This window comes from Callorhinchus milii, unplaced genomic scaffold (genome assembly GCF_018977255.1).
Source record: "Callorhinchus milii isolate IMCB2004 unplaced genomic scaffold, IMCB_Cmil_1.0 Scaffold8, whole genome shotgun sequence".
Taxonomy (NCBI): domain Eukaryota; kingdom Metazoa; phylum Chordata; class Chondrichthyes; order Chimaeriformes; family Callorhinchidae; genus Callorhinchus; species Callorhinchus milii.
The window spans coordinates 5,422,306-5,494,394 of NW_024704749.1; the positions used below are offsets into that span (position 1 = coordinate 5,422,306).

The 72,089-nt window shown below is 42.5% G+C and overlaps 3 protein-coding genes across 4 annotated transcripts in view; 1 reads left to right on the plus strand and 2 right to left on the minus strand.

Moving 5' to 3' along the window:
- The window catches only part of fbxw8 (F-box and WD repeat domain containing 8), a 47,153-nt gene extending 32,728 nt beyond the window's left edge, over positions 1-14,425 (minus strand). Inside the window, exons 1-5 of the mRNA XM_042337349.1 lie at positions 14,337-14,425; positions 13,660-14,176; positions 11,486-11,590; positions 10,689-10,853; positions 8,216-8,304 (exon numbers count right to left, since the gene is read on the minus strand). Of these exons, the coding sequence (XP_042193283.1) occupies positions 8,216-8,304; positions 10,689-10,853; positions 11,486-11,590; positions 13,660-14,176; positions 14,337-14,425 (965 nt within the window). The remainder of the gene's footprint in view (positions 1-8,215; positions 8,305-10,688; positions 10,854-11,485; positions 11,591-13,659; positions 14,177-14,336) is intronic.
- An 8,748-nt stretch (positions 14,426-23,173) lies between these two features.
- Positions 23,174-40,296, minus strand: rnft2 (ring finger protein, transmembrane 2). 2 transcript variants are annotated; one of them, XM_042337493.1, is made up of 10 exons: positions 40,161-40,296; positions 38,459-38,540; positions 36,996-37,358; positions 36,228-36,304; positions 35,406-35,506; positions 32,957-33,110; positions 26,331-26,480; positions 25,915-25,980; positions 25,483-25,584; positions 23,174-23,551 (listed from the first exon to the last, which is right to left on the minus strand). In XM_042337493.1, exons 1-10 carry the CDS (start codon positions 40,167-40,169, stop codon positions 23,417-23,419), a joined length of 1,239 nt encoding a protein of 412 aa, XP_042193427.1. In that variant the 5' UTR covers positions 40,170-40,296; the 3' UTR covers positions 23,174-23,416. The 2 variants fall into 2 exon arrangements, with proteins under 2 accessions (XP_042193427.1, XP_042193426.1); XM_042337492.1 differs by having other exon boundaries at positions 36,996-37,468.
- A 618-nt stretch (positions 40,297-40,914) lies between these two features.
- On the plus strand, positions 40,915-47,274 carry spring1 (SREBF pathway regulator in golgi 1). The gene is made up of 5 exons (XM_042337494.1): positions 40,915-41,189; positions 44,068-44,224; positions 44,878-45,029; positions 46,099-46,212; positions 47,121-47,274. The coding sequence occupies exons 1-5, from the start codon at positions 41,079-41,081 to the stop codon at positions 47,202-47,204; spliced, it is 618 nt and encodes a 205-aa protein (XP_042193428.1). The 5' UTR covers positions 40,915-41,078; the 3' UTR covers positions 47,205-47,274.
- Positions 47,275-72,089: the final 24,815 nt, after the last annotated feature.

Consider the following 72,089-nt stretch of genomic DNA (forward strand, 5'->3'; position numbering starts at 1 on the left):
CAGTGCTAGACAGATAACTTGTTATTAAAACAAGGATGACTTGAATTATTGAATACAAGACTAGACTAGTGGTTACAGTGTGTTGCTTGAACTATATTTCAGACTTAACATACATAAAAGGTAACTATAAATCAATTTTAAGTACAAGGATCAATCCAGCACAATGCTTAAATTGCCTCAGGTATAAGTATTATAATATTTGAGCACGATTTTGTCCAAGTTACATCCACACAAATCTTAGCAAACAATGGTTCAGTAGCAAGGAAGCAGTGCCATAGTGCATTGTAGATTTCAAGTTTGAATATTTTTTTTGAAAAGCACTGACTGAGCACTTTAATTGCAACAGAATTTCTATTTGTAGATTTGTGGACTGGCTGACAATGGCACAGGCTCATTTCAAAATCAGTGCTGTAACACCAAGACAAATAGCACGTGTTATGTGCATGAACAAGAAACACTAGTAATGTCACTTCCTGCACGCTGCTCAAAGGACGTGATGTCAGGGGTGACCTGACAACCTGAAAGTGGGCCATTTATATGTGATGAAAAGATTTTAACTTTCAGGTAAGAAAATCAAGGTTTATGATTCAATCATGCTGTATTTTAGTGAGGCGCTTTGTAACGGGGTTATCCTGTGTTTGATTATACAGTGCATCACAGCTAAGTCCATTCCTGTCCTTGCACAATGTAGTGCTTTAAAAATTTACTAGCTCAGAGAAACTGGGGCTCTTATTTTATACAGAGCAATGGATTACCTAAGAGCGATTAAAAGGCGGTAATTCAATTGAAAGGTTCAGATGACATCATATCAACAGCACCTTACAGCAGTTAGCAGAATCTGAAGACAAGATTACAGTCTGGAAATCACTCCCAACATCCATTATTGTAACATATACGGTACAGAATTAGCTAGAAGTTTTTATTCTATTTCTGGCTCAGTTCATCTGTTTGCAATTGAGAATGCCAACTGCCCTCCATAATCGTGATCCACATACAAGATAAACCATCATGAATTGCAATTATTTGGCAAACAAGAATATGAGGTTGATATAAAAAAGGTCTAAATGCTTTAATTGTAAAACTTATTTTCTCTCCTTATTTAGATGTATTAATACATTCTCAGTCACAAGGTGCAGTTCTCAATTAACATTCAATTAACCAACACCACGTTTTGTGGGTCTGAAAGGGATGAAGTGCACAATATTGAAAGATTACAATAGTTGTAGTTTATTCTGTTCACCTCATTGGGACAGATCTATCTGCTCAGGAAAGTGCACACAGCTGTGTTGGAAGAATCTGTACAATCAGCAGGGATGGAAACTTAAGAAAAAAATGAGCAACTTTTAGCACAGCAACCCTCCCGCCCACTCCCGAAAATGTACAGGATTTTTTTAAAGAAACTTTAGATTCCTATTCCAATTTAAACAGAATACAATAAGATAGAACCAGAACATCGGAAGGGATTTGTGAGATCATCAGATGAATTAAGTTGCAAGCAGCTATGGTTGGTTCTCAATGGGAGGGAGGGAGAGAGAATTGACCTCTGATTATTGAGACAGGCAGAAAGTAGAAAACTTGAATTTTATTTATAAATCAAATCTGAACAACCTTGCATTTTTCCAATAGATCTTAGTAACCATAAATGCATTTTTAAAATGGTTAGATTCTTGCTCTAACGTTAAAGCTACTATGAAGGGTTCCTTGATGCTGTGAAAGGTTATTTTAGTTTCTAATTATGTGGTACAAAGAATCAAACAAATGCAAGAAAGGACTTAAAGAGGGCATTCAAGAAGATGCTGTTTACTTTGCTACCTCATTTGTCCACTATATTTAGTGAACAGGCATAAATGGTCAATTAACTACTCAGACAAGGCCATGATTTAAAGTTCAAAAGGATATGACATTTGTATAAACAAAGGACAAGTAGACTACATAAAACTTGATCAACTGACTTCAATCTAATTTCTTGCTGCCCTCATTCCTCATTCCTTTTTCTTTATTCACACGCAGCAAAGTCACATCCAATCAGTAATACATATAGGAGTTTTCCAACCCAGTTATACAGTGAAGCAACCTTCCGCAAAATTGCTGCTCGCATGAGGCGACCTCTGGTCAGAATTTGTTTTGAAAAATATAGAGTTCCAGGCTACTCTGTAAGTGTAAGTGGTGCAATACGTATGTAAGGACCAATAAAGTCGGTTTCTAAATGTAAATAAAGCTTTTTTCCTGTCAAAAAGGAGAAAAGGAAGGGAGGACATTTATCAAAAAATAAAGTGTCAATTCAGTGAATTTAGAATTTTGGAAATCTCAATAAATCATGGTACATAATATCAAAACTTCAATTTTATTTTGAAGAAATAGTAGACTTACTATTTGAAGGATGCAATAGGATATCATACCTCATTATGAGCCATTGTGAGCTGATTATATGGTTGGGGGGGGTGGGGGTAAGGAGGAAACCTAGACAATTAAGGCTACAGCATTCAAAACCACGTGGTAAATCAACATCTACAGCACTTGTAAGATGAAAAATATGCATTGCTAATGGAAGATATGAATTTCAGTGATAAGAGTCAAATGGGAGAATGTGGTAATGGAAGCAGAGATGTACAAGAATAAATAATGGCAGGAATATGTTCAAATTAAGGTGAAGCATTTTAGCCTAGCTCTTTAGGTTTATGGCATTGTCCACTGACTCACATACATATAGGCTTACAAAAAACACTTCCTCCAGTAATTATTCTCTAGGTTTTTCTTCTGCGAGAGCTGGTGTTCAGGAACTTCTTTTATTTCAATTAATGCTTTGAGGGGGAAAAGAGGGGGTTCTACCTCTTGCTATTAAGTTTCCCCCTGCTGGAAAGTGTGTGCACGTACAGAGAATCAGGTGAGAATGGGATCAGGCCCAACCGTGATGCTGTTTATGGTCAAATAATATGCCAACAATTACGGGTTATGTTCACACAAAGAATGACCACAAGGGCCAGGCACTGGACCACTGCCAATGCACCTGGAACCATACCCCAACAGGTAGTGGAGAGGAGGGAAGAGAAGAATAAAATCCATTTAAACCATCAAAAACAACCAGGTTGTTTAAAAGGACTATCTTAAATAATAAAATGCCAACGCTCTGACAATATTTTAGCAATCAATTCTTTAAAATGTTTCAGCAATCAATCAATCATTTTAAAAAGGACAGGATATAAAAGTTGGTGCAGATTATCAGTGCGTATCATTTAAAAAAAAAGAAAAATTATGAGCACAAACACAATCAAATACAGGATTGCTCCAAGTCAGGGACACTAAGAATTTTACAGCAGCCGACTGTGGTTGGTATTCATGAAGTGGTATAAAATGGGTTTAAATTACAGTAAGTCGAAGACGAGGCAAAAGAAAACCTGGATTGTGCAACATTGATTGAGAATGAGGTAACCACAGGCAAGAGTCTCATACAGGCAGGATCAAGGGTTGACCGAGTATACAGCCACTTCAACCACTTGATAAATTTTTAATGATATACACAAGATAGTCTGAACACAGGCTGGATTAAATTGGCTTATGTCAGACTGTAAACACGAGGTTCTATTATCATGAGAAAAAGTCGCAGGGCTGCACTGCTGTGCAGTTCATATTTCATCAAATCAATACATGAAATTCTGCTCGGTTTCTTTTCGTTGCACTCAGTAAATTAGTCGAGAGAGAAGAGAGAGTGAGAGAGAGAGACTCGAGGGGATTGGAAGGACCCGTGAGTTGAACTACCAAGGGCTGCTGAAATTTTCTAATTTGAAGCAAATTAAATAAGAGATGGATGCAATTGAATCAAATTGTTGACAGATTCTTCTGGAATTATCATAAAACCAGATTTAGTTGCATTAATGTGGCAGCTTTTAAAAGCATTTACAATGCACGCTTGTAATAAAACTGTCAGGTAAGTAAAACCACACACAGTGATGTGATGTTATGACAAATCTAGTACAGCCTGAAAAGAGAGAGAGAATACAATTGCCTATCAAAAAGATACTGATGAAGGAATCAAGGTACTATAATTATTTTTTCCACTTATATTCTATATTTAAACCTTTTGAAGGCTATTTTAGTTTGAGCCACACAAAAATGCAACTTTTAACCAAACCTTTTAGATTCCAAAGCACTTGGTTTCCTTAATGCTAGATATATATTTGATTATTCACACAATATCAGATTTGGAGACTTAAGTCTAATCAGGAGTCTAAGCCTCTGTTTATTTGAATAGATTTTATTTTGATTATTTCACCAAATATTTAAGTCATATTGCTTAGAAAGACACCAATTCCCTTGTAATGCTGGCTTCTATAAATGCCACTTGTTGCACACTTCAATCTGGCTTCAATCTGGTCCAAAACACTGACTGTCCAGTGCGCCTTGGGAAGTCCTCCCCAAGTGAAAGGCACTATACAAATGTAATTTTGTTGTTCTTGTTGGCTGCTCGATACAATATTATTCCTCAGGCCACAAAGTGGAGGACTGTCACCTCAAGTCAAAGGTTGAAAAAACATTATTCCACTTTGTTTCAACCAAGAAACATTTTTCTTTAATCTATCGTTTTTCCTCCCATCAATCTATTAAGTAAAGCCCAGTATAGCGTTAATGATGCAGGTGTGATTCAGTCAATGTGAAAGTAGTGAATTTCAGCCATTTGCAGTTGGGAGCCTACAATTGGAAAGGGTGTTTGTGGGAACGTAAGATTAAAACTGAATCGGGCTCGGCTGTGATACCTAATGTGGGTGGAATAGCCTGATGGCACTAATTTAGGGATTGAACATTTAGATGAGATATTGGTGTTACCAATGTCTGCAGAACAGCATACCAGCAAATCAACACTAAGTACTAAAGAAACAACAGTGGGGAAGTTTGGCAGTGAAAAACTTCAAAATGATGCATCTCCTGGTTAGTTGCCATATAAAGCCAAATCAAACAGATGATCAATTCTGAAATGAAGTAGAATTGCCTACTTCTGGTAAGCATTGATCATTATGGATTTAGAGCAGACAGCAGACTTGTGTTGTCGTTTTCCATGTACTAACGGTAGCCAGGGTCACTTTGGCCTGTTCATGGGCATTCCCCTATTCTCGCAAGAATACTGGGCAAGGAAATACAGAGAAAAAGCTGGGTAGGGCATTAAGGGTATGTTTGCGGCCTGCAATCGAGGTTTAGAGGCTAGATGGATGTAACACTTCAATGTTTTAAAAGAAGTTATGGAACAGTCTGATGCTGGCTGAGAAAAATAGTCAGATGACAGCCCTCAGTGCTGTAGATAACTGAGGACCAACTCCATCTTTGTGGACCTGCATGATGTTTGCTCTTCAGATTGAGGGATTTGAAAGGCTTTTTTTTAAAAAGCAATGGACCTCTACATTTTCAGAAGAAGTTGAGCCACTTACTGTAATTCAGTGGCAAATAAGTGTTTATCTTAGAGGCCAGCCATACTATTGATACTATCCTCCTGAATGTCTGTGCAATATCTATTGAACAAGTATGCATTGCAATTCTCAAGTTACTTAATCATTGCGTGGGGACTGATAAAACATACTGCTTATTTCTTTCTTAGTTTGACAACATTAAACGTGAATCAAATGAGTATGAAAAGCAAATAAGGGTTTGGTTTGGGGGGAGGAGGTCCGGCAATAATTGATTTTTAGCAAGTAATGAATCATCTTATGATGGAAATTTTAATCACGCAAACATCACACCAACTCACATTTATTTTACAGCCTGCATTTATAGCTTTAATTACGAGGTGTATTTATGTGATATCATTAGTTTAATGCACCTTTTATTGGCATCAATGAAAGTAGTTACTGATTAGTGTCTTCTTACTCGTTTCGGTCATACCATATAATCATCTGAACATAGTATTGTCGAGGATTTGAAAGTGTTACTTTCAAGTAGATGAACTCATGGTTTTCAATTGCAGATTGAAAACTATGGAAACTAAAACCAGCTGGCATTTTTTTTAGCCTAATTTTTCTAGTGTGTCGTCAGCCCTCCAGTTTCCCAAGTGACCATTCTTCTAAGTCTATACAAAAGTGCCAGAAAACTGTTTGACTGTGGATCATAACTAAGTCCTTGCTATTGTTACAAAACATGATGTGTGCATTTTCCAGAAGGCTCTCACTGAATAGCGATCAGGAGCGGGAACCCTGGCAATTCCTCCCCTTTTAAGCCCAGGGGTGCGAAGACCAATTGTACTGCTGCAACTGCTTCTCCGATTGAGATGAAATAACTGAGTACAGATCAGTAATTGAACATGAGGTCACAGCCCATTAACCTGGCGATTGTGATCTAAGAACAGTATGGGAGTAGGGTTCACCTCTGGCACATTAGGGTAAATTCCAATTCAATACATTACAATTTTCTAAATTTAAACTTCATGCGAGACCCAATTCTAACCAATACAAATAAAATGGCTTCCTTTGTGCACCGAGGGGGTCAATCAAAACTTGCATGTGAAGACAAGTACAGTAAACGGCACATACCATATCATTCTAAAAATTATTAATCTTCAAGTAATATTAGCCATAGTAATATTAAAGTTGCCTCATTCTAAATACTCTACATGTTACAATTTGTAAAGTTGATTCAATTTCACATGGGGGGGGGGTGTGGAGGGTAATACTAATGTTATTCAGTTGTAGTCAAGTCACCAGCAGTTTACACCATGGAATTAAGGAAAGTCAATCATACCTAAACCCCACAATTGAGAGAGTATACCCTTCATGATTGTCAGTTTATTTTTAAATACATCTATTAAAAAAACGACAGAGAGATTGTAACTTCTGGCAGATTGCTTTCATACGCTCCACTGTGAAATCCTTTTTAAGTACATTAATAAAACATGGAAGGTCACACAATTTAGCTGAGTTTCGACACTGCAAGGTAATACCTTTACCATGGTCACAGTAACCAAATAGGGCATCCATGTCACAGTGATATCAGCCTTCAAACCTTTATGACAGCATTATGATATAACTGATGGTAAACAATGTTACCTCACCGAAACATAAATTAGAATCATCTAATGTGCCAATCAACTTCACAATGATTTTTTTAATTTTACATCTGGGTCACATAATGATTTGTTTTGCACAACATTAAAGTTTAAAAGAGACAGATGTACTCTTTACTGGATGTTTTGGAGACAAAAATTTAAAACATCAAGTTTTTTTTCTTAAATCTCATCTTTGTTCACTAAATATTTTTCACTTAAATATAACCTACCTTGTGACAGATGTGCTAAACTACAGTCCATGCTCACTGAGGGTTTTTTAAACCTCAACTTCAACACTAGTTTTACTATTTAATGCTATTTTCTAAACTGCATTGTTACAAAATGTAAATCTCTTTCCATTTATTTTTCTAAACGTTTTGCTTGCTAAATCAATACAGAACCTGATATTAGTAGTAATGAGCTTTGTTGTTAATTCAGCTCCTTCACACTGTCAGACAACAATTCATAGGCAGACAGATCTGTTGATGATTCAGGGAAACCTCATTATAATGTCCCTCAATACAGCACTGCCTCACTTAGAGTTTCCTACAGACCTGTGCTCACTCAGCTCCAGAGCTGGGTTACCTGGCTTCCTGCACTAAAAATTGACCAAACCCAGCATGTCAGGTTAACAATGGTGTCACATGCTAAAAGTTGCAGGTATGCACTCTATATGCATGAAGCGTTAATGACTTCACTTCCTGCGTGCTGCACATGCTTCACAAATAAGGCCACATTAGTGGCACTTTTCGTGCACAATGCACGTGCAGTGTGCAGGACATGACATCAGTAGTGACCTGATGATCTGGAAGTTAATTATTTTTTAGTATTCTGCTGACTGTATTATAACTGGCTTTCCTGCAATATGAAAGTGTTTTCAAAGCTTCAGTCCCATCTATTGACTTCAGAGGTCTGTTGTTATCCCACCTTTCTGTAAGGCACCAATATACTTTTGATGAGATAGAAACATAGGAATGTACAGGACTGCAAAAGACTATTTCAGTCCTTCTGGCTAGTCCCTAAATAAACAAATCATAAAACATTCTGCACTTCTCTCAACCAATTTCAATACAAAATTAAATCACTGCCTTCCAGTCACTCCTTTGCACCATTAATCTTCACAGAATTATCCTTATTTACCCTGTATAATTTGCTTAGCAACATAGTCACATGCCTCTAATATTTTCTTACCCAGCAAGTACCACACCACCATACGAATGTGCATCACACAATATTCCACCCACATCATATTGCAACTGGCTCGCAGCTCCGATACGGTTCTGTAGGAAATAAATGCAATGCTTGTATATTAATTAAGAACAAAGAACATAAAGTCCTGTAATTAAAAATTTACAGTTTTCACTAGTAGGCAAACAGTTATATATTTAAATGAGACAGAAGAACAAGTTGGAGGTGAATTATGAAATTTGATGAAACAATAAATAATTCATACTCAAAAGGACATGGCTATGCAGTGCTTTTAATGACTCACGTTGATTATAATGCTTTTGTAATTAGTATTCCATCTCAAAGAGCAACAGGTAAGCACAGTCCCACGACACTGATTCCTTGAATTTGCTTGAAAAAAAGATTCCCTGCATTATGATGTAATGCTCTCCGCATCTGCGACCTTGTACAGGAATTTGATTCATGCAGTGTTAAAAGCTGCTCTTTGGTTGTTGCATGAATGAACAATAATCACCAGAGTGAAGCCTCCTCACATATACTGGCGTCAGTGAGGTCATCGTAGAAAAGAGTAGTCTATAAACACTAAAAAAAATGTATATACAGCCACCATCTTGAAATACTGAACTTGTAAGCTTCCTTACTAATGACATTAAATGTATAACAAATAAAGTACAATTGAATCAGGCTGTAAAACACAATTTTAGAGGATGTCAGACTAATACAAAGAATTAACTGATATGATAAATCAGATAAATAAATGAAAAACTCATACGGCGTACTGATGTGATATTGTAACACATTTTTATTCCATTATATGGAAGACTTACTAAAGAGAGTGAGAGTTTAATTGTGTGAAAGTCATGTTTTATATCCAACGGCTACACATAAATATAATTCTACAGACCTAACTTACTAATAAAACTCAAGTAGCACTGTATGCTACTTTGTGTAGGAATTCAGTTCACTTGGTAGTAAAAGCTGCCCTTGGTTGTTGCATGAGCGAACAATAACCATCAGTGTATAAACTCCTCAGATATACTGGCGTCAGTGAGGTCAACCTACAGACACTTTTTTCCAAGCAGCCAGACAGTTCATTAGTATGCATGACTAAGAAAAGTTCAAATAATAAAAGGGACACAGACAACACAAGCTGGTAGGACATAGCTTGGCGACCCATGATTTCATACAATTCCCTTTCTCGACTCTTATCACCTTGGGACGTTGCTGTGCATCCCCAAAGAAAAGGGAAGAAAGGTTGGAGCCACTGATTAAACTGATACAGCAAGGGGTACTTGCAGACGTCTGCAAGCAGGTTTCTACTGGTTCTCTCGGCAGTGCAAGGAAATAATAAAATAAACGCTCACAAATCTTACATTCATTGCACAATAGCTTAAAAGTACAGTATAAAAGGACATTACCTGACCAGTTCCATACCATCAGTAATACCATGATTAAAACACAAGTTGTCAGGTGGAGATAACTTGACCAACATTTGGAAAGATTCTTGCTGTAAAATCCTTGCCATTAGACACAGAAACTCTGGAACACTCTCTGGCAATCCCTCCACTTGCCCCATTTATCAAGTCCCGCCTGAAAACCTTCCTTGACGACCGCGCTTACGCCACATCCCCCCCACACCCCCTGGCTCGGAGTCAGGTTCCGCCACTGTTAAGCGCTCTGAGACCCCACCCTGCGTGGAGGGTGCTATATAAGTGCAATTTGTTGTTGTTGTAAAATCATTTTAAATGATTTTAAAGTGAGCGAATAAACAATCATAACTAAAATCAACCTTTTTTTCAACTTAATAACTTTTTAAAAAGTGTGAATGCTGATGGTGGAGTAAACTGATGGAGGAGATAGGAGTTACAAGTCTGACAAGGTGAAGGAGATGAATGAATTGAAATGATTATAAAACACCCTGATTAATGGTTTATCTACTTAAGTTAATTTGGTTCTCGTACTGTTAGACACAGAAACTCCTCCCAGGATGATATCATCAGCATTCACTGATGCAACACAATTGCTCTCAATGAAAAGAACACAGGCATACAACCCACATGATCTTATCAGCAGATATAATGTTACAGGAGACATTGTAAAAGTAATTACAAACTCTCAAACATTTAATTTCAAAAGGTATCAAGAAAAAATACTCTCAAATCTTTCACCTGATGTAACGTGCAGATAGAAAAACTTTCACTTGAATGATCATTAAAACATAATAGGACTTTATAATACATGAAACCCCCATCTTACCATAATAATTATCATAATAATAATCCTTGCATTTGATATAGCGCCTTATTAAGTCTTCAAGACGCCTGAAAGCACTTCACAGAATATACTGTAAAGTGAATTGACTGTATATTTTGTGGGCGAAACGCCAGTAAATGCCAGTACAGGGTGATATTGCCATTAGTTGCAGCTCTAACAAAATTACATACTAAAGCATGCTTCACAGTAATAGGAACTTTACCTTCCAGTTCGCTCGCAATGTTTGTTCTTTCTTTAGAGAATCTCGCAAAACAGCCTTCCAGCAATTGAAGTCACTAATATCAGCCTTTGTATGGTAGCCTTCTTTCACACAGATCTTGTACCAAAGCACTTCATCCTCTGCAATAACCTTCCATGTCTTACTCACCTGAGAAACAGAAGTAGAAAAACTTGGTAGTTTAAAGATAGGTTTCTTCCATTGCTGCGCATTACTTATCTTGTGTGTGCACTTATACAATGCAAGGAGAACAAACTGAGGTTTTCTTTAATGAGGAGAAAAGAAAATAACTCATGCCAAAAAAAAACTTTTGCCTCCCAACATCTGATTGCACAGCAGCCTGTTACCTTGCTTCAAATAATGCTGCCAGTGGAAGGGAAAGAAGAAAATATTTACACTGCAGTGGGAAAGCTATTTATTTTGTTTATTGAATCTGATACTTTGAATCTACAAGAAAATAATATATCTGAACTTTTGTTGAATTCCAATCTTTCAGGTGATGTTTAAATGGAGTGGAATTGGGGAGAGTTTGGATGTTCGGGACTTATTATCGATCATCTAACTTTATGAAGCTAAGCAGATATTTAAAACAAATATTGTTAAAAAATGAGATTGTGAATTGTTATACCCACATCAGCTATGATTCCTATGATTTGTTTTAATATAACAAGGAAATACAAATGTAATTTGTTTTCTGACAAATTATAATCAGGTCTGGGTTAAGTCTGGCTTCCTGAACGCCTAAATACATTTGCTTGAAAGTAAATAGTAATCACAATTACCTGAGCACATCTTCCAAGTTCAGTTTTTCCCAAATCTGCAAATATTCTCAGCGCCAATTCATATGGTAAATCAATATCAAAAAAGGGGATCTCATTTATTTCATTCTGCAACAGAAAGAGAAGGAAAAGTTTTAATTACACAATACAAAGGTACAAGTGACACCAGATATTTAATGAAAACATTCATCTTCCTGTAGCTAAATTAATTATGGAAAAGGTCGCTCTTCACAGCATATTACTCTCAACACCCATAAATATGTCCCATTAAAAATTCAATTCAACTTTAAACCCAATAGCTAAATATATTACATATGTTTGTTATAGATGATATGAGACTGTCCTGAAGGCCCAGAGACTGTAATTGAAAGGTAAAACCCTCTTAAAAATGTATCTCTTTGACTGTGCCTGTGGTTAACATCCTCAAATTCTTTCTTTTTCCTGCTCAGTGACCCCTATTATCTTTGCGAATCACTTACAAATTCATTCTATGTGAAAGCTGCTATACAAGTATACGTTGTAATAAATAGCGATGTTTTTATGTGTGTGTGAGTGAGTTTATCTGTGTGTATGTTTAGCTGTGTGTGAGTTTAGCTGTGTAACAATAATGATAATTATTTGAGACATCTCAATGACTTGGTAAGGCACTATATCAAAGTGTTTTCTTATTTCTCTGTGTTGGTATTCTCCTTTTTTTCAGTCTCTTAAGATTAATTCTGAAGGTAGCTAAATCCATCCATTCATAACGGTTTCAAAGATAACTACATCACTCCTCTCTACCAAATCTGTGGTATTACCTTATCCTTCCTATTTACACTTTGCTTTACACAATGTTTATTCCCTTTAGTTACTGAAACCTCATGAAGTGGAAATTATCGTTGGAAAGGTGCAATGATAGATTTCTCATATTGGGAAATAGAACAAAATAGTATTATTTGAAATAGATTATGTCTATATAATGTATTTATAAATATATATATATTTCATAAACAAGAAAACACGATTCTGATGCAAAGTCTTATTGTAATTGATAGGGCAGTAACGGTGCTCTTCTTCTGATCCTCACAAATACATTGGATCAACTCACAAATAAAATCATCCTCAATTAGCTTCGCCTGGTGAACTGAAGAGTCCATAATTATTCCCATGTTAGCTGTTGGTGCCTAATGTCTTCCCCGCCTTTGGAACCCATATTTTAAACAAAGATCATTTTTAAATTGCAAGTAGTATTTACAGTGAGTATTGACAGTATTTAGCTATTTCCGTCTTTTTATAAGACGAGAAATTGTGTACTTTTGAAATTATTGCACAGTACTTAAGTCTCAACTGTGACGGTGACCTTAACTAACTAGTGATCAAATAATCTGACATATGAAACGCTTTTAGACGTCTCAACGACAAGATAACATGCTCTATCAAATGCAAGTATTATCATTATTATTATTATTATCTGCTTTTGACTAGAGAAGCTTCTCTGAGGTCATTTTTGTCTGTGTGTGTGTGTGGGGGGGGGGAGTATCTGTGTGTGTGTGGGGGGGGAGGGGTTCTGTCTGTGTGTGTGTGGGGGGGCTGTCTGTGTGTGTGTGGGGGGGGTCTGTCTGTGTGTGTGTGGGGGGGTCTGTCTGTGTCTGTGGGGGTGGGGTTCTGTCTGTGTGTGGGGTGGGGGTCTGTCTGTGTGTGTGTGTGGGGGGGGGGGGGTTCTATCTGTGTGTGTGTGTGTGTGGGGGGAGTTCTGTCTGTGTATGGGGGGAGGAGGGTTCTGTCTGTGTGTCTGTAAGCACCAAGTCAGAGAGAGCGAGAGGGAGAGCAGGTGGTTAGACGTTAATGGATGGTTAGTGGTGGTGGGTTCTTTGTATGTGTATGGGGGGGGCTTCTGTCTGTATGTGTGTGAGGGGGGAAGGGTTGTGTGTGTGTGGGGGGGGGGGTTCTGTCTGTGTGTGTGTGGGGGGTGTTCTGTATGTGTGGGGGGGGGGGGGTTGTGTGTGTGTGTGTGTGGGGGGGGGGTTCTGTCTGTGTGTGTGTGGTGGGGGGGGTTCTGTATGTGTGGGGGGGGGTTGTGTGTGTGGGGGGGGGGTTCTGTCTGTGTGTGTGTGGTGGGGGGGGTTCTGTATGTGTGGGGGGGGGGTTGTGTGTGTGGGGGGGGGGGGGGGGGTTCTGTGGTGTGTGGTGGTTGTTACCAAATCGTTAATTAACTGATCCAGAAGGTTCTCCGGGTTGTTCGGTGCCCGGGGGCGGGGGGGGGCGTCGGGGGATTCCTGGCAAAGGCCGATCCGCCGCCGCCGACTCCTCCTCCAACGAGGACCCCCGGAGCGGCGGCACCTCTCGGCCTGGATCCTCTCCCTCAGCGGGCTGGTCCTGCCCGCCAGCAGGCTCTCGGCGAGGGACAAGTAGTCGCTGCCCGCGCCGCGAGCCGCGGGGTCCAACGGCTCCTCCTCGGACCCGCCGCCTCCGCCTCCGCCTCGAGGCCCGTCGCCCTGGTAACCGGACGCTCGCGCCCCTTCCCCGTCGCCCTGGTAACCGGACGCTCGCGCCCCTTCCCCGTCGCCCTGGTAACCGGACGCTCGCGCCCCTTCCCGGTCGCCCTGGTAACCGGACGCTCGCGCCCCTTCCCCGTCGCCCTGGTCACCGGACGACGCTCGCGCCCCGTCTCCATCCCCGTCTCCAGGGTAACCGGCGCTGCCCGGCGGCTCCGGCCTGCGCCTCTCGTGGCCCTTTCCACCGTGGCCTCCTCCTCTTCCTCCTCCTCCTCCTCCTTCCCCCCCGCCAGGAGCCGCCGCCGCCGCCGACTTTTGAACCGCCCTCTCCCTGATCTCTAACGTCCACGAGCGCCGGAATTCCCGCAGTTCCCCGTCACCCATCGAGGCGGCCGCCGACGTCGCTTCGACACCAGAAGGACTTCGGCGGTACGTTCACGGCCGCGGTTTCCGGTGCCCCGCGGTCCATCCCTGAAATCGTACCGGGCGGAACTACTGAGGCACCGATACATAGTTCCGCATTCCCCCACCCCCCCCCCCACTTACTTTCCTGTACCTGCACATTAATTAATAATCCCCGCATTTGATATAGCGCCTCGAGACGTCTCAAAGCGCTTCACAGAACACACTGTGAAGTGAATTGACTGTATATATTTGTGGGCGAACGCGGCAGCCAATTTCCGCACAGCAATGTCCCACAAACAGTCGTGGATTGAAAATGACCAATTTTTATTATTGTTGTTGATTTTGGAGGGATTATTATTAGGCTCTGTGTGGAGTAAGGAAACTTGCCCAAGGTTTCGCCCTCTGCCTGGAATTGAACTCAGGTCTCTCGCTTGCAAAGCGAGTGCTCTAACCACTGAGCTACAGGACTCCACGGCAGCCGATTGCCCACAAACGGTGGGATTGGGTGACCAATTTTTTTTGCGTGTGAAGGAATTATTACCCTCCAGAAAAGCGATCCACCGGTCGACTAACAACCATTGGGGATAATAATAATAATAATAATCCTTGCTTTTGATATAGTACCTTATCGCATTGTCTCAAATCGCTTCACAGGATATACTGTAAAGTGCAGTGACTGTACTTTGTGGGCAGAACGCGAAACGCAGCAGCCAGTTTGCACACAGAAGGATCTCCGGGTTGTTCGGAGTTTCCCACAAACAGCCATGGATGGAGTGAGGGATCATCAGGCGAGAGAGACTCCCGTCTCTTTTCGAACAACGCCGTGGGATCGTCAACACCCACCTGAACAGGCAGACGGGGTCTCGGTTTAACGTCTCATCCAAAAGACGGCAGCTCCGACAATGCAGCGCACCACCTGGAGTGTCAGCTTAGACTATCTGATACCAAGTCCCGGTGTGGGGGACTCAAACCCACAACCTTCTGACTCAGAAGCGAGAGCGCTACCACCTGAGTTAGGCTGTCGCAATCCGGGATATTCTAGGATTGCAGGAAGGATGTTTGTTGAGCATTAAACTTTGGAAGTAACTGATTGTGATTTTAACAACATGTATAAATAATATTAATACATTTTAAAATGAAATTCTTCCACACACACACACTAACACAAATGGTTTGGAGTTACAGTACTCCAATGGCAGTCTCAGTCAGCAGAGCTCTTGCCTCTGAGTCAGAAGATTATGTGCCCCATCACAGGGGCTTTGAACTCACACGGTCTGGGCTGAAATTCCAGTGTAGTGCTGGGGGTTGGGTGGGGGGCAAACTCTGCATGGTCAGTGGCACGTCCTTCGTATGAGACGTTAAACCGAGGTCCCATCTGGGCCTTGTCCAGGTGTACTTTAAAGATCCCCATAGCACTATTCAAAATGAGAAGGGACGTTCTGGTATTCTTGTTGAGAATCCCCCAAATAAAATTGGTCACTCACTTTTGTGGTATCTGTGGGACACTGCTGTGTGCAAATTGGCTGCTGCATTCACCTGCAAAATACACAGTCGCTAAACTTTTACAATGAATCCTCCTGACATGAAAGGTGCTACGATATTTCAAAAGCAAGGATAATTATTATTGGCAGTAGTGGTTTTGTAAGGGCACATCAACAATTTGAAGAATTTGTTGCCCAAAGGAGCAGATTAGAACACTACTTCACCCTTCCTACCCCCCACGACCCACTTCCAAGTCGCAGAGCATTGGGAGACCTTGGAAACTACTGACTGCGACTGGAAGCATTATCATCGGTTGGAAGCCTTTTATTTTTGCACATCTGGGTCAACCATAAAATACAATGGCAATACAATTTACATTTATATAGTCCCTTTCACATCGGAAGGACGTCTCAACACTTTGGCTGTCTAACCATCTCCCATTCTGAAAATATTAAATGCATACAACAATTATAGCCAAAATAATTCCAATTACATGGAAATGGTATTATATGTGTCTGGTTCTCAGAAAAAGATTGAACTCATCCAAGAAAAGCTACAAGTTTTTTGGGATTGTTGCCATACTGCACTTGAACTCCTCCCCCCCTCCATGTAAGATAATGACACATTGCAAAGGAAAGTACATATTTGTCTGAATATCTCTTTTTCGGCATCCAACATATAAATCTTATGAACAGAAAACAGTCGCCCGCACGAAGACACACCAATAAACATTGACAAGTATATTTAATTTCTTCCTAAACATAGGTGATTTATCCAAAGCAGGAAATGTGCAGTCCTGACAATGTCTGCATTGAAATGGATGTCCCTTGACAGGACATCTGAGCTCTCCAGACAAAGTTTAGAGGAGAAAATACACTTGAATAGCTAGTTACTGATACTCACTGACAATGTGATTATTGAAAGAGCTGGAGCTTGATGAGGTACATAGGTACTCTTTAAACAATTACATCTTAGTCTTAGATGACCAAATATTATCATTATCAGTTTAAGAACAATAATTATATGATTTCCTACATGATAGAACATCTTTACTCTGTGTAACAAGTTGCTCATTTCTCTGTTGACCTAATTGGATCTGCTCATCCCACACCAAGTAAACATTGATTGTCCCAAGCGTTGAGATGGCTACTTGATCAGAAACAACTGCAATAAACATAGCATTTCCCTTGAGAGGCACTGTCTCATGTCCTCTGTGCTAAATGACTAAATGAAATCGTTTAACTGCTGTTAATTATTCGTCCAGAAGGAATATTTAAGATTACAACGTCAAATTCTTCAAGTGTTGGAGTGCTTTATGCTCTCCAGTTAAAAGAAACCTATTGATTTCTGCCCATGTCGCTTCTCTTTCCATTGGCAAAGCGCAATACAGATGTACAATCCTCATAAAATATAAGCAACTTCTTTTTTTTAAAAAAAAGTAGTGTAAGCAATCTCAATCACAAACAAGTTTTGCACCCCCAGTCATGGGTATAGTCTGAATTGTGACTGAGCAACATAACTTTTCCACCACTGCCCACTATATCCTGGATATAGTGAAATTCCATTATAATTAAATGTATTATATATATATATGTGTGTGCATATATATATATATATATATATAATTCTGTGTTCCAATTTATCTCCACCTGCCCAACACAGGTACAGGAGGATTGAAATCGCGACGATGGAGTATTAACGACCTGAACAGTACTCGTTTGCTTGTACATGGTTCTCATCTGTAAGAAGCAACTCTGCCTCTTAACAGGGAACATGTAGTGTGTGTCAGGAACAATCTGGTTCAGATCTGCAGACAGGAGGTCTTGCGGCGAGTTTGCCCGTTGCTGAGCGCAAAATGCCACTGCAATTCGGATTCATTGCTATGAAATGAGTCAAACTGTCCTGCAATCCACAGCAGCAAAACCTGTTCAATAACACCAGCGGTAGCAATGAACATATGAGAATGTGTCTGGATGGGAGGGAGCGAGTGGGGGGGTGGGGGTTGGAGAGGAGGGAAGTAAATGGGTTGCAAGTTAATTAGCACTTAGAAATTAACTGAGAGACAGCAACTTGAAATGATTTTCTGAAAGGGAGTGTGTAGGGAAGGCTTCCTGGTGAGTTCATACGTTATCTGTCGGATTGCATTATTTTAAAGCGACTTTCACTGGAACCCATAATTAATGAAGGCAGATCAAACTTGAATTGGCCTTAAGAAGTTCTGTTCCTTCAAATCCAACTTGTTATTTTAATTCCCTCCCACCCCTTGTGTCTTTATAAACCGCGAGTCTGTTCCTTTTTCAAGTCTGTACAACATTAAGTTATATGTTATGTGACTTCTTGCTCCCCAAACTCTGAAGTGTAAGGTTTCAATGCTGATCCATTAGCTTGTGGGGGGGAAAAGACAAGATCAACAGTAAGCAGCCTAATGTATATTAATAATACTTTACATTATAATAATACAGTAATCATAAATAGTGATATTTGTACACCAGACTCGTATCTAATGATGGAAACACGAGTCTGAAGGTAGAGACGTTCCTATACATTCTAAATATTGCTAAAAGATAATAGTCACAGCTCTCTCTCTGGTCTCATCCAGCATTGGTTTGCGACTAAATTGATAGCTGTAACTATTTTAAATAGTGAGTCCCATTTGCATAGAATTAACCAGCTAATGAAAATCACTACCGACCTGGTCGGATTCCTGCCAATATTTAGTGCAGTTACAGTATTTTGGTGGAGTAGATTTTGTATTAATTGCTTGTTTTGGGTGCACACAGAGAAGGAGATTTCAGGAAACAAGTACAATAGAGCGTATTTTACACCAACCTGTCTCCAAACGACAAACTCCCAGCCTCTTTTCAATCCTAATTTCATCTTAAAACGTGTGTGATTTTTAATAGCCCTGCCTGAAAAAAATGAAAGCACATAGTGTATGATCAACAGATCATTTTGCCCCTTTCGTTGTTCGGCATTCTGGCATAAATTTCAATAGATATTGAATTCCCAGATGCTGTAATGTTTAGTGACTGTACTTCTTGTTGGCGAATATTGTCCCATTTGATTAAAGACAAGTAGATGAACGTGCAAGGACTGGATATTCGGAGGATATACATTTGGGATCTGTGAAATGTCCTGTACCTACAGTACCATCAGATTAAAGTCGACTTCAAAACTTCCCAGACATGGGTGTTGAAGATGCTCAATGAAACGCACATTCCCAGTGCTCAGCTGTATCTCCTCTGTGTCACTTTTGCGCGAGTTTAAAACTGGTAATATCACAGGGAGGTGCCAAGCCTGGGTGGAACTCAGCACCTCTTGTCCAGCCACATTAATTAATTAAGTAAGGTAGCTTTTCAGGACAGCGACCAGTCACACCTGGAGTGAGGCGAGAAGCAGTTCGGGAAAACAATTGAGTTGGGAAGCGCTTTTCTGAGTATTAAAAATCTACATTACAGAAGGCTATATTCGTCCCATCGAGTCAGCACTGGTTCTTTTGTCCCACCCCACACTGAGCTAACCCTCTTCCCCTGCACCCATTACCTTTCTCCAGCAACTGATCACCTTTCAGACAAACTCAGCAGAAAGTGCCTCTTTTCCAAACTCATCCAAATTTAAGTGTCTTGCACTCAAAGGAAGGACTCCACGTACACACACCTCAACCTGTTTCAGCAAAGCACACACGGGTGCACTGTGCGCACAGCGGATTAAGCCTGGCATTTCCTTGAAAAATAATGTTTCAATCATTTTTTTAAAAAAATGATCATTTAGTCACTCAACCCCACCATTGTTTGTGGGGGCACTGCTGTGCGCAATTGACTGCTGTGTTTCGCCCACAAAATCCGCACTCAATTCACTGTACAGCATATCCCGTGAAGCGCTTTGAGACGTCTCAACGACTTGATGAGGCACTTTATCAAATGCAAGGATTATTATTCCTGAGGCAAGTGGTCAGTGGAACTGCAAAAGTATTGCAATCCCGTAGTTTAATCTTTTGCCTGAATACCCTGGACAACAACAGGGTGTTCTGTAGAGAACACATGTTTTAAAAAAGATATAAACTCCTAACATACCTGGGGAGGTGGGAGGGGGGGGGGGGGGGGGGGGGGAGAGAGAGAGAATTAATCATGCAACTCTCAACATCTTTTTTTTTAATGGTTTGATTTCCTTCCTACAATTAAAACGGATTTTTCTTTTAATTTCAGGATTTTCTTTTGGAAAAAAAAGAGAAGCGAATTCTACAAAGCGCTACAAATGAAGTGTGTGTGTTTTTAGGGATGATTGGGAGAGGTGGGGGGGGGTGTGTGTAAAAAAAAAAGAACACCTCTCTATTTCTCAACCATAGCACTTGAAATTTCCCTCATCCCATCCCCCTGTCCTTTGCAAAAAGTGGGGTTTTTTAAAAAAAAAACGAACGCTACAATATTGCTCGATCTACCCTCGGAGTGAGTGGAGTGAAAAGCAAAAAGAAAAAGAAAAAAAGAGAGGAAAGTGATGAATGTAACTCGGTGGAGAAAAGGCGGGACTTTTACAAAAAGAGAAAATGACAAAAAAAAAACCCAGACATCTGTCAGAAAATCACCGAAGAATTACCCCAAAACCCTGAGAAACCCTTTTTTTTTTAAAAAAAAATACAAAAACCAATCCTAACCCTTAACCGCTCTCCGGCACCTAAAGGGTTAAGAATTACCTTCCCCAAAAACACACCACACACACACACACACACACAAAACACGGGGGGAAGATGATGTAAATCCCTCGGAACGCCATGTGATGCTTGAAGGCAGCTTTAATTAATAATACAGCCTCCTAACTCACGACAGAGGCACTGACTTTTTCTGTGTGTCTGTGTCTGTGTGTGTCTGTGTGTGTGTGAGTGAGTGTGAGTGAGTGTGTGTTGGGGGGGAATAAGGTTTTTTCTGTTCCTGGACAGCACTCAGTCTCAGTCAAGTCGGTCCTACAGCGATGTGTCCACCACAACCAGACGACATGCACAGGACGGTGTGTGTGTGCGCCTCTGACCGGCCCGGGCAGCTGTGCCCCGCCGGGGTGCAGGAGGTCGCCAGGCGGCTGAGGATGATTGGGGACCATTTGGAAGCGAAAGCGCAGAGATCAGCCGCCGGCAGGAACCGAGCCCACGGGAGGAGCGACTGCCACAGACACATGTACACCCTGTGCACTCTCCTCCATGTCACGGCGCTCATCGTGTTGCTCAGAAAACACCACCTGTAGGAAGTGTAACACCTGTGACCGCCGGACCCGGGGACTGCAACAGGTAAAGGAGAGTTGTGTGCGCGCTTTTCTGTGCCTGGAGATGTCCTTAGAAACACATTGGGTGGATGTGAAATTCTCTCCCATTGGGGGGGGGAAACTTTTTTTTTAAAATTCTCACCTCACTTTTGAGTTGGAGCGAATCATTTTAATGTTGGTTGGTATCCCAAGTAATTTACTTTCATATCGTCTAAGCAAAGAGACTGTGTATTGAGACCAGCTATAGCTGGGGGGGGGGGGGGGGGGGGAGGGGGGGGGGGGGGTTCTCCCCAACTTAATGTGGAAGAAAATAAGAGACATTGTCGTTGGTGATTTGTTGGGTCACTTAAGGAATAAGAAAAGCGCTTCAAATATTGGGAGACTTTTAGTCATCTATTTTTTTTTTGGGGGGGTGGGGGGGGGGAATAACTATTTTGCGAGCACCAGGATGGCTCGAGTTAAATCCCTCTCATTGGCGTTGCATTGAGCCCTACAAATAAGGGTGTTTCGAGGTTTGAACCATCTTCTGTGCCAAAATTAGCTGATCCAAGGCAACTGCGTTCGGGGCAACTGCATTTGGCTTCAGTGTCTGGGGGCTGAGGGTGGAGACATGAGCTAACGTCCCCTACTGCTGAGAGCCAAACATCAGTGTTCAGGTAAACATGTCAATTATATTCCATCCACTGACTAGTTTGCCTCACCAGCCACTTCACTGCACCATATACTTTTTTTAAAAAAATTAAACGTAGCCTCGAGTTACCAGCTATGTATTGGCCACTAACTTCTTTGTGGCCACTGTGTGCACAGTGGCTCGATATCAGGCACTCAAAGCAACACACCCCTTCGCTATTATTATGGCTGGAGGAGGAAACTGACGCTAACGGTGTGGTTAAAATCAACAGTGAGTTTAAAGTTCCCTGCAAAGGGCCAGATGTGTTGCTCAGTTTCACTTTTATATCTGTAAAGCAGTGGCGCAGGCGTTGAGTTGGTGAAATAACGTCATCTGTTAAGACCTTAGAAACTCCCAGTCAGTTCCCTTTGGTGAATGAAGGGAGTTGAGGGACGGTTTAAAAACAAATCCAGATCAAACACTGCAATCAGAACAACAACCTCCTTTTGCATTTGATAACAGCGCCTTATCGCTTCCTTCAGACGTCCCGAAGCGTTTCAGAATCTATTGTAAATTGTAAAGGATTGTTTTTTTTTTGCTGCCCTTCGCCCACAAAGTACAGTCGATCCGCTTTACTACACGTCCCGTCAAGCGCTCTGAGACGCCTCAACGCCGCGATAAGGCGCTTCTATCAAACGCAATGATTATTATATCATTGACTGTATTTTGTGATGGTGGTGGTGGGGGGGGGGGGATGTAAGAAAATGTACAAAACGTTTAGAAATTGGCACCGACAACAAACGCTTGGTTTCTTTCTAACTTTGCAGGGCGCAGGTGGGATGTGACATGCAAGTCGGTGGGATGCAGTCAGTCAGAGCTTTGCTCTGGAATGAAACTCAGCCCCAATCAAGGACTGGACCTACCGCAGGAATGTGAAGGAGGAATGCGGACTGTTGAAAATTGCATCGACTTACATTTTACACAGACAGCAGAGAGCAAAAAGGGGGAAGAAAAAAAAAAGCATGCCTTTTTTTAAAAAAAAAGTGGAATTAATACTTTGTTACCGTTTTGTACCAGTGGAAATATAGCTTTTAATGTTTTGCATGTTATTACATTCCCCCGCCCCCCCCCCCCCACACACACACCCCTATTGTATACTGGTGTCTTTACTGTTCAATGCAACGTATTGCGACGTGCATTATATTTTTAGTCTGTTGCTCCCATAGATTGTTTCATTAAATGCACAACATCAAAGCCTAGAAATACCAAGTTTCACAACCAGAACATTGTTTTCGTTGTACCAACACTTCAACGACAGCCTTGAAATATCTACACAGCGGCACAAAAAGGCATTTTTGAGCAAATTAAATAACAGACTAAATAACACAGTCGGGCTCAAACCAACTGACACGTATATATATATATATATATACGTCGCAATAAGAGTGATTGCTTTTTTTAAAAAACAAATAAACACGAACTGTCTTTAACAAAAGACACGTAACAAAAATGTGTAACACATTTGTTAAATAAATAACGATGGAGGAAACGGGACGACTTCAAATCGTTAGTTTGAGGACACGTTTGTGCTCGGTGGGTGGGTTGGAGGGGGAGACGGCTCTGGCTTCTTGCCCATGTCACAGCTGATCCAGCCACGTCCCCCCCTACCCCCACCCCCCCCGAGGGAGGAGGGTTTCGCTGGGCATCAGGACCTCAGTACACCTGGAAGTGAGCGGAGGTGGTGCCGTCCTTCCAGCACCGCAGGGTTTCAGTGACAGCGGTTCGGCACAATGGACAGCTCCTCTCGTGGTCAAACCACAGGCAGGCGCACTCCTCACAGAAGATGTGCTGTGCACACACACACACACACACACAGAGACACACACACACACACACACACACAGAGACACACACACACACACAGACACACACATACACACACACAGACATAGACACACACACACACACACAGACACACACACACACACACACACACAGAGACACACACACACACACACACACACAGACACACACACACACACACACAGAGACACACACATAGAGACACACAGACATAGACACACACACACAGAGACACACACACATAGAGACACACAGACACACACACAGAGACACACACATAGAGACACACAGACAGACACACACACAGAGACACATACAGAGACACACACACATAGACACACACACACATAGACACACACACACACAAACAGACACACAAAGACAGACACATATACAGACACACACACAGACAAAGACACACACACACACATATACACATATACACACACACATGGAGACATACACACACACAGACACACACACACATAGAGACACACACACACACAAACAGACACACAAAGACAGACACATATACACAGACACACACACACAAACAGACACAGACACACACACAGACGGAAGCAAAGAGAAAATAACGTCAATCACATTATTGTTACCCCCACCCCCACAACCCCCCAAAAAAACACCCAACAACTCTTTCAAAAAAACCCGTGGTTTCCTCACTAGTGGACGGGGCAGACAGATACCCACCACTTCTCACCAGCCACAGTGAGTGTCGGTCTGTGTCTGTCTGGATCATGAAGATAAAACGCTTCATCTTTTGCTCATGATGACCTCAAGGGGGGAGGGGGGGGGGGTTAATAATGCAACAGAACAGACCGCTCGGCGTTTTTAATTAGATCTAAAAAAAAACGTTTATATCGAGTTGCGTTGCTTTATACGAGTGCACTAACGGGATCACTGCACAATTGTCCCATAACGCATCTAATCACAACGTCCAATGCGTTTTCATACTACTTTTTTTATTGTTGCACAACAGCTGGTCTTCTGCCTTACGCAACCCCCCCCCCCCCCCTAAAATCTATTTTAAAAAAAACAAGAGGTGTCCTCACTGCCCAAGAGCCACAGCATTGCAAAAGCACTGTTGCATCATATATATATATATCTATATGCAAGGCTGCAGCAACCACACAGCACATGGGGCCGGCAGCAGGTGAACTATAGTTCCAGTCTGGGTCACTTGGACACCTTCTCTGCACATTATTTCAACAGCAGCGAAAGATTATAACAATAACCCTGGCATATGATATATATATATATATATAGTGCCTTTTCACGTCTTCTCGACGTCTCAAAGCGCTTCACAGAATATACTGTGAAGTGAATTTACTGTATATTGTGTGGGGCGAAACGCGGCAGCGAATTGCGCACAGCAGCGTTCCCACAAACAGTGGTGGATTCAGTGACCAAATTATCATTTTTAAAAAATATTTTTATTTGAGGGGATTATAACCCCCGGAAAAGCGATCCTCCGCCAATCGACTAACTTCCAGGTTCCTACTGCTTGGTAAGCAGAGGTGTGTGGTGTAAGGAAACTTGCTTAACCTTTCGCCCTGCACGGGATTCAAACCCGGGTCCCGGCAAGTGCTCTAACCAATAAGCTACAGGACTTAGTTCTTAAAGGCACCTCTTTTATTCGGGTTACTTTGATCCCTTTCTCATTTCTCATCCAATGACAAATGTGACTTTTCTACGTCGTTAAGAGAGGAGATGGTTCAGCCTCCCTCATTTGTAACAACAATTGATCACTCACTTTCCCGACCCGACAAGGAACTAGCGTCGAGTATCCATCCACTAGCTAAAATAACCAATTAATGAAATGTTGGATCTGTGTAGAAAATCGCTTCGGTTTATTTAAGCAATTTCCTTTAAGTACTGTCAGCGGGTTTGCCTACCTGACAAATCAGCATCACAGGATCTCTAAATTCTGCCTGGCAGATTGGACAGATATCTCCAGATTCACTGCACTGCTGGCTGGTAGCTCGTACACCACAGCTCTGAGGAAGGAAGGCAAGTACAGTGAGAGAGAGAGAGAGCCCTAATACTGACATTTCCAACAAGTTGTCCAGTTCCAATAACTAACGCCTGAATTTATAAACCTTACTGATTTAGAGTTTGGCATTTGTTTTACTTTTATCTTTAATTGGGTGCTTTACAAGCTTTTCAAACATGTATTTTAGTTGATGTATGCTCCAAATACTAATACAACTAACTGATCCTCCGGTTCCAATATCCAAATTTAATAATACTTCCATTTGATAGAGCGCCTTATCACGTGTTCGAGTGCTGACGCAGATGCCTTTTCTAGCTTGAATGAATAAATTTACCTGCGATTTACACATGATCTTCAAGGCCTTTCTCATACCGCCTACCCGGCCGCACACATCCAGGGACTGCAGCATTTCGTAAAAGAGAGAATACACTTCCAGTCAAAAGAAACAACTTCGGATAAAAGCGTCAAAGGTAAGAATTGCATATCTAAACGGAATAAACAGCTGTCCATAGAGAAGAAAGCTACAAGTTCTACCACTTAGTAAGTTAATTGGTTACTTCAAATAATGGATGAAGGTAATAATAACTCCTGGGGCGATAGATACTGAACGATATTGAGAGGTCCACACACACAATAAATATATTTTTATTTTTATTGCACATTTCACTTCTTGAAAACGCACTGGAAACGGGAGAGGGAGGAAGTGTTACTGTAACATACGACATCTTCAGGTTTCTTCTTGCTATTCACCTTGCAGAGACTATACAGAACAATTAGGGGGCCTCCCATCAAGTAACTGCTGGAGGCATCTCCTGCCATGATGTACTTATACCACAGCTGGATAGGTATCAAGGATCTCAACAGCTGGCTCATTTCTTCTATTAGTAGGTAAATTGTGCCCTGCAAACACAGTTTTAAAAGGTTTGGTTGTTAAGAAGAACATTTTTATTTTCACTTTTGAAAGCATCTGAATTTCTGTAGTGCTGCACTCAGTCCGGCTTCAGATTTAAAATGCGGGTTTGTAAAGGTGTCTTGGGTATTAACTGGTTATTTTGTTAAAAGGAGTAAACTCCATTTGGAAGGTTTACTCCTCATCAGCACTAATCCAGATCAGAAGGCAGCGGTGAGCGATCCAAAAACAATCACTTGACACTTGACAGTAATTACTGTAAAACAGAGACATTGATGTGATAAGATGCTATAAAAATTCCAAGTTCTTTCTACATGCTTTCATAGAAACACGAAGTGAGGGTAGGGTTATGCAGGAATGTGTAACTGCAGGAAACACACTCCACCAACACCCAAAATACCAGCGTTGGCAAAGCAGCATGAATACTACTCAATTTTATTGCCCCCAGTTGCTTACTTTTTCCTTCTCTCCTGAAGGTAGTGAATCAATCTCAGCGACACTCTCACAGATGCTGCCAACAGCCCTTAGTCCAAGCAGCCTTGTGTGAACACAATTCTGTCTTTATCCTTTTTAACCCAGACATCCTATTTGTAGTATTCCGATAGTGATTAGGGACAGGCTGATTTTTGTCACCCCCGTTGCCTCCTCTCAGCCCAGGGATGCGGAGGCCTTTGAAGCTCCCCACACTGCTCTTGTTCTGATTAACCGACTCAAAACAGACTGGGATGAAGCCTGGCACCTTCTGGATCAGTATCATTCAGTGCATCACCACATGGTACATTCATACATACATTCATAAAGTCATAAAGTGGTAGACAATGCTGGAAAATCTGCTCTAAACAATGCCCATTAAAGCTGCAGTTATGTACTACGGGACTAGATTAGAAGCGATGCCAGTAGTAGAGCAATTTGAGTCTTCAGATTGCAGTAAGGTACCAGCTTCCGTGTGGGAGTCCAAATAAAGGAGAGATTTGTACGTGAACCTGACTGGACCACCCAGAAATTAGATACACATATTTTAGGTGTAAAAATTGGCTGTTCAGATCTGGAGTCAGATCAGAGATTTATAACAGTCAAGTGCAGATTTTGAATTCAACAATTCAAGGTCATTTCCAGTCAAATCTATGTCAGTCAATCTACACTATCCTAGACATAAACCCTGCATCACACTGCTAGATTCTGTATTCTAAATTACATCATTAATTTGCACATTTGGTGCCAATTTCCTCACCTCCCCCCCCCACCCACACACTTCCTCTCATTTTAAAACCTCAGAATTCTGGTGCTGGGTATAGTTCCATGGGTGCCAGCTGTTCTCCTGTACCACACCCAAGTGGTCATTCTTCATTCAGGATTCCAAACAACAAACTATTCAACCGTGGAGAGCAGAACAGCTATGGCCAACCTGGTTTACATGGATAGGTTTCGGGAGTGTGAGGGACTCAGGATGTTTTTTCCTCTCTAACCCAGGCCAATTGCAACAACCCAACTGCTTAGCGAACCCAAAACAGGCCTTCAACCTGAGATGTTTTCAACTGCTGCATCAGAAGGTGCTACTACTCAAATAGGCTTCCACAGAAAGTCTGTAATGCCCCCATTGCTTTATGTTTAGATAACGAGATCAGTTATAGTTGCTAACTTCACCTTTTTATTGTTGGAAAAGGGAACAAACATCTATGCTGTGTATGAATGATACCACAGCATTTTTAAAAGGAATTTTTGTTAAGGCATTGAAATGGATACTTAATATAACTTGGTTTGGTGTGTGAACATTGTGTAGCTCTGAGATGCTCCCTTGTGTGAGGGTGCTATATAAATGCAAGTCGTTGTTGCTGTTACATTTAAGTTATTAACTCTAACACATCTAATAAATATACATTTAAGTTATTAAATGTTCATTAGTCAACTCTACCAGTGCTAGGGAACAGATCATATTTCCTTCCAGTGCCAGCAATGAGTATTCCCAGCTGAGGCATAACATGGGCTAGATGCAGGATGAAGCCATTTTCTGCAGTGCCCAACAATACGCCTTAATTCAACCTCAGAAGTACACCCCCTACTGCACAAATGTAACATTTCTATTTCTCACATCAGCCATCCTTCTTGCCTCTCTGAGTGAAACTATCAATTTAGCATCAATTAGCGAAGAATTATGGGCAGTTTTGTGCTGTGGACTCATGCCTACTGGGAACTGGGTTAGAATGTCAAAACTCATTTCAATTAGGACACTTACAGCTGGCAGAGATGACGACTTTCATCCCATCTGTCTGGGCTGGATTCAAACTCATCTCTCAGTTGAGAAAGGGCAATGTTGTGGTCCACTGCAATGCAACTCTCAGCCATCTATAATTGTAGCCTAACAAACTTCTTTTGGGGGGGAAAAAAAAGGGGGAATACAGCAAAAAAGTTTTTTTTTTGAAAAAAAGTCAAAACATATGCAACGACAGGAACAAATAAATGAGATGCAGAGCAGCTTTGAAGTGTAGGTTCTACACTTGTATCGATTCTTGTCTTATAAGTAAAAGTGATCTGAGCTGTGAGGGACATCTTTAAATCATTAAAACAAAATACACAGGTTCAATATATCCCTGCCTGTAATTTAAAATGATGTCCCACACCGATTTCAATATCTCCTACTTTGGTTTGCAAAATGCAAAGCCATTTGGAAAATAGTGGAGCTGATTAACCGTTTGAGGGAGAGAGAAAAAAGAAAAAAAAAAAAAATCAATCAACTCAGGTCTTTTATCTTTTGCAACTGAATTTTTAAAAACACGAAATGAATACTTTATAAATCGGTTTAATTTCTGGGCCGAACAGCAGCGGCTGCGAGTTAAATATTTACAGGTACGAGCACAAATTGCATTGCGAGCAGCTGCATCCCAACAGTTGCCACAGAAACCTGCCTCCTTGCGAAGATAGCATGATGTCACCACAATAGGAATCAAGTCACCTGCGCTGCCTTTCAAAGAGCATGAGTCAAACTTGACACAGCCAACATTCACGTGTCATCCGTTCCCCCCAAGCCTGGTTACAGTGGGATAGGCTGTACCCTGCAACACCCAATGAAACAGCAGAGCTACCTCATGGGACCAGGGATGAGATCATATAACAAGCTGTCACCCTAATCTTTCTGCTTTGAACAATTATAATCATTCATAGCTCTGGCATTTTTGTGATCTCATATCTCCGGGGAATTTAGTGATGTCAGTTCTGCAGCAGGCAGCCAGTGCAGTTTGAGATTCTGCCGTGTGAAGCTGACAGCTTGGGACAAATATATACAATAGCAATCATTTTAGTTCTAACATCCCCACTGGCTAATAGAACCATTAATCTGGCAACATTTCACACAGTAGGGCTTTTAAACACAGAGAATACAGTAATACCAGCCTCTTCTTTTAACAAATATTCTCGTGCAGAATGATTGAAGGAATACGATCCGATGAAATGCAATCAGTTACATAACACAAGGTTTTGTTGACGCCTTTTAAATGAGTCATTCAATTTCCAGATGAGACATTCAATTTTGACCTGACAAAGCTCTCGGAAAATCAAGAACATTAGACGTTTATGTTAAAAATATGATTGTTACCTCAGCATAAATCTAGGGTGGTTAAAAACAATGGCCATATTTTTCACCAATGCTCACTATCTAGTGACCCTTGCTGGAAAGCGTAAGCCTGTGGCCATCAACTGGTGAAAAGACCTGGCTCAGCTGCGAGGACCCCCACAGTTGAGGAACCTCACATGTGAGAAGCCATCTGTGTAAATACCAATCCTCTGGACTGAAGGAGAAAAAAAAAATCAAGGTTCTGCTAGAATTTAAAGTTTAAGGAAGTTACTACGGTTAAAAAAAATGGTTGAATGAATTCCTTTTAGAGTTACTTTTAAATTTTAGAATAATTTTGCAGTGCTGTGTGATCTCATGGTGAGAGGGGGGAGGGAGAGAAAGAGGGTTGAATGTGCTTGGAACAGGTACTGAGCCAGCATGGAAGGAACTAAAATTAATATATTCTACATCACCAGTTAATTGTGTGTATATACACTGATACACAAATAACCTTGACATCCCAGGTTTGTTGGAATATTTAGCTAGAACTAGTTCTGTAAAATAGCCATTCAGTTAGAATATGTGAAGCAGTGCTGCATTATGTGAAATACATTCTTTTTGTTAGGTTTGATTCTTGTAACAATGCTGTGTAAAATGGAACCTGCACCTTCTCCAGTAGATGGCATACTAGATGTTTCTAGCACTATTGAGCATTCAGTGATTTTAGGTGAGGCAGATGAGGTTAGCTCAAACTTAAGTTGCTCTTCAGGTGACGTTCAATCTACAGAGGAAGTTCTTTTAAGACAGTTAGTCATTCGGGGTTGGATTCAGATCCTGGAATGAACTACCAACTCACCCCCAAATATCTACCATTTACCACAACTGCAGCTGCACTATACAACAACAAAATTATATTTGTATAGCCACAATTTAACCCAATAATGTCAAGATTTGTCTGAAGGACATCAAAACAGGTCACAAAATGAAGACCAGGGTAGATTAGAGAACACAGGTCTAAACAGTAGTTTGTGTTACAGGAACACGAGAATAGCTCCCCAATGAACAAAATGGCCATATACTCTGGGAAACAAAATCCCACCTTCAATCTACCATCTGTCCTCACTTTGACGATCTCAGTTGGATCATTAGAAATAGCCTCAGTGACCTTCGGCTCTTGAAGGAGAAAAGAGCTAGAGTTCTTGACTATGATTCAGTGACCCCTGCTGGAACGTGCACATATGTGGATGTTGGCAAGGATAGGATTTGACTAGGCTGCAATATCACTTGTGATTGAAAAGCTTGTTGCTCCTCACACATGGAGAACGGATGCTTGGGCAAGGTACTAGAATTGTACCCTAGGATGAGCTGTGCTTTTAGGAGGAGAGATGCTTATGGGCAAAAATATGAAAGCTCTTTCAGGTAAAATAATGATCTCAATCCTCTCAGAAAAAAAGTGTAGACTACATGCTCTGTCCTTCTCATGTGGATTCAGTGCATGCCTAGAAAATGAGGGGGAGTGGGGGAAGGAAAAGTCAAGTTATCTAAATTTAAGGTTGACATTAGAGCGAGATTTATTGGAATTTAAACAGTCAGTCAAACAAGCCGACAAGGGCATGAACTATGAAAGAGGGGTAATTTATCTTCAGCTTCAGTTAAATTGTTCATCTGTCTGTGATGCTTTCTCCTTGTACTTTAATCTGTTTAATTTGGAAAAGGTTACCAAAACTGTGGAATCTTTCCAGCACACAGTCCTCTGCGCATTTAAAATAACAAATGTATTTGAGTAATGGGAAACCTCTGCGTTGACTTACAATGATTACTTGTACTATGAACGGTCTTCCATGTTGACCAAGAACTATGCAACTTAACCCAAAGGGGTTTATCGTGCAAAGTATATGGTTGGCTTAAAAGGTTAAAAAAAATCACTTGGTCAACTATGGCTTCCAACAAATCTCAAAAAGAAAACTCAATCATCTGTTGTCCTTTATTACGTGAGCCTCCTATAAAAAGTTTGATTCCAACAATAGTCCAGGTATGCCTGTGCTTTGGTAAAGATTCCTATTAATATGACAAATATCAACACAACTTAAAACATATCTGCGTCTGATTGAAGTTGGTTCAACTTGTTTTAATTCCCCTCCCGCCCATCACACACAATAGAATTGTGATTGATCTCCTGATACAGATATGTGTTAACTTGCTGTATTTTGATGAGACAAAGCGTACCATGCTACACTGCTGTATCATAAAGTAAGAAACAAACCGCACCATGGTACAGAAATTCATACTAAGCCCCATTACTTTATCCACAAAGCTCATGGAGGTTATACATTTTACCTTTGAAGTGACCCTATATTAACTGTTGCGTCAAAGTCACTCTTGGAAAGATATCGACTTGAATCTTAAGCAGTTCCAAACTCAAATACTGCCTGAAGTCAGGTGGTAATAACAGTACTAGATTCACTGTACGTCATTCCCTGTTGCTAAGCAGTGACATCATCAGAGGGAATTCCCTTCTCTCCAGGTAATACCAGATTTTCTCTGGACACCCCCTTTTGGAAAAATCATATTCTTAATAATGATGACACTCGATATAGCTTCTCATCATGTCAACATGTCTCAAAGTTCTGCAGTGTTTCTGTTAAGTGTAGTGACTGCACCTGTAGGCGAATGCAGCACCGGAAAGTTCTGCAAACAACCACGAAGTTGATGACCAATTTATCTGAAATCATTGAGCAGTATTACAGGACCAGCTTCCTTCACTTTTTGAATCGGGTCTTACTTTTTTAAAATATCCTTCCCAGACACGACCTTGGTTTAATGTCTTGTTCTACTACTGCTGATCGTTTTAAAATATATTAGACTGTCACTTAACAAAAACAGAACGTAGATACAAATTACAAAACAGATCAAACATACCCGTGACTTGAAAGCTAAGATGAGTCTGGGCAGAATAAGGATCAGACACTTCAGACCAATTGTAATGTATTTTAGCACGAAATCGGTGATTCCTGCAATCCAAAGCAGATCAAAGAAATCCATGCTTTCCAGACTTGTCTTCAGGAATACCAGACTGACAAAAGAAAAGCAGGAAAACGTACCATAAGTAAGTAATAATGTTTCAGCCATATACTGCTGGTGCTTTCAAACCAGGTCATTTGGAATAATGGAAGTAATTTCCGTACAGTACATTCCTTTGATCCAATTGAGGCGGAATAAAATAAAAAGGAAGTTCCTTGTATTGTGGAAGATTCCCCCCTCCTCCCTTTTGATCATCAAAACACTTCCCTCGCAGCCTCCAGGGTGACACCCCCTTTTGGGGACTTAAATTCAATACAAAGCCATTCAAACTCATCCGTAAGTAGTTCCATAGAGCCCAGTGCCTCGGGGTCAACTGGCAAGGCATCAGTGACTTAAAAAAATCAGTGCTGTTGGCCAAGTAAACATCAGCACCTGGTTGGCAATCAATTTTCTAGACTAAAACATCTCCCAGTGGGGTATCACAGGGACTGGACTGTTCAGTGTTTGCTAATGGTCCTGCAGTTCATGTCAGCTGAGCAGTTCTCTGATGTAATTGAGATCCGAAGAAATGGCAGAGTTAGTTCACAAAGATGTAATAACTTTGAAAAATGATTTTCTTTTCTGTAAGAGGGGAAACTGAGGATGATTTAAAATGATTTTAGTTACCCGATTAGATATCGGGAGAACTCTGGACTGAAAGTATTCTCTTTCACTCCTGCACAGATCGACATCTGTAGTACTGAGCGAAACAGTACAGGAAGGTCCTCGGTCAGATCCCTAGTCTGTGTTGAGTTAACAAATATCATCTTAATTATAATAATATACAATAATCCTTGCATTTGATATTGTGCTTTTCAGGTAGCTAATAAGCCTCTAACGCTTCCCAGGGTATACTGTAAAGTGGATTGTCTGTGCATGTTATGACGTCAGAAAAAAAAGTGTGTCTCCACTACTGATCACAGACCAGTGATCTTCCTAGTCTAGATGTTCAAACAGATCAAGGTTGGTTCACGGTTGAACAGAACAAACTCTCATTGAAATTTCTTCCCCTACAGACACTCTATGCCAAGCCTTTCAATTGATCGATCTATCCTCACTTCCCTAGCACATTACATGCCTAGGTACACACTTCCTACGACCATATTATTAATAAGCAGTTTTCTCTGTAAACATCCTTAGAAGTTGATATATTTGATAGGTGTATGGCTATAGGGTACTTAGCGAGTTGAGTGTTCTGGACTTGTCATTTGAAAGAATCTTTAATCATTCCAGGGTTTCCTCAATTAGTTTTAATAGCATTCAGACTAGAAGATTGCACCATTTTAAACAATAATCATTTCTGTTGTGTGTAGTAGGGCAATATGGTGCTCAACAAGACAGAGTCAAACAAACATTTGAACTTAAAAAAATAATTAAAAAAAACAATAATATTGGACAAAAAACTGCAAAGCAAACAGCACTCAAGAGGTTATGAGCTGAACTATCGCATCGTAAGTTAGTTCATGCTTAGCTACTGGCCAGAAAGCAAAAGAAAAAACAAACAAAAAAGTTAAAATCAAATAATGGAAACGCAAACAAAATTAAATAAATACTCACATTACATGGAGATGCATATTAAATACAACTGGTGCCTCAACTAATGTATAAAAACCTGAAGGTGCAAATGAAACCTGTTAAGAAATCAATGTACGACCTGTTTACCATGTAGTGTCAAAAACATACAAAGAACCAAAATGTTCATATATGAACAGTGAATCATAAATCAGGAGCTACAAAGGCTAGTCTTAAAATCAATAACTACTGGTAGGGAAAATGCTTGACAGCATTATATTGGATGCTATCAAGCCTCATCTAAACATAATAAGCACTCAACATGAATTTAGAAGCAATCACACCTCACAAATCGACTGGCATTCTTTCGGAAAATCATAGAGGACGAGAGTTATCCAGTTTATAAAAATTTACTTGGATTTTCAGAAGACATTTCTTAAGGTTTCTCAGGCACTGGTGGAATCAATGGTAAATTTGTTTGCTGGATTGAAAACCGATAAGGTGGAGAGAGTGACAGTACAGATATAAGCTCCATCAGTTGCAGTGACTTTTTCCTCCAAGGAACTCAAGGTTGGAACTCACCTTCCTTTGTCTTTCAGGCACCACACAATGTGCTATCGCACGTTTGGCATTACCTAACCACTTCTTCTGGTTTCAGTGCTTTTTTTTTTGAACTTGGTGGTACAATATGGGACATGAGGATCTCAAATAAATATAAACTATCATAAGGAAATGGAAAAAAAACAAAAAAAATTGTATTTAGAACGCATACACGTGCTATGGTACATCTCCTTACCTCATATAGAGCTGCTGGGTGCTGAAGGTGTAATAGACAAATAGTGTGTTCCCGATAAGGAACACGAGTATCCACAGAGTAACAAGGATTGATCGTTTCTCCTGTCAGAAACGTTAGACAAAAAGATCAAAACTTCAGAAGCAAGGAGAAAAATAAAGGTGTCAAACTGCTGACGTGAATTAGATTCTAACAAATGAAGAAGGAGATTATAACTGCAGCACTGAGCTCCTGTGTCTACTCAGAATGAGGGACAGAGCCATCATTCACAACATGAGGCAGGCACAAATGAATTACGAGACCTGAATCATGAATGAAATAAGCGCAGGACTGCACGGCAACATTTGCATTGTTTAAACAACATTACAAATTGAGCTTCGGTATCATTTTTAATAAATAGGAAAGCAGCGGCACACATTAGTTAGTTGGCAGACAATCACTTTGACATAATTGCCCAGTTTTCCAGATTGATCGGACAGTGCAGCACATGGCAAGAGCAACCAGCAGAAATTTGACAAAGCATTTGAATGTTATGAGATACCGAAGAGGAATTTACAAGGTAGTGATTTCATCAAGGGGAACGAACATGGCAATGAAGCTCAAATGATCAATAACAATCACACACACAACACTAGTCAAAATCACTGTACTGTAATCGCTTGGCTACTTCTATAGTTTTGTTTTCTATTCTGGTTCTCTGGGAGCACTCTGGGACTGTGAGGAGCACTATATAAATGCAAGTTGTTGTTGTGCCAGCAGATGTCATGGCATGAAAGCATTTCACCAACATTAAAAATTCTCCAGAAAGAAAAATACTGTACTTACTCTTAAAGAAACTTGATGTTTGACAGTGATGTTTGCATATGCAAAGGTGCTCGCCATTCCAACACATACAGCAATACCTGCAATATGGAACAAAGATTTACAAAGATGTGGCTTTGTGCTGACTTCAGATTTTGCCTCTATACTTATATTAAAAAGTCTGTTTTGGTCAAACCCCTCTCTAGCAAATATTGTAGTTGAATACTACCCTTACCAAGTGAATGAAGTCTGCACCCATCAGCAGATGGGTGCAGATGCACATTACATACATAATGGCAGTTATAAATGCATTGCATTCAGGATATACTGAGCAAAGTTTAATCCCTTAGGAGTGTTTACACTAGCAACATATAATGCAGCATTAAACATTTGCCTCCAGCTGCAAAAGGTGCAGTGGCAAAATAGAGACAAACGGTCACAAGCTTTAAAATGTGATGGTTTTCATTTTATTTTCTGTATTAGATGAGACGAGTGAAGGGTAGGGGTGATGTCATCACGTAATATACGCAATGACATCAGCCCTTGCCTCATAAGGGTGAAACAATCATCGAAATGGGACATGTGCAAATTAGACATAACACAGAGAGCGAGAGAGAGGCAGAATGAGGATACTTCACTTTTGTGCCACTTTCCTCATTTATCCTACAGCGGTGCCACTAATAGCAGACCTAGTCTCAATCATAACATTGCAGTGTCAATATCACATTGGCAAATTAGAGAGTAGTGAACATCATTTTAAAATAATTTTAAAAAAAGGCTACAAGCCCGTACCAAGCTTATGTTGAAAGCAAACTTTAGCCAGCAATATTAAAATGAATGGAAGCCCCTTCTGAAGCCATGTGACGGCTGCTTTGAGCTCGGAAAGTGCTGGGGCTGGGGTTCCAGGGTCATCAGTCCCATCTTCTGTACCTCCGTGTCGGTCACCAGACACGTGGAGCAGTGAGGGCCGATGGTGGCTGTGATGGTAATGGTGGTGCCGGTGATGATACTGCATATTCTCTGTGCGAATGCTGCCTTCTTCCTGGGGGGTCATCTGAAGAAACACATCTCCACTTCCAACTGATGCACCTAGAGAGGATCCCAAAACTAGACCAGACGGGAAGGAAGTGGCAGTTATTGGGCCGGATTGCAGACCTGTCAAACCAGAAAACAGCTGTTGAGGGGATGGGTTTTCAGGTTTGAGTCCTTCAAAAACACCACTCTCATCCACACTGGTCTCTGAACCAACTGTCTGACTCCTTGTCCTAAAAGAGAAAATAAGTCAACTTCACAAAACTACCCTACACTTCAGAAATATCTATATATAAAAATATAAACATTTCTCGAATTAACTATGATTTGCAAGTAAAACCCAAATATTAGGCACTAACATTCACTTGAAAATTGGGCTAATTTTTTTTGTGTTCTTAATGAATTTGTTGATTCTGTACGTGAAATAAACTAAAAGCTGAATTTGATGAGGACCTCCTCTTTTTGACACTGTACTCCTGCAAAAGATATATCTCTGCAAGTTAAATATGACATCCACCAAAAGATGTAGAGTAATTTGCTCCAAGACGCCCAGTCACTCCACTTATAATAAGTCCTGTGAAGCGCTTTGAGAGGTCTTCCTGATATGAAAGGTTCTATATCAAATGCAAGGATTATTATATTAAATAATAATCCAGGGATACTTTGAAGATAGCCTGACTTCTTTATAAACAAGAAGGTCTGAAGTGGTTTCTAAAGTGGATCTACTTATCTGATTAAAAGCTCAGGGAATTGGAGAGGGTGGGAGAGGGTGCATTGTGATACTACTGTTTGGAGCATTTATCTTAGACTCAAAGCAGTTCGCTATAATTTTCACCCCCCTTGATCAAGTCAAACAACCTCTCCATTTCTACTACATACATTCCCTAATTATGATTCCCCTCCCATACTTTTGTTTTTTTTATTTAATGAATGTATAAATTGTTTTCCCCATTGGTCACACTTTGTAGCTTATTTAAGACACAGTGGCAGAATGCAACAGAATGTTCTTCTTTGACTACAAGGACCAGTCATTAAACTTTACAGTGAATCCTCTGAAGCCCGTTGAGACATTCTCTCGACATCAAAGGCCCTCTATCAAATACAAGAATTAATATAACCAAACCTCTTTAAAGGTTGCTGTTGTGACCGCACTCCATGCACTGTAAAGAAGCATGCAAACAACTAATGGTCTCTTAAGCAAATTATTCAAACTCAGCACTCGCCTTTCTGGTGGGAGGTTGTCAGCATTGCTGCTATGCCTTCTCTGCATTTTCTCCCAATCGGTCGCAAACTGGAAACACAAATCTGAAAACAGCAAAGGAAATCTTTCATCACTAAAAAAAAATGAATTGAGGGTTGAAAAAAAGCACTGTTTTATTCTTTTACATTTGAAAATATAGATTTCTAAGTATAGAGTGAGCAGCTTTAGAAATTAAGCATTACATAAAGCCCTCTGTGGCCCAGCATTGCAAATATACAGATCCTTTTCAATGTTAATGAAGACCCGACCAACCATACATATTAGGAACACACACAAAATATATACACAAACTTTACATTCACACACAAACACACATATAACACACACACAATATTTATACACCAAATATAAACACTGCTTTATTTATTGAAAGTTTATATCCTATATAAACACACATATCCAAAATACATTGTTAGATATATAAATCCAACGTGTGCATAGTTATAGATGTATATACATATATGTTATTTATAGATAGCTTTATTTAAGGACTCTGTTTTATTGATATGTATATATCAATAATCTATATATATATGTACACCACACAGATCAAATAGTGTATATATGTATACACACAGATCAAATGCTGCATATATGTATACACACACAGATCAAATACTGTATATATGTACACCCACACAGATCAAATAGTGTATATATTTGTACACACATAGAATAAACACTGTACACACACAGATCAAATAGTGTATATATTTGTACACACATAGAATAAACACTGTACACACACAGATCAAATACTGTATATATATTTATGTATACACACAGATCAAATACTATATATATCTGTACACACATACACAGATCAAATACTTATATATGTATGTACACACACAGATCAAATAATGTATACATGTTTACACATACAGATGAAATACTATGTATTCCTGTATACACACATACAGATCAAGTAAATGATGAAGATGGTGCACTTGACGGCATTAATAAGAAAAACTCCAGGCAATAAAACTAACAATCCTTACATCTGATACTGTGTATATAACAGAACATCGTCTCGTCTCAAAGCGGTTCACAGAATATATATTATATATATACATATATACATATATAGTAAAGTGAATGGACTGTGTGGGCGAAATACAAACAGATTCAAATAAAAAACGACCGACTTGGCTGTGATTTCTCTCCCAACCCCCAACCACAACAACAACCACGACAAGAACCCCCCCCAACAGCCCCCACCCCCCAACAGCCCCCACCCCCCTACAGCCCCCCAACAGCCCCCACCCCCCAACAGCCCCCACCCCCAACAGCCCCCACCCCCCAACAGCCCCCACCCCCCAACAGCCCCCAACAGCCCCCACCCCCCAACAGCCCCCACCCCCAACAGCCCCCACCCCCCAACAGCCCCCACCCCCACCCCCTCAAACCCCCCAACCCCCAACAACAGCCCCCCTCCCACCCCCAAATCCCATCGCAAACTAAGGCGACACCTCGGTGGCCGCCCATGACTTGCCCCCCCACCCCCCGCCCCCATCGCCTTGGCCTCTCGCCGCCCAAGACGTCAACATCACCGGTGGGGGACGAGGGGGGGACGGACGCCATGAGCGCCCATCTCCCGCCACCACCACCACCGCCGCCGCCGCCACCTCACGGGCCGCGCCGCCGGGGCCTTCCTTACACACCCCATTCATTCCCCGCTGTGCAGCTCCACCACGTCCGACATCGCCGCGTCTGCTTCGGTCTCTCTGTGTCGGCGTCCGTCTGTCTTTCCCGTCTCTCTCTGACCGACCTGTTTGACAGGACGGGCGGCGGGTCACGTGGGTTAAGGGGGGGGGGGGCGGGAGGAGGGGGAGGAGTGGGAAGCGTTTGTAGCCCAACCAAAGTAGCCCAAATATATTTTGCGCCGCGCGGGCAGATTTATTTGGGTTTCAGTGCTCTTTTTCAAACTGTGTAAGAAAAGGTCTTTCAACGGAGGGTTCAATTAAAAAAAAATGAGGCGCCCGCAGCCGTTTTTTGTCGACCACCCCCCCCCACGCCTCAAAAAAAATCCGCCCAAAATCGGGCGTGAAAACCGCCCCCATCCGCGGGACGTTGCTCCCACCTCCTCCCCGCCCACCCTCTGACGGGTTGTCCCCCGCTCAAACCGGTGATTGACAGCAGCTCTCTCCAATAGGATCGGAGCAGCGGCGTCACGTGCTCCTCCCACCCACCCCGCCCCCTTTCCCTCGCGCCTTCCAACACGGCGTCGCCCAGTCAAACCGACGATTGACAGCTGCATCCTCCAATAGGATCGGAGCAGCGGAGCGGCACGTGGTCCTCCTCTCCCTCCCTTCCTCCCTCGCGACTTCAACGGTTTCCCCCCCCCCGCGCCCTTCCGGTCAAATCGATGATTGACAGCGGTTTCCTCCAATAGGGTCAGCGGCGCGTGTGGGCGGGATTTCCGCTCCCGCGGTGGTTGTTGACAGCCGAGCCGCCGCCGCCGCCGAGCGCTGTTCTTGTCTGTGGATGCGGGGCTTCAGCTGCTGCTGCCGCCTCGGCCTTGGTTTGCGCGAGGGCCCTGCGGAAATGAGCGTCGCCTCGGCGCTGGCTGCTCGGCCCCGATGGTGCAGTGCGTGTCCATGGTGTGGCGCAGGGTGCTGAGGAAGCGCTGGGTCCTCGCCGTGGTCTTCGGCCTGTCGCTCATCTACTTCCTGAGCAGCACGCTCAAGCAGGTGCGTGTGGTTCCCCCCAACCCCCCCCCCCCCACTCACCCTCCTCTCGGGCTGCTGGGGGTGGGGGGAGATGCTGGCTGGGGGGGGGGAGATGCTGGCTGGGGGGGGAAGATGCTGGCTGGGGGGGAAGATGCTGGCTGGGGGGGGGAAGATGCTGGCTGGGGGGGGAAGATGCTGGCTGGGGGGGCTGCTGGCTGGGGGGGCTGCTGGCTGGGGGGGGCTGCTGGCTGGGGGGCTGGGTGGAGGGGGCTGGGGGTGGAGGGGGTGGGGGGAGATGCTGGCTGGGGGTGGGGGGAGATGCTGGCTGGGGGGGCGGATGCTGGCCTTGGGGGGCGGCTGCTGGCCTTGGGGGGCGGCTGGGGGGGGCGGCTGCTGGCCTTGGGGGGCGGCTGCTGGCCTTGGGGGGCGGCTGCTGGCCTTGGGGGGGGGAGATGCTGGCTTGGGGGGGGAGATGCTGGCCTTGGGGGGGGGAGATGCTGGCTGGGGGGGCGGCTGCTGGCTGGGGGGGGGGGGGCTGCTGGCTAGGGGGGGGGGGGGGCTGCTGGCCTGGGGGGGGGGGGCTGCTGGCCTGGGGGGGGGGGGCTGCTGGCCTGGGGGGGGGGCTGCTGGCCTGGGGGGGGGGCTGCTGGCCTGGGGGGGGGGGCTGCTGGCCTGGGGGGGGGCTGCTGGCCTGGGGGGGGGGGCTGCTGGCCTGGGGGGGGGGGGGGGCTGCTGGCCTGGGGGGAGGGAGGGCTGCTGGCCTGGGGGGGGGGGGGGCTGCTGGCTGGGGGGGGGGGGGGGCTGCTGGCTGGTGGTGGGAGGGCTGCTGGTTGGGGAGGTGGGGAGGGACTGGAGTAGGGATTTCTGGGGGCTGGAGGGGTCTCCTTGCAGGGAGGAAGGGAAGGGAAAAACTCCAGCCTCCCTGGATAAGGAACTCCAACCTACAGTCCCTTCGCCTCACCCTCCTCCCTTGCCCCCTTCAAGGCTCGTCTCAAGATCCTCCTCTTCAACCGCAGCTTCGGTCAGCCTCCTACCCCTCCACCTCTCCTGATCCCAACCCCGAGCTCAGGTCCAAATCCCTGACTATCCAATGCCTTAGGACATCCTCCCGACATGAAAGGCGCTATACAAATGTAATTTGTTGCTGTGCAACATGGAGTAGAGTAATAATAATGTCACTCAATCCACGACTGTTTGTGGGACACTGCTGTGCGCAATTGGCTGCAGCGTTTTGCCCACAAAACGTACAGTTAATTCACTTTACAGTATATTCTGTGAAGCGCTTTGAGACTTCTCAATGACGTGATAAGATGGTATATCAGATGCCCCCAGGACCATGCAAATAAAACTTATCTGGTGAATGACGATGGGATCCTTGCTGTGCACCTGGTCAGGCAGATGGGGCTTCAGATTAACATCTCGTCCAATGGACAGTATCTTCGACATTACAGTGCTCCCCTGACTCCCATTCCCCAGCACTGTATTGGAACATTAGCTTAGACTCTGTGTGTTCATTGTTCCAACATGGACTTGAACTTTCTGATTCTGCCAAGAGTGCTAATGACTGAGCCAGGTTAACACCTGGGATATTGCTTCCTTACGTTTGATGTTGCCAACTGCTGTGCTGTGGTCAAAATACAGTCACTATATTATCCAGTAAATCCTTGAAATGCTTTATGACATCCTCCCGATGTGAAATGAGCTATATGAACTGCAAAAAAAAATTATTATTACATTCTGTTCTTAGTGCCTCAGGAACAGTGTTTACCATTTGACAGATTTATTGTTTAAATCAATTACTGTTGGTTCTGAATTTTGCATCATTACAGTATATTAATAATTAATGCACTTCAAGGAAACACTGTTGCAGCAGGAATTTTTGATGTGGGAAGGAGAATTCCATTTCATTCTCTTGTTAAGAGGAAGTGAATGGAGTTGGGAATCAAAGTAAACTAATGGATCTTTCCTTTTTGAAGTGTAGGATGCATTAGTACCCAAGTGCTCTGAGAAGTTATTTTACGGGACGGGTGCAATATCAATGGAAATTGTTGTTTTACACTTGCATAAAGCATGTGTATACTCTTTATAAGCAATGTGATAATATATAGTACATTAAAGTAACCAATGGCTCTAGTAAGAAAAGTATGACTGGCTGCGTTTTCTATTCATAATTTAATTTTAATCAGTTGTAAAAATGAATACATTAAATGCCAGAAAATGTGCAAAACATGGTCATGGTAATAACTATCGTTCTTAATGAGCCCTTTCATCATCTGTATCATTTAGTAAAGCTTTTTAATTAAGATTGTCATTTATTTGAACTGACATTATTATAACCTTTCGCATATGTAACAGTTGTTTAAAATTCTGCATTCTTGCTTGACAATTATTTTATGTGTTAACACTGCGCTAGTATACTGTATCACTGCTTCATTGTAGAGTCATGTGGGGCTAGATTTCATATTTAGGATTTTAAATCTAATACAAATGGAAACATTTAAATTGTACAAAGCATTTGTTGAAGTTTATTTCCCCGCAAGAATTGCTGCAGTAATAAAAATTATGTTTCAACCTTCCAAACAATTAGTTTTGTAATTTGTTTCAGAATATAATAGATAATTCTAGTGCTATAAACTTAGTACATAAACTATAAATTTGCCCTGTATCTCTGGAGCTCCTTACCTCAATCCCTCTGACTTGCCCCCTCTCTGCCTGTCTTCAAATCACACCTGAAGACTTTCCTCTGCGACCGTGCCTTCAGTCATTTCTTCCCCCCCACATCCCACGATTCTGCGTCACTGTTAAGCACTGCATGATGCTATCCGTGTGAAAAGTGCTTTATAAAATACTTAAATTGCTGTTAATATCTTGGTCTTGTTTCTGGTTCACCCGCTATTAGGAAGAAAGAACAATACTGGATCGAAACTTGTTACAGTTTCGTGATCCTGAGCGGCGTTTGGTATGGAAAGTGCGGTTCAACCTAGGTAACAGCAGCAGGCAATACACACAATGTCGAAACTCCATCCAAGGAAAACTGCTCATCACAGACGAGCAAGGTGAGGAACTGACATAGAGCGATGTGCAACAATTAAAAAAAAAAAATCCTTGCATTTGATGTAGGACCTTTCGCGTCGAGAGGTTGTTTCAAGGAGCTTCACAGGATATACAGTAAAATAAGTCTGATCTATATAAATCGTATAATCGCCTAACTCGTCCATCTGCCCAAGTCCCGTTCAAAAGTTTATATTCAATGCAAGTTTGACATAACTCATACTTTGTATGTCATATTAAATGTGTGGTCCCAACTGATATGACCTATGTGAGGTTTACTGTACTGTAAAGTGTAGTGTAGGTGATATGCTAAATACTGTTTGGCAATCTTTACCGTTCAACCTGATCTGTTGCTCATGAGTCAATTTTTTTTAGTATAAAAAGTATTTGTTTGCGGAATGTATTGTATTCATCGGTCACAATGTTGTTCTTCCAAAGGTCAGTACATTTACTGATCTTGGCGAACAAAAACATTTTCTTAGCTGGTCCATAAGTTTACAGAAAACCCATTACACGCTCACTTTGTTCAGGTCCGTTAATTTACTGAGAGAAGAATGGAGAATCGCCCCTCTTGTTTGAAATAAGTTGCGGAACGCTGAAGGTGTACAGCTTTTATATCTGCCCTTCCCGTTTTTTTCTTTGCACTTCATGTATACAGGTTATGTGTGCGAGAGAAAAGACATGCTTGTAAATGGCTGCTGCAGTGTTAATGCACCCAGCACAAAACTGTATGCGTGCGACACCTGCCTACTCAATGACTGCTGCAGTGTCTATGAGTACTGTGTCTCCTGTTGCCTTCAACCAGATAAGGTGAGAAAGTGTTTTCTGTATTGCTATTCAGACATTTAAGACATCTCACCAATTCAGAATATCAGATATATATTACAAAATAGTATGCAGTGCCAACTGTTGAATGCAATTTTACCTTTGGATATCAATTAAAGATCCATGAAGATTTCAGAAATAAATTAGAATTCAAATATAGCCACTTGTATTTAATAATATTGATTGCATTTGATATTAACGCCTTATCACATCGTTGAGATGTCTCAAAGTACTTCACAGAATATACTGTATAGTGAATTGAGTGTATATTTTGTGGGTGAAACTATATTTATATATAGTTGTTTAAAATTCTGCATCCTAGATGGAACAATTATTTTAGTGTTAACATTTCATATATTTATATAAACTATATAAATATTTATTGTATTAACTAGGAATATGCAACACTGACTTGCTTGCACTGCTAATGAAGTGTGTTCCAAAAATAATGGCATCTCATTACATTCTGCAATGAAAACTATATTCTGGTTACATTGTGAATGGCAGAAGTCACAATGTAACCAGAATGTAATTTTGCATTTATCTGAATATTTCATATTCAGGTAACAATTACCTAAATCTAAAATATTTAGATCAGTTGTAGATTGGAAATCACCCAAACCATACTGGCAATATCTTGAATTGAATGCATTTTGTGAAATTTGACTTGAGCTCAGTTCTTTCAGTTACCATTGCACCTCCCTACCTTTCTGACCTGCTTTCACCCCATTCCACTACCATCTGCCACCGCTCGCCTGGCTCTGGCCTCCTGCTTGTCCTTCAGCTTCACCATCGGCGACCACGCTTTCAGCCCTACGCCCCGAAGCTTTGGAACTCTCTCTTCCAAACCCTCCGCTTTTCCCCTTCCTTCCACTCTTTTAGATTGCGACTAAAGTCCTTCCTCTTCGATTGTGCTTATGCTCACCTCCTCCCTCACCCAGGCTTGGTATTAGGCTCCGCCACCTTTAAGCGCTCCGAGACCCTGCCCTCGTGGAGGGTGCTGTATAAATGCAAGTTGTTGTTGTTTGAAACTCAAATACTTTCTCTTTTTAAGCAACCTCTGTTAGAGCGTTTCCTGAACAGAGCTGCGGAGGCTTTCCAGAATCTGTTTACAGCGATTGAAGATCACTTTGAGCTGTGCTTGGCAAAGTGCAGGACTTCATCTCAGGTTTGTTCTGGATATTTCAAATGCAAGGATTATTATTATCGGGTTCAGATAAAAACAAGCAGACTTAATTGGAAGGAAAAACTCAATTTGACAACATTTTCCACAAATGGAATAAGCTAACCTAAGGTAAATTCTATTGATGTAAAGAAACTCCCAACTATTCAAAAATGCTGCTCATAGGCCAATGATGTTAAACCTCTTTACACTGGACATCTGCTTACTGCTTACTTGCACGATTCACTTTATTTTGTCTATCCTGTTGATTGGAGGTGTGTATTAATGCACTTTGTAGCAATATTAGCATTATACCGGTCCTTTTTGTAACATCTATTCCCCGCCTCACTGTGTGGAAGTAAATTGCAATCGAAAGACTCCTGCGGAAGTAATTTCTACAAGGATTGCATTTTTATTAACATTAACAGAATTCAAAAATATTGAAATAGACAGGATGCCTTTTCATGCAATTTTGTGAGCGTGGATATATTCTGCAGAAAGAGCCATACCATGAAATTGGACTGCTCAACGCTATTCAGTTGAACAACTTTCTATTTGTCCTACAGGTCTAATTTCAATCCCATCATGGTTAGGTTTCTGTTCCCATCAATGCTTCCTAGCTTTAATAAGATGTGTACCCACACCCCACTTTATACTGGTGGTGTTGTGAGCTTGCTGTTTGAGCCCACTCATAAATTTGTTTGTAGGTCTTGAACGTCTGTTATCTTCATAAGCAATCCAGCATGTAAAAAAACAAGACAGAAGGATTTACCTGCTCATTTTTCTATAGAATGAAAGCCTTAGTGTAATTGATAGGTATTGCAATTGCCTTTCTATTGTCATTTTTCAGGCTTCTGTTCATTGACCTCCATCAATTAATATATTTCTTTCTTTCCCTCCCCTTTCCGCCACAGAGTGTTCAGCATGAAAATAACTACAGAGATCCGACAGCAAAGTATTGTTATGGAGAAGACCCTCCAGAATTGCTTCCATTGTGAACTGTTTGGTTGTCAAAACCCCAAAAGAATCAAATAATAATCCTTGTATTTGAAATAGCGCCTTATCACGTCGTTGAGACTTCTCAAGGCACTTCATATTTTTTTGGTGTGAAGTGGATTGACTGTACTTTGTCGGCGAAATGCGTCAGATGATTGCGCACAGCAGTGTCCCAAAAACAGTTGTGGATTGAGCGACCAAATTATTATTCTTTTTGGAGGGATTATTGCCCTCGGAAAGTAATCCGTCAATCGACTAACACCCAGGTTCCTACTTACTGCTAGGTCAACAGAAGCGTGTGGAGTAAGGCAACTTAAGGTTTCACCCCGCCCACGAATCGAACCGGGATCCTCAAATTAAGTTTCACCACAGAAGGATTACACAAGTTATTCAAAACTTTAGTGACGAGAGTGTGGTAAATCTGACTTCTACATGCCTATTTAATATTTATTTTAACTTCTGAGCTCTCTTGATGGCAGCCGGGGATGTGACCATGTGCAAAAATGACTCCATCTCAAAACCTAATCAGTCTGCGATCAATTCCTCAACCTGAGTAGATTACTGCCAGAAGCTAACAAAAAATCATCTGCAACCCTAATTGCTATTGCTTTCCATATTTGGAAATTAATTTGAACAATATGTAAATATCCGTATGTTTATTGAAATTAAGACATACCCTACACCTGATTTATGAGTCTTTGCTCTAATGTCATTTTAAATTCTTGGCAATTGGTAAAGGGTCATGATCAGAAGATGGTGGAACCAAATGGTTATGTTTCTGGTGCAGATTTGTAATCATTTAGAATAATAATCTTTCATTTGTTACATCGGGAGGACGTCTCAAAGCACTTCACAGGATATACTGTAAATTGTAGCGACTGTTTTGTAGGTTTGGACATCATTGAACTATATTTGATGCAGTCACATGAAATTGCTCAATGTGGGGTTCAAGCATTAGTTAATCTAATGTAATCAATCCTAACAGTCATTCCAATCAAAGAATGATGAATGGCAGCATTAGAGTCTTGAAATTGGGAACATAACTGCTGTCCGTAAAGAGGCCAAACCATATTTGATGGTCTGCATGAATTTTTAAAAGGATGCAATTATTACAGACTGAATTATTTTCCAATCGTGTATTCGTGCTCCAAAAAGAATGCTCTACTTGTTCATCTGTTAACTTTCAGGTGCAGGTTGTGGAAGGAAATGCTTTCTACAGTATACATAACTTGAACCAAAGAATACTCCCAAGCATGTTGACCTTTCTTGGCCATCTCTTGTGAGAATTGAGAGAGGGGAGGGAAATCTTCCATTCACAAACTGATATACAAGCCCCTTGTAGTCAAGTTTTAAGTAAATGTTTGCTTCTATGAAGACTTTGATGCATTGCAAGGTGCAAGTCGTAGATCAATTTAATTGTTCTGGACAAGAAATTATTTTGGTATGACAGTCAGAAGCAAAGGACTGATGAATAGAATGTATCCATATGAGCCAACATATTTCTTAGTGCTTTTTTTTGTATATCCATGTATTCAAAGATGATTTGTAATATAGTGAGCATCTTGTTCATTAGGGCTATGGAAACAAATGACGTGCTTCCAGTTTTTGTTATTCTGGGTCTTAACAATATTAGCTACTGTTAATTTTTCTGTATGGGAATTAAGAGGACATATAAACTAAAAGATGTATCAAAGTGTTTTTGAATGCACAATAAGAATAGCACAATAAAGAACCGATGTTTTAGAAACCCGTTTTCTGTTCATTCAAAGTACTGACGTACTTCAAATAAGAATTGATTTATCTTCTGTTTTTTAACCATCTTAACTTGGGCACAGCAGAGGTTGAAGGTAAAATATCCCAAATGGGAAGAGGAAAAGTGGGACGTGACCAGCGATGACTTGCGATTTCTTACAATAAATCTTGTGTAACATTCCGGATTTTGCTGCTGGATTTTTCTGGGTAAGGAATTCCTTTTGATTCCCAGTTTATTTTCAAGAGGAAACTTTGCGAAACGTGACACCAGTTATCCGAAGGGTCAGGCTGCAGAAACTTACCAATGTGCATAGAACGTGGATTCCAAGGTCAAAACAATTTCCAGCAGATGGAGAATTCTGATTCCTAACATGGTTTAAGAGGCTAAAAGAAAGATCTGGTTTAGAGCATTGTGTCCAAGCACTGTAGCCTCTCCAAGTCAATGACCTGATCTGTTGAATACACTTAACGGCAGGGCAATATATCGTAGCTCCCATTTCCTACGTCAGTTCTCTTGTTGCCTCTTTAAGCCTTTAAACTGACAATCTCGACTGGATTAATGCTTAATTGTGGTCACTTTTGTGCTCTAGACTTTCACCCACTACTGACTAGATTGAGATTTCTCAGAATCTTGTCCGAGATGTGTCAGTCTGAATGTGGATCAAACCAAGATCCAGAGGTGATGGGATTGTACTCTTAATAACAAGAACAAAATACATTTACACAGCGCCTTTCACGTCAGCAGCATGTCCCAAGGCGCTGGACAGTTGGATTTGGATCCGAGCAGGGGTTTGGGATCAGGAGGGGTAGAGGCCAGGGAGGGTAGGGTAAGGAGAGTGGCTGAATGCACGGTCAAAGAGGAGGGTCTTAAGACATGCTTTGAAGGAGGCAAGGGATGGAATAAGACAAAAGGCACTGTGAGATCGAGTTCGAAAGGGTGGCGGGAGAGAAGCTGAAGGCCCGACTGCTGATGGTAGGGTGGACCGGGCAGGGGACGTGGAGCAGGCCAGAGCCTGCTGAGTGGATGGTAAATGCAATCTAATTTTAATGATCTTGAGCAACTGCACACAGTATAAGTGANTTTTTTTTCACGCATCTTGTGCAGACTGAAGTGATATTAATTGCTGGTAAGTGAAATATAACCAACATATTTTATAAAACCCCATGGGACATTGCAGCCACATACAATATTAATAATCCTGTATTTTCTAAATTCATTAATGATTCATTTCCTTAACCCATTATTAATTTAATATCAGTCGTGCAGGCAAGCTTAATATGTAACATATTTCCGAAATGACTGCAAATGCAGTATTAAACAAATTCAAGGCTTTCAGCAAACTTACAGAGGAAGCATACTATTTGGGCAGTTTAACCAAAGCTCTGCCATTATAGGACGCAATGCTCTTTAAGCCTGCGGACAAAGCAGAGAGATTTTCCGTGTCTTAAGAAAAGTAGAAGCCAATAGTAGCAGTTGAATTTGTTTAAGCTGGAAACGTTAACCTGTTAATGTAACATGAACCTGGGGATTCATCTACCAGCTATATTTAAAAATACTCTAGGGGGTGCCCCTTTCCTTTATTAATTGATTAATTAATTAATCATTTATAAACGAATGCACTTTGTTATACATAGATACAATATAGTCAACACACTGGAATATTTGTACTTGGTTTGTGGCATCACTGCTTAGATTTCATAAATGTTGCACAGCTAATAGTCGTTCATTTGGGTGACAAGTCAATTGCTGAGCCCCAGTTAAAAAGTCATTCACAAGTCATGGTTGTTTGTGGGACATCGGTGTTCGCAAATTGGCTGCCGGGTTCGCCCACAAAAACACGGTCCCCGCTTTACAGCATGTCCTGTGTAGAGCTTTGGGACGTCCTCGGGACATGAAAGGCTCCGTGACAAATCTTAACGCTTATTATTTATTCTTCTTATTAGTTAATATTCTGAATCTAATTAACAGCAGCAGGCTGTGACATGTTAAAGTATAACTTTACGAGCAGAGCTGAACTGAGACGAGATGTCTGCAGGTTTTAACTGCAATCTGAATGCGAGTTCAGAATATTTGAAACTTTAGCTCCTGAGCTTTTGAATGTCATGCTTTCTCCCTCCAGTGACATGGAACAAGCTGGTTTACAGCCAGCTCCTGCTGATTGCTATAAGGTGGAGGAATTGTAGTGTGTCACACTTAATTTTGGACAACTGCTGGTGCACATTAATCAAATACCTGAAATGGCTTTTAGTGTCAAGAGGACAATTTTCCATTGAACTATCGGGAATTTATCTGAATCCCAAACCCTTACCATCTGCCCTGACACCCTCCAAAAAAAAAACGCTCAATAAAAACAAGACAGAATTCACTTCAGCGCATCCTTCTGAAATGCCAAAGGAGGCATCTTTGTTTTATTCCTCTCGGAAATCGCCTTCAGTAAACTTTCCCGTTGCAAGAGATTAAATGGTTAGTCTGCCTTTGGTTAATTGAATCTTTTTCTTTTACGCAGTCCATTAATCTCTTCAGCAGCTTGTTCTGTTTGCTGCACACCCTGGGTTTCCTCCGGAATAAAGTGCATTATCATTTCAAATGTAATTTTCTCGAAATTAACGGATCATATTTAAACAAGGTTTTCATTTTTGGTTGAAATTCATAACTCGAACTCCTTTTAATTGGTGAGGGGGAAAACAAGGCTATTATTAGGGCTCGGGTTATGTGCAATTGGCACAGCGGAGAGATTGGTTCAGCGTATACAAACTAGGGCATCCATCACTGTGACAACCAAAGCACTGCATTAAAGGGAACTCGAGTGACACTGCTATTTGCTCGAGCCTGTTATCTGACACTATCGCAACCGCAAACATATTGATCAGAAAAGCGTGCGTAGCTGAACTAACTAATTCAATTTTGTGTTTTTTTACACAAACTGTGGAGTCCTGTAGCGTATTGGTTAGAGCGCTCGCCTCTCAAGCGAGAGGACCTGGGTTTGGTTCCCGGGCAGCGCGAAACATTAGGCAAATTTCCTTACTCTACCCGTCTCTGTTTACCTGGCAGTAAGCAGGAACCTGTGTACATTTAAGCCACGCTTTTGTCACCGATTTATGTTGCTGTTGTTGATTTAGCTGTAGTGGTTGGATGTAGTAGGGAATATCAAGATGAAACAATGAATGTTAATCAATGCCCCACATTTTCTGCAGAGGTTGAGACCTTGACATCAGGTACACTGCAAAGATATATCAGGTAATAGCCATGAATAACGTTACACTTGTCTTACGTTAACATTGGCTGCTTTGTTTGCCTGCATTTTGACATGATAAGGCGCTGTATCAAATACAACATTTAAAAAAAATGTTTAAACATTTGCCTTAATTCTCTGCGCTTTTAACAACTAAATGAATGAAGGCACGAAACGTGGCTTTTTCGAATCATATCCAGATAAACACTGTGGAGGTTAGAGACAGAAACACATCTGTGACCATTTTTCAGATCATAATCATTAACCTCAGTTCCTAATAACCATCTTGGCTGTGACATCTGATGCATGACAAGAATAAATAATAGCACCCGAAACTAGATACAACCCAACATGTGTCAGCTTGGCTTAACTGATAGCACACTTGCCTTTGAGACAGAAGGCTGTGGGGTGCAAAGCCCCAAGTCGGGGCCTTTGAGCTCACATTAAGGGATGGAGCAAATGCTGGTAAATGGAGTTGAGGGACTGATCAGTCGTGGTCTAATAGAAACAGGCAGAACAGGCTCAAGGGGCTGAATGGCCTAGTCCTGTTCCTATGTTCTGAAGACACCTCTGATAACGCCACATGTATCTGGGAGCAAAGCCAGTGTGCGTTGCATGTCTTTTACATTCAGAAAATAATTCTCCCCTTTCTTCCCCTGATTACTCCCGATAGGTGGCGATTTACCCCCGGTTCAGCGACTCTGAGCAACGCACAGATGTTGTGAAGTATTAAGCATTCAGCGGCAATGCTAATCCATCTCTGACATAAACACAGCTGCTTCTTGAGTTCCTGCAGCTTTGCACAATGTTAAGCGTAGAGCACAAAAGTGTAAAGAATACATTTTTCTTGACATGTTTCAAGTCTTAGCGTAATAATTTTAATAATAGCCATAACCCTTGCATTTGATACAGTGCCTTATCACACCCACCCTCGCTCGCCTCCACTGGGTCCCCATCCCCCAGAGGATTGATTTCAAGATCCTCATCCTCACCTATAAGGCCATCCACGGCCTCGCTCCCTCCTACCTCTCCAACCTACTATCCCTCTACCTACCTGCCCATACCCTCCGTTCCTCCGGCTCCGGTCTGCTCCACGTCCCCCGCCCCAATCGCCCTACCATCGGTGGTCGGGCCTTCAGCCTCTCAGCCCCCAGGCTCTGGAACTCCATCCCCCAGTGCCTTCGCCGCTTCCTCCCTTTCCTCCTTCAAGGCCGGTCTCAAAACCTTTCTCTTTGACCGAACCTTCAGCTCCCCTCTCGAATCTCTTCCCCCTCCTCGCTCCCTCCCTTCCCTCCCCTCACCCTGACCATTTCCCCCCTGCTCGGGTCCTGACCCAACTGTGCAGCGCCTCGGGACGTCCTCCTGACGTGAAAGGCGCTTTATAAATGGAATCTTGTTGTTGTTGTTGTTATCACGTTGCTGAGGCATCTCAAAGTGTTTCACAGAATACACTATAAAGAATAGTGACTGTCTATGTTGTGTGGGCAATCTTCTAGGTGGTTTGGTTAACATTGGCTGCTGCATTTCGCCGACAAAATATACAGTCAATTCACTCTATATTATATTCTGTGAAGTGCTTTGAGATGTCTCGAAGATGTGATAAGTAAGGCACTGCATCAAAGGCAAGGATTATTATTCTAAATGTGATTTGCTTATTATGAGCAGCATCTTCCAATATAAGGGAGGAATGACAGATGAAAGCCAACATGGAATCTAATGGGAGATTAGGAGGACAATGGAGTTACAGTCATCACAAGCCAGGCTAAAAATACGTGCAGTAATTAATTAGTTAAATTCAGCTTTCTGAGCCAGTCCCGCTCATTTATACTCTTCCCGTAATTATAATAAAATCCTTGTTAGGCGAGCGCATTTATCACCTATTTATTCTGAGTCAAAGTCCTTCAGGGATCGTAAAATTGGCTGATGTTCACAGTCAGAGCTCCTTCGCAATGAATGAGATGCCAAGAGAACTACTTATCGTTTTGGGACGTCCTCCTGATGTGAAAGGCGCCGTATCAACGTCAATTTTTGTTGCGGTTAATCACCGTTTCTATCACTGTCTCTTTTTTGAGGTAAGTGGGGGTGGGGGGGGGGGGTGGGTCGGCTGGGTGTCTGACACATCAGGAACATCATCAGCTGTGATTAAGAGCGTCCAAACCAGACTGAAAATTCCACAGGCACCACCTACACTTAGAAATTCTCTGTGTATTGGAATGGAATGCGCACACTCTCTCACTTTGGAGGGATGGACCCGAGCGAGTGTCAAAGTTTGTGGGGGGAACACCCCAGATTGTATGTTGGGATAACTGCTGGAATCAAATCAACCAAAACTGCATAGCTTGCCATTGATATCACTGTCTGGCAAGCTTTCTCGCTGCTCGTGCAGCTCGGAGCACCTAACCCGTTAGGGCTTTGACTCGCAGGATTCACAGTCCCTTTATATCACAGAAGTGAATTGACTGTATATTTTGTGGGCGAAACGCGGCAGCCAATTGCGCACAGCAGCGTCCCACAAACAGTCGTGGATTGAGTAACCAAATTATTATTTTTTGGGAGGCATTATGACTCCCAGAAAGGGCTCCACCAATCGATTAACGACTGGGTTCCTACTTACTGCTAGGTAAACAAAGGCGTGTGGAGTAAGGACACTTGCCTAAGGTTTCACCTTGCCTGGGAATCAAAACCGGGTCCTTTCAATTGCGAGGCGAGCGCTCTAACTAATATGCTAGGGGACACATACTACCGTATATCGTGTCCTTCACACAGGATAGGGTCTCAGAGCAGTGCACAGTGGTGTGGTTGGACGCTGAGCGAGAGAGAATGGGGAAGAGGGAGGTGACCATAGACAGGATTGAAGACATAGGTCTTAAGGTGACACTCTACCTTACTGATGAAGACTTATCTTGCATCAGCAATGTGGAGAATGACTTGATAAAAGGGAATGATTTAACTGCTCGCATCATTAAATACTAACTCGTTTCAACATTATTGTGTTTGTGCTTTGGATTCAGAGCTCCTTAATTAATACACATTGATTTCAACCATAGTTATTTTTGTCTTGTTTTTTTCTGCTACATGAGGTGTCTGGGTGGCTGGGGCGAAGGGGTGAGGGTACCAGAGGGAGAATATCAAACCTATTTCCTTTCTCTCTTGTATTTGAAAACAATCGATGTATTTTGCTTCAGGTGGAAAGTATGTTTCTGCTTGCTTGTGTTCCCATTGCTTTCACGTTGCATTTGTTACAAATCCTAATAATAATAATAATAATCCTTGCATTTGATATAACAATAATCATCCTTGCATTTGATACAGTCCTGTGGAATCAAGCAACGTATTGGTTAGCGTAACCGGGGATAATAATCCCTCCAAAACAAACAAATAAATAAATAAATAATGATTTGGTCACTCAATCCACAACTGTTTGTGGAACACTGCTGTGTGTAATTGGCTGCTGCGTTTCACCCACAAAATATAGTCAATTTACTTTACAGTATATCGCGGATGACACTAAACTAGGAGGGAGAGTCAACACCGAGGATGACATTAAAAAAAATGCAACGAGATCTAGATAGGCGAGATGAGTGGGCAAATGGGTGGCAGATGAAGTCTAATGTAGGGAAGCGTGAAGTCATCCACCTCGGTGGCAAAAACAGTAGAGCAGGTTATTTTTTAGAAGGGGAGAGACTAGATAGTGTTAGCGTTCAGAGGGATTTGGGTGTCCTTGTACACCAGTCACAAAAAGTTAGTTTGCAGTACAGCGAGCAACTAGGAAGGCTAACAGTATGTTGGCATTTGTTACAAAAGGTTAGAATATAAGAGTAGTTGCTGCAACTGTATAGGGCTCTGGTGAGACCGCACCGAGAGTATTGTGTGCAGTTTTGGTCTCCTTATTTAAGAAAGGATGTACTCGCCTCGGAGGCGGTACAACGTAGATTCACTAGGTTGGTACCAGGGATGAGGGGGATTGGTTATGAGGATAGCTTGAGCAATTTGGGCCTATATTCTCTAGAATATAGAAGAATGAGAGGTGATCTTATAGAAACCTATAAGATTATTAAGGGGCACGACAGAATAGATAATGTGAGACGTTTTCCCCTGGTTGGAGAAACTATAACCAGGGGTCACAGTCTTAAAATTAGGGTAAACTCTTTCGCACTGAGTTGAGGAAAAACGTCTTCACTCAGAAGGTAGTGAATTTATGGAGTTCTCTACCTCAAAGGGCTGTAGATAATAATAATAATAATAATAATAATCCTTGCATTTGATATAGCGCTTTTCACGTCAGGAGGACGTCCCAAAGCGCTTCACAGAACACACTGTAAAGTGAATTGACTGTATATTTGTGGGCGAACGCGGCAGCCAATTTAGATGCTCAGTCCTTGAACATATTCAAGACTGAGATTAATAAATTTCTTATGGATAAAGGGATTAAGGGATATGGGGATAAGGCGGGTAGGTAGAGTTAGAATAGATCAGCCATGATCTTATTATGGCGGGGCAGGCTCGAGGGGCCAAATGTCCTACTCCTGCTCCTAATTCTTATGTTCTTATGTCCTGTGAAGCTCTTTGAGACATCTCGAAGACGTAATAAGGCGCTATATCAAATACATGTATTATTATTATTATCATAGTGCCTCATCACGTCATCGAGACGCCTCAAAGCGCTTGTTACTTGACTTGAAAGGCTTACGAGGAACTCAATAGCGTATTTGCCACAATAGATTGCAGTTTAACACAGAGGGAGTGTAAAAATCCCTTTGAATAAAACGCGGTTCGGCACATGCAAGTAGTCAAGCGCTGAGGTGATCGCTCAAAAGACACGGTGGATTAATTAGAGCGTTTGAACTGGCTGAACTGTGACATGTTGATTTATAGCTGAGCTCATTAAATCAGGCAAGTGTTCTTTTTCCATAACTTCGAGTTAAAACAAAAAAAAAAAACCCCGAAACGAGACGTTTCGTTGAATCGTAAGAGATTTACGACACGGGAGGCCGTTAAGCCCATCAAGTCTGCACTGGCTCTCGACAACAACAGCTTGCATTTACATAACGCCCCTCACGCAGGGAAGTGTCAGAGCAAGCCATCCATTCAGTCCTACTACCCTGCCCTATGCCCACACCCCTTCAAGCCTCTGTCATATACCTGTCGGCTTCCCTCTTGAAACCCATAATGGACTCTGCCTCTCCCACCTTACTCGACAAGGTGTTCCATGTCCCAACAACTCTCTGGGTGAGAACATTTTTACTAAACTCTCCTGTCGTTCTTCGTGTGACTATCTTACATCTGTGTCCTCTTTTGTGACTGACTCCTCTCACCGGTGAAAAGAGCTTGTCCTTAATTACCCTTATATACAATGAATTCACTTTACAGTATACTACGCAAAGTGCTTTGAAACGTCTCAATGACATGATAAGATGCTATAACGAATGCAAGGATTATTATCGTTAATATAATCCTTACATTTGATATATCACATCGGGAGGACGTCCCAAAGTGCTTCACAGGATATACAGTAAAGTGGAGTGACTGTGTGTTTCAGTCAATTATGCCAGATAAATCGGCCACTCATTTCCTGCGGGGCATTGCTGTGCGTCAATCGGCTGAAGCATTTGCTACAAACAAACAGTCACTACACGTGACAGGAATTCCTCGCGAAGCTTTCTAGGAGACGTTTTGGTGCCTTGGTGAAAAATGCAAGGATTATCATTATTATTATTGCCATCCATATTTAATAGATTAATTTCATTATCAACTATAACAATTTATGACTCCACTAAGCTCCTGATAACTCGACCCTAACTTAACTTGTCACCACCGCTTAAGTCATCGCGCTGTCAATAATTCCGGCCGCATTTATTTATGTATTTATACATATGCCTGACTCTCCACTCCGCATAACTCGTCACTGAGCCCTTGTCACTTGAAGCGCCGAGTTGTTTGTTACAGAAACGGTAGAGGGTTATTTTTTTACGCGGTTGTTTTTTTTTTACTTTGTCAAGCAAGCAGAGAGAGAGAGTGAGAGTAGAGTGAGAGGGAATAGCTACAGTTATCTACATGAATTGCAAATATAGTAGATTTCGTGATTCGGTGGGGCATTTTCTGCATATTGCTTAGCAAATTCAAAATAATCCTGAATGCAAAATTAGGCAACCAAGCTGACACGCACTTGTCTACGGATTTTTGTGAAGAGTTGAGCAATTATATGTTGCTTGCGCTTTACTTAAATCAGGCAACGCTGTCACGTCAAGCAGTCAAAACAGAAGCACCCGAAACTGGGAGGTTCCTCGCTAACTGGCTGTGCGCATTGCGTGTGCCCGTTGAAGAAAGGCTTAAATCACTGCAGGACCGTTAACAAAGGGAAAGATAAGAAGGTTTTTTTTAAAAAAACACGCAGAAAATTATAATCCCTGAATTTCATTTGGCGCCTTATCGCGTCACAGAGACTCTCCCTCAATCCCTCCGCCTTGCCATATCCTTCCCCGCCTTCAGGTCGCGCACGAAGACCTTCCCTTCTCTTCGACCGCGCCTACGGTAACCTCCCCCCCCCCACATCCCCCACCCCTCTGCCTCAGTGTCGTGCTCCGCCACTGTGAAGCGCTCTGGGACGCTACCCTGCGTGAGAGGCGCTATATAAATTCAAGTTGTTGTTGCGTTGGAGAGTCAGCCTGGGGCTGGGTGAGTCGGAAGTCCGAATGAACCCACACCTATCTGTGGCGAGAGGACTACCAACTGAGCCAGGCTGACATCTCTTCTCTTGCAAGTGCAAACGGACGGGAAATTTATCAGTTGCCTATTAATCACACAGGTGCCTCTTGTTGTCATTCCAACGTTCCATTGACACTCGGTCTATCTGCACAGAGGATGTGTTTCTGGCGTCTAGTTGTTAACTGGCAGGATCCCACTTCCAATGATCACCTTGTCGATTTCAGGTCAGTTTTCGCTGTGAAGTCGTATTGATTTAGGAGCACCAGCAGCTGTCCTGCAAATGCAGATCGCAGGAAGTGAAACATGGTGGATATTTATCCATCACACAAACCGATTGTTTTGACTGAAGATGGAGTGTGCAATTTTTTTGTTTCTCTGGTTGTTTTCCAACGCAACGCAGTGCTGGAAGGGGCCTGGTGAGGGAAAGGGGGAAATGGGGGCGCGGGAGGTGGGCAAGAGAGAGGAGAGAGAACTCCGTTGTCCTTCAGATGAGATGTTTAAATCGAGGTCTTGTCTTTGCATGTTCAGGCAGACATTAAATCTAATAATATACTCTATCCAAACCCCTCATAATAGGAATCGATTGTCATTAACAAAACAAGGTCACAATAATAATAATAATAATAATCCTGGCATTTGATATAGTGCCTTATCACATCGTCGTGACCGTCTCAAAGCGCTTCACAGGCTATAGCTGTAAAGCGAATTGACTGTATATTTTGCGGGCGAAACAAAATCCAGTTCCGTTGACTGTGCTGGTAAATCAGCGCGGTGTGCTCGAGCGACAGTAACGAAAGCCAGCAGGGCTGAGCAGCCTTTTTCCCGCTGTGGTTTGGGAAGGAATGTGGTCGGAGAGGGGAAACGAAACCAGCCGTATAAATAAAAGAACTTCGCGGACAACCAACGCCATCTGTTGTGCGTCCAGCAGGGGACGCTGGGGTTATTTGCCTTTCGGAAACTCACTCAATCCCTGTGAACTTGGGAGAAGATTCCCAACAACATTTCTGAATGCTATTACAGTACACACACACACCCACACACACACACATACATACACGCGCACACATTCGAGCGTGGGTGGGGGGGTGCCTCGTAACAGAGAACAGACGAGGTGTATTATTTTACTAAAGAGCAACATGAGAGCAAAGTGAACTGACAGATAAAGTGTCATAGACTAATAATCCTTGCGTTGGATATGGCGCCTTATCCCGTCGTCGGGATGTCTCACAGCGCTTCACAGAATATACTGCAAAGTGTAGTGACTGTACCTTAGTGGTGGAGTGAGTGACCAAATTATTAGTATTTTATTTATGCCTTATGCCTCCCTCCCCTCTTTCAAGGCATGTCTCAAAACATCTTACCCCTCCCCACCACCCCCCCTCCCCCTTGCTTGGCTCTCACCCCCCACCCTCATTCCTCCGACCTAGACGCCAGTTCAGCATTAATGTAATTTGTTGTTGTTGGTGGTTGTCAAGTGCTTTCTGAGATGTCGTCCGGACACGAAAGGCGATACTCAAGGTGTCTGGGGTGGCGAGGGGTGGGTGGGGCGAGGGCAGAAACAGCATCGGGGAAATAAGGAAACATCTGGAAGTTGAAGCGGTGGGGGTTGGGTGGCCGAGGTGGGGGCGGGGGGAGGTAGAGAAAGAGAGAGAAAGATATTTAAAGAGAGAGAGAGATGTTATTTAAGCAGTGAAAGACGTAGCCTCCTTAACATTCAGTCTCCTTCTCTGGTCTGCATTCAATTATCTGAGACGTCATTTTCTTTTTCTCGGCTCGGCTCGTTCGGCAGTGTGAGGTGTCGCAATGATAAATCACTTCCACAAGGACATGCTTCCTCATGCAACCCCCCCCCCCCAGCCCCCTTACCACCCACCCAATGTCTCCCACCACCCTGCCTCTCTCTCTCTCTCTCTCTCCCTCCCTCCCTGAACAAGCTTCAGACACATGATAATCATTATACACCCCCCCTTCCCCGCCACCCACTGCACTCTGTCTGAACTGTATTCTTTCACTGTTTGCCACACGGAACAGACAAGGAGACATCGGCCGCTGTCTTGCGATTAACATTCCAGAAGATTCCATCGCACAGCAGCCCGCCCCCCCCTCGTCTACCCCCCCCCCCCAACGCACGCTTTTCAAAGTCTCCTTCTGTGTAGGGGGAGGGGGGTGGGGGTTGCGGAGAGGGGGGTGGGGGTTTCGGAGGGAGGGAAGGGGGGGAGCAGAGTGGGGGAAGGGGGAGTGGAGGTGGGGGGGAATGGAAAGAGGGAGGGAGGGGGAGTGGAGAGAGGAGGGGGTAACAGAGGAGGGGGAGTGGAGGGGAGGGAGGTGGAGCGAAGGGCCAGCGGAGGAGGAGGGCGGAGGGCGGTAGAAGAGAAATAAAAATAAAATTCCTTAACAGCCACCCTATCGTGTCACGTCTGCTCATTGCCGCAACACAGCACCCACTTGCTCTGTGCTACCAAATGCGCACAGAATGTTAAGTGAGGCATTAACTGATCCATTAGCATACACCGAGACAGCCCCGTCTTAATTATCAAGGAGAACATTTTACAAGGCAGCTCTTTGATGGCAGGCAGATTGATGATAATGTGTGAAATTAAGAGCAAATCAGACACCCACACTCCTCCCTCTCCCCGCCCAGCGCCATGGGACGTCCTTCCGACGTGAATGCCGCTACATCAATATAATTTGTTGCTGTTGTTCTTGTTGTTGTTGTTGTTGAAATTCTACGTCGTCTAATTGTTACGCTGACACTTTACCTTTGAAATTAATGTTTCATATGAAATATTTCGGGAGGATGTGTAAAGGGGGGGTGGGGTTGTTGGAGGTGTGGGGGCGAGAGAGGGGGAGAGAAGAGGGGATTTTCCAGAAGCATATATTCATATGAAAAATAAATAAGAGGTGTTTTGTTTTCTCTCTCTCTCTCTCTTTCTAGGCATGAAAGCGTTGTGATTTTCCCAAGTTGCTCCCACCAGTAGTGGACGGTAACTGAACAACAACAGCAGCGACAAAATTACATTTGTAAAGCGCCTTTCCCGTCGGGAGGACTTCCCAAGGCGCTGGACAGACAGAGTTACGGACCCGAGCTGAGGGTTCGGGGTGGGGGAGGATGGAGGGTGGGGGGGGGGGTGTGGGGGGGGAAGCAGGGAGATCGAAAACTGAAATCTCGTGCCCGAACTGGGATTATTAAATATGGATGGGCGTGTTAATTCATCACAGCCAGCTAGATTTTATTGCTAGCATTTAGCTTTTTTCTCCCCATTCACTAACCTTGTCCAAAACCCTTCCCCACCCGCACCCTCCCACACTTCCCACCCCTCCCCCATCACTCCCCAAACAATATGGCTTTGATAGCATGACCCAGTGTTTATCATATCAACCTCGTCCCTTCACGCTGAGAAATTGCTGTGTTTTCTTCGTTGTCAATTGTCCGTCTGTCTGTCCGTGTGTGTGTGTGTGTGTCTCTCTCTCTCTCTCCCACCACCCCCCGCCCCCAACCTGCAACCCCTGTTGTGATATAAATAGGATGTCAGTTCTGATGGATTGTTCTGGGTTAGATCAATTCATACATTCTCAGGCACATAAGTATTAACCTTTGTCGACTGTGACTGAGATTCTGTCTGCAACCAAAATACAATCCCACCCCGTCCCCCCCCCCCCACACACACACATTTCCCCCCCTCCCCCCACCTCCCTACCACTCTTGGACTGTTAATGTGTCAGCAGCGATGATTGCTAACGTGTTATTTTATTGATAACCCCATGCATTATTAATAACCTTCATTAATATGTAATAAATACAATCTTCTTACCTCTTAACTGAAAAAAAATTAAATTAACGTGGGTCAGGGGTTTGCAGAGCCCCAAAGAAAACACAGATCAAATATTTGATTGCTGGAGACTCAATGGGAGGTGATTATTTAAGCGTTCGGGGGAGGGGAGGAAGGTGGAGAAAGAAATAAATGGGTCTCAATTGCTCAGTTTAATGCAAGTAAAATATAAGCCTTCTCCCCTGATACTTAGCAAACCAGCTTGTGTGACCTGCATGGACATGCTTACTACTGATGTACTATTACTCTTATTAATAATATTAATTATTGCTGTTATTGATAACGATCCTTTCATTTGGTACAGCGCCTTGCACGTCGGGAGGACATCCACCAAGCGCTTCACAGAATTTACAGTGTCTGTGGATTTTGTGGGTGAACAAAATTTGCAGCCAATTTGCACACAGCAACGACCCCACCAATAGCTGTGAAACGCTGATGATAAAGGATAATTCCCTACATTTGATATAACGGCACGAATCGTAATCTCCCACGGAAAAAAATCAGCCGAAGTTATTGCCCCCCCCCCCCCCCTCCACCCCCCATCTCCCCCAAAATTAAAACTCTGCTGCTGTTTGCAGGTGCTGACGCAGTGCACAAATCAACTGTCACATTTCACCCACAAAACGCACAGTTGCTTCACTTTACAATATACCCTGTGCAGTTCACCTCTCCGCCCCTCTCCTCTCCTGCCCTCCAGCACTGAAGGGGGAAACAAGAGTCAAAAACACCTTTGGGGGACGAGCCAACAATTGTTAGGGGAAAAAAAAACCCTCAACTAAAGCATCAGATACAAAAACCATTACTCTTGCCCACAAAATACACAGTCAATCCACGTTTCAGTATACCCTGTGAAGCGCTATGAGACGTCTGTCTCAACGACGTGATAAGGCGCCATATCAAGTGCAAGGTGTATTATTATTACTTCACCAGCTGTCACAAAGCGTTAAGGCTCAGCCATCCTCCTTCTGATATATCTTTTTCTCTCTAACCTGTCTCCGGCGTTAAATAATTGATGCTCTTCCACACCGTGGCACTGAAACCTCTCGCGGTGTAAGCTCAGGTACGCCTTGGCAGTGGGAGTACTTTGATTGATATTTGCTGGGAATTGCGTTGTTCCTAAAATGGGAATTCCGATACTCGGATGCTCGGATGGTGAGGGAGGGAGGGAGGGAAGGGATTTACACCCCCCCCACTTTGCTGCACTGTCAATCTGCGAGGTGTCAGAACTTATCACATGTTGTCAGGCTGCCACGAACATCAGCCTCATAACAGCCGAGACAAAGCTACAGCAGTGTCCTCATAAGCTATCGCTGTCAACCTTTGTTATCAAGCTTAATTTATTGATGCGAGGATTAGCAAGTGCAAGGATTATCATTAATTTACCGCTGTATTATCAACGCCTTGGGACGTCCTCCCGACGTGAAAGGCGCTATACAAATGTAATTTTGTTGTTGTTGCATTATGTACATACAACACCAACAGCAACAACTTGCGTTTATACGGGACCGATCACACAAGGTAATGTCTCAGGGCGCTTAAAAGTGGTGGAGCTTGATGCTGAGCAATCGAAATATATTATATCTATCTATTGATCTATCGATCCATCGATCTATTGATCGATTGATCCATCCATCCATCTATAACACTACCACTTTACATAGGAATAGATGTTACTCTTCTTAATCTATTGGAGCTCCATAAAATAGCAACTTTTTGCTACGGTTGATATCCTGTTCACCAGGTATCCTGTCGAGCAGTTTCTGAATAGTCTTATTAACAGTCCCAGTTGCACCGATTGATTATAGGAACTTTGTTTTATATTGCCGCATACCTCCGTTTCAATTTGCAGATCAATATAAATCCTGATCTTTAGTTCCTTATTCCTTATGTTGTAATCACTTGGGATGATCGCCTCATCAATAATACTACCCGTACAATCTATTTGATTCTTTCTGATAATATCTGGTCTGTTACAGCTGATTATTATTATTATTATAAGATAGTAACTCTTTGAATAAATCTTTGCATTTGAGAAGAGGCACTATATTAAAACATAATAGGACTTTGTAATACATGAAACTCTCGGCTTACCAAAATAATTATCATAATAATAATAATCCTTGCATTTGATATAGCGTATTATTAAGTCTTCGAGACGTCTCAAAGCGCTTTACAGAATATATTGTAAGGTGGATGGCCTGGTAATTTGTGGTCGAAACCCTCCAGCCAATTGCGCACAGCGATGTATAATAATATATACGTTATTCTTATTATTTCGCTGAAACCCCCTTTCACGGTCTGGTAACATTTTAATTCCTGTAACTAACACCGAGAGCCACAATAAGAGGAACAAATGCTTTGTCGAGCAGCTGGATTCTCAAAGCCGCGTCATGTAACCCTGACAGGGCGTAAACATGACGGATGAAATTTATTTTGTCCCGTGTGATTGATGCTGGAGCAAGTGCATTCACCAGGCAGGCAGAGACTGTGATCATCTGTCAGCAGTCCACTACTTCTTTTCCACACGTTATTTCATTGCCTCACACCGCAGCGAGAGAGAGAGAGAGAGAGGGAGGGAGGGAGAGAGAGAAAGAGGGCTCTGTTGTATTTCACACCGTGTTGTTTGACTGTTTCAAAGAGAGATCTGTCTGCACGTTAAGGGGACAGACAGCTCTATTTTTTTACACACACTCTTGGCTCCCACCAAAATGTTGACAGTCGTGATGTTTATCCCTGAGAACCAAGGTTGTGGCTTTCTGTTGTTACTATGGTGAGGGCGGATGTCTGGGTCAGTTTGTCAGCCTGTGGCTTGGTTCTCGCCTCTGATTCAACAGGTTGTGGGTACCAGCCAGCAAGCGGGGACTTTGAGGGGCAGTGCTGGGGCGGGAGGGGGCGGTGGGTGGGGGGAGGGTGGATTCTGCCTCGTCAGAGGTATCGCCTTTCAGATAAGGCGTTAAATCTAAGTCCCACCTGTTCAGGTGGACGTTAAATAATAATAATAATAAATAAATTATTATTTAACTGTGTTAAATATCCCAAGGCACAAATTCGAAGAGAGAAGGGAGTTTTCTCCCGGTTTCCTGGTCAACAAATAAATATTAGTCACTCTGTGATGCCACAGAGAATTTATTTCTCAAATAAAGTTGGTCACTCACTTCCCCATGTCTGGGAATGGAATGCGCATTCTCTCTCCCTCTCTCTCCCCCCCACCCCCCCATCGCTACCACTCCCAAAGGGACCCACCCTAGTTACTTAACTCCAGAAGGTATTAGGCGCAGAGAATGGGGAGTCACAGAGTGTGCGTTGGGGTAACTACTGGAGTTTAACCAGCTAAAAACACAGAGCTTACCCATTTGAGAGCACTGTCTGGCAAACTTTCCCGCTGCTTTTCCAGCTAGGACTACCCTTACCCGTTAGGGCTTAGCCATTAGGGCTATGGCTTCCAGGGTTAACCAGGAGTTGAGTGGGATGATTCCCTGCCCCTCGTTGCTCCCAGTCTGCCCTCTCCAAGTCCTGCTGAATGAGCCAGGAAGGAGGAAGGGAGGACAGATGATGAGTGACCCCTCGTACTATCATTCCTCACTCTTAGGTGATCTCGGGCAGGGTGCGATGGATGGATGACAGAAGCCGTTTCAAACAATATCCATTTAGGAGGAAGCACAAGGATGCGGACATCAATGTCTAGTCAGGATGATTGGTGGATATAGCAGTATACTCCGAGGGGGATACACTGGCGTGTGGGTGATTTCACATCGCTATAAATAAAACTCGGAGTAGCGTAATTATTTTGACAGAAAATAACTATGCATGAAATGTGAGAAATATCCAGCGATAAATCGTCAGATATGGAAACGTGAAGATTGATCGATCGACCGACCGACGAACGGACAGACGGATCATTAAAGAGCCATTGCCTCAAAAGACACGCCGGGGTTAAGTAGCATTTGGTTTCTCAGTCAAGTTTCTTGTCAGATCGATTTTCGGATAACTCAAACCTGTTCAGCTGGGCATCGAACATCTCACGACACTCTTCGAAATTAGTTTTTCCTGGTGTCCTGGCCGACAATTCCCCTCTTGAGAGACGTCTCGAAGCACATACACTGCAAAGTGAATTAACTGGATACTTTGTGGGGGATTTCACTGATTGACTCGCGAGGACCTAATAGACGCAAACCAAGGGTGATTCACCGCGGATTTCAGCGTTCACCCTATTAGCGGACCCTATTAGTAAAAGAAGCCCTGAACACAGAATAAATAAGTGGCTCCATTTCGAGCCTCCTCTTTTCTAGAGTAATATGTCATCTGGACTGAGATCACTTAAAATCGGCGCTTCACTTCGAAATGGATTTCTCTCCACTCCTAACAGCGTCCTCCAAATGGACCGATCGGTGATCAATGAGCTTTGCTGAGTTATTGCTGACGAAAAGCCTTTCTGCTTAACAGCCCTGATTGACGAATGTTCACTCTGTGCCATCACAGAACAAACACCTCGTATTTTATGCAGCCGATCTGCCAGTCAGGAGTAATGGGGGCTTGTGGTCTGTCATGGGCTAGCGAGGACAGAATGATGGTCACAGGTAGGTAGCTATATATATTTTTCAGTCCTTGCCTACTTTTGTGTGCATCAGCCTGGCTCAGTCAGTAGCGCACTCGCCTCTGAGTCACTTGATATAGCTCCATTTGATATGGTGCCTTATAACGTCATGATAACCGGGTTCCCTCCTTACTGCTAGGTAAACAGAGACATGTGGAGTGAGGAAACCTGCCTGAGGTTTCGCCCCGACGGGGTATTGAACCCGGGTCTTCTCGTTTGCGAGGCGAGTGCTCTAACCATTATGCTGCTGTATCATCATCAATGATAATACTACTGCTACTTTTACTAATAATGTGAATTATTATTATTTCATTTTTACTGCAGGCAGAATTCAGGTTACGGAGATACAAGAAACAAACCCTGCTGAAATTAATTGCTGTGGCATGTTTGCTACCTCTCGCACAACAGCTCATTGATGGCTAAAATCCACATAAAGTAGCTAAATATAGCAGAGAATAGAGTCTCGAGGGGTGTGAAAGGTTGCAGCCGCAGGAGATTGATTCCATCTGATTCGAGGGGATTGTTCAATCACACAGTGCTTTATGTCCGTTGGAGGAATATGTTTATAGACTCCCCACCCAACACCACCACCGCTCACACCATGTCCTGATCTGGATTGAGTTCCTTCTCCGGTCTACTTTGAGATCGCAGCCGCAATAATAATTGAAATTAAATAATTAATTAGTTAGTGAATAATCCTCACATTTCATCCATGCATGCCTGTTGAGACGTCTCAAAGGCGTCTGCACAAGGTGAGACGTTAAAACCGAGGCCAAGACTGACTGTCCAGGTGGACATTAAAGATCCCGTTGGGTTATTCCAATCCAAGGGAGTTTGTCTCCCAGTGTCCTGGCCAACAATCCACCCCCTCCCACCGCCCAACCACGATAACACTGATCATTCACGTCACGGCTGTTTGTGAGTGCGTAGTCATGTGCAAATTTCTCCCTGCATTCGCTGCACTTTACAATAAAACCCTGTGAAGCGCTTTGGACATCCTCCCAGCGTGAACGGCGCAACAATCGAAAGCGAGGATTATTATATCGTTGATCCTTAATAACAACAATCCTTGCATTTGGTACAGTGCTTTATTGGGCAGGAGGGAGAATCTCCCTTCTCTTTTCGAGTAATGCCAATAGAATCTTTAACATTTACCTGAATAACAACAGCAATAACAATAATATTATTATCGAAAGCTGTTCAATGAAACAACAATGATATGAATTTTCTGGAGAGGAATTTGAAGAGAGAAATCCAATTGAAGCATTTTTTTCCTTGTGCGTTTGTCAGTTTACTATCACAAGACATGTCCTGCTCTGACAAGCCTACTGTGTATAATTCTTTCGCACAAATGGCAAAATCCAGTGGGAATCACCATCATTTGCTGGAGATTGATTTTGTGACTAGGATCCCTCTTGAGATTGCAATGCTCTGTGCTGTTGACTTGAGAGGCATCACAGAGCGTCCAGGGAAACACACAGGCAAATACCTTTCCTTGCAAGATTACATCACATCAGCCTCCGTAGCTATTATTTTTCCATTTTTCAAAGTAATTCGCTTTACAGTATATTCTGTGAAGCGCTTTCAGACGTCTCGAAGATGTGATAGGGCGCTATATCAATCGCAAGGCTTATTATTTATTATTATTCTGTGAAGCGCTTTGAGACTTCTCAACGACATGGTCAGGCGCTATATCAAATGCAAGGAGTATTATTATTGTTATGATTTGCTCACAAAATACCCAGTCAATCCGCTTGACCATATATTCTCTGAGACGCTTTGAGACGTCTCAACAACGTGATAAGGCGCTATATCAAATGCAAGGATTATTATTATTATATATTATTATCATCATCATTATTATTATAACCTGTTCCCGTGGCATTTCCTGCTCGGAGATGGGGGGGGGGGGTTCCATTAATCATGGTCTCGAGTGCTCGCTGAATCGCTGACATTAATCTTCCTGCCCAACCAATGCCTGGAGCTCATTCTCTAATGTAGACAAAGCGACTGGCGAAGCTGCAGAAAACTACAGCCCAGCGTTCGTGCAGCTGGCGACCTTCACCGCGGCCCTCTTTGCAAGCCATTTGAGCCTTGCTTCTCATTCCAACTCAACAATTTTACTATTTAGTAATAAGTAGTGCAAATAAGTAATAATATTCCTTTATGGTAACACTAATCGGAAGTAAGTAATACCAATAATAAAAGGCTGTAAAAATAAGCAATGATATTCCTTAATAATAATGAGTAATAGCAATAATACAAGTAGTAAAACTGATAAGTAATAATATTCCTCATTGATATTAATAAGTAGCATAGTAATTATTAATAATCCTTATTATTATTAATGACCATAATAATCATTGCTTTTATATAGCGCCCTTCACGCTGTCTGGCTATATCCCACTATCACTATGCACTATATCCCATAATGTTATTATGGGTCCCACAAACAGTTTGTGGATTGATTGACCAGATTTTTTTTAAAAAGGGATTATTACTCCCGGAAAGCGATCCGCCAATCGACTAACAACCGGGTTCCTAATTGCGAGGCCAGCTGGCTCATCACTAAGCTATCGCACTCCAAACGTGGAGTTACTTAACAAGAAACCCCCACCCCTGCACCCCAACTCAATAATGATATTGCCTTACCAAGGTCACTGTGAGCCCAGTTGAGTTCAAACCCGTTCGTCAACCTGAGGTTTTGCAATATTCATCCTTATGTATATTTCACAACAATCTCACTCTCCCACTGTTTCCTTCTGTCACAATCCGTCTTTCAGTCAGGAAGCGTTGGAAATGCATGAACAAACCTAGGCTCAGCCAAGCAGTGAACTGTTCCCACTTTTTTTTTGCACCATCCTCCCCCTATGGTGGTGTCTGAGACATAGTCTGTTATTAGCTTCGCACTCACTGCTCTGATATATTGGGGGAGGTGGGGAGGGGGGCATTTATGGGAGAGAATTTCCACCTTGGAACCTTATGGCATTCATTCTCTATTTTCTTCCCCAAAAATGTACGGTCAATTGACTTTACAGTATATTCTGTGAAGCGCTTTGAGACGTCTCGAAGACGCGATAAGTCTGTATATCAAATTCAAGGATTATATCGTTATATTGTTTAGTGAATTGACTGTATTTTGTGGGCAAAACTACTGTACTTTACAACTGGGTTGGGAAGTTTAGTGGATTGCATAACATACAGTCACCGTAAAATCCTGTGAAGGGTTTTGTGACATCTCGATGAAACGACATGGCAAACGCAAGGATTTTTATTATTGTTATCTCAACAATAGTCAAACCACTGGACTGTTGTACATCCAATGCCTCTCTGTCTCTCTCTCTCTCTCTCTCCCCTTCTTTCCTTTAGTTATTTTTGATAGCTGATGCCACGAATATGACATTGTTAATGCTGATCATAAAGCTGATAAATCTCAGGATGCAAAGCCTCAGTCAGATCATTGATCGAGCCATAAATTCAGAAAGGGCATCATTGCCTTCCTATTTCCTGACCAATTTTCTGTTGGTGTCAACTCAAATGTGACCAGCATAAATCCATTCGGACAACGATAAGTAGATTGGCTCGGGCTGGGAGAGGAATGAGAAAGAAAGACATTCACCTCCCAATCGCTTTCCGAGGGTAATACTCCCTCCCACCCCCCCAAAAAAATTGTCACACAATACACAACTGTTCGTGGGACATTTCTGTGCGAATTGGCTGCCGCATTTCACCCACAAAATACACAGTCAATCCACTTTACACTTTATTGTATATTCTGCGAATCGCTTTGAGACGTCTCGACGACGTGATAAGGCAATATATTGTGGGTCGTCGCAAAAATCGGATGCCACGTTTCGCCTATAAAATCGTACAGTAAAATTCCCGTGAAGTACTTTCAGCTGTTTCGACGACGTGAAAAAGTAGTGTGTTAAATCCGAGTACAATTATCACTATTATTCTTTTAGATTATACTTCAAAGTAATACAACTAATGTTAAAAAAATGCTCAGATGCTCAGATCTAATTCCCCTGGTTATTTTCACGATCCGGAGTCAGGTGCGTCTTGTGTTGCTACATTGGTTAAAATTGCAATACGTTGGCCACAAGTGGCAGTAAATATTAATCTAACAGCTCATTACATTTTTGCAAACAAATGTGGTGTGGAATCGTTCTTTCCCCGCGTTCGGATCTGCCTAGCTCCAAAATAAATTTGCTTCGCTAGGATTTTAGACGCAGAACCGAACAGTTAATTCACTTTACAGCATATCCTGTGAAGCGCTTTGAGACGTCTTGAAGAAGTGATATGGCGCTGCATCAAATGCAGGGATTATAACTGCGCTAAGACAGACAAGTTGCACGTTGAGTAGGTGGACTGTCAGGCTTTCAAGCTTTGTACTCTCTCTCCTTTCCCCCCCACCCCCTCCCTCCACCCCCAATTATCTCTTTCCCAGCCTGGCTAGACTGGGAAGAATTCAAAAAATGCTGTTAAAAAAAAACTAGACTTTTGTTCCTGTGACTTACTTCAGACTGAGGAGGGGCGGTGGGGGGCGGGTGGGGGGGGGGTGGGGGGAAGACGGGGGTGGGTGGGGTAGGAGGGGGGATGGGAAACCCAAGCCACGGTTTAACAAGTGTCACCGCAACAGGCAGGAAGTCTGCTGCATTCCAGTTCAGCAGAAGCAGTGCAATGCAAAGGAGGTTCAGAGGGCACGTTTTCATCACTGACGTTTAACTCACGAGCCAAAGAGGTTTATACAATGCAATACAAAATGACATC

Excerpts from the sequence above, each read along its gene's own strand:
- rnft2 (XM_042337492.1), bottom strand. The coding sequence starts at position 38,505 with ATGCAGAGAAGGCATAGCAGCAATGCTGACAACCTCCCACCAGAAAG. Across the intron at positions 35,507-36,227 it reads AACATCAAGTTTCTTTAAGA|GAGAAACGATCAATCCTTGT; the intron begins GTAAGTACAGTA and ends CGTTTCTGACAG. Across the intron at positions 25,585-25,914 it reads AGATCATGTGTAAATCGCAG|AGCTGTGGTGTACGAGCTAC; the intron begins GTAAATTTATTC and ends TTCCTTCCTCAG.
- spring1 (XM_042337494.1), top strand. The coding sequence starts at position 41,079 with ATGGTGCAGTGCGTGTCCATGGTGTGGCGCAGGGTGCTGAGGAAGCGC. Across the intron at positions 41,190-44,067 it reads TGAGCAGCACGCTCAAGCAG|GAAGAAAGAACAATACTGGA; the intron begins GTGCGTGTGGTT and ends ACCCGCTATTAG. Across the intron at positions 45,030-46,098 it reads GTTGCCTTCAACCAGATAAG|CAACCTCTGTTAGAGCGTTT; the intron begins GTGAGAAAGTGT and ends TCTCTTTTTAAG.